Source organism: Rutidosis leptorrhynchoides, unplaced genomic scaffold (assembly GCF_046630445.1).
Source record: "Rutidosis leptorrhynchoides isolate AG116_Rl617_1_P2 unplaced genomic scaffold, CSIRO_AGI_Rlap_v1 contig564, whole genome shotgun sequence".
Classification (NCBI taxonomy): Eukaryota; Viridiplantae; Streptophyta; class Magnoliopsida; order Asterales; family Asteraceae; genus Rutidosis; species Rutidosis leptorrhynchoides.
This window is the reverse complement of record NW_027266787.1, coordinates 1-58,877: the sequence shown is the minus strand read 5'-3', so window position 1 is coordinate 58,877 and position 58,877 is coordinate 1. Positions and strand designations below refer to the sequence as shown.

The following is a 58,877-nucleotide window of genomic DNA, read 5'->3' as shown; positions in this document are numbered from 1 at the left end:
AACCGGTATATTTCGCAATTGACACATCCAAATCCAAATCCAACCGGGCCGGGCAGAATGTGGGTGGTGGTGGTGCGCGCGTGTGGAACCTTGTAGACTTCATCTACAACACACTTTAAATTTCAACACACACAAAACACTATATAAGTGGCTTATATTTTTATGAAATTTCCAATGTGGGACTTTGTATACTCATGCACAAAACACCCATATTAGCACTATCATTTCTCATTCATCCTTGACACAAAATGTCAAATAAATGATTCAGCACTAAACTTTATAATATAGATAAACTATAGAAACAAGTTTCAATTAGTTCCGTCACACGGATTCGCCTACACGCTTGATCAAACTACCATTGATCATGCAATTTGTCATTTTTATCTAACACATGTTTCATGCTTGTGTGTGGTTCTGACTTGCTCCAATCGTTTTCCACTCCTGGAGTCTGGATTCCTGATCTGGTATTTTTTCACACTGTGTCGATGCCAAAAAATCCACGTTTCAATAATAGCATTCGTTTTCTACGCTTGCATAAATATTACAGTTCCTATAATCCAGATCAATTTTGAGCTTTTCTTCTTAATCCAGCTCAATTTTGAGCCTTTCGGTGTGGATCAATCATGTTACTTTGACCGTTGCAATTATACTGTTGAAAGTGTTGTATGAAAGTTTATTGAAATATATATATATATATATATTTTAAGTTACAATTGGAATATTTGATATAATAATATTAACTATTAAGCTGCTATTGAATTCATGATTTCATCATTATAAGTGTGCCACATCGTAGCTTCATAAACCTCTTTTCTCTTTTTCTTTGGTTCTGGCTAAAATCTTCTTAAATATTTTCCAGGTATGGTGTAGTTTGCATTCGAAGGGAAGGACAGGACCTTGAGAAAATAATCTCAGATGATGGAATTTTGAATGACAACAAGGTAATAGCTAGAATGTTGTATGTTTGTAACTTTTCAATGTTATCATGCCTTTGTTGCCTCCAAATGTGTTCCTTATATCTTTCCGAAACTTATGCAACACCATTCTTGTACTGGGCAATATTAAAGTAGTAGGTGAGCTCGTACCAAACCAGATCAGTTCAACAAGAGTGAGGTAAATAAAGTCCTGGTTTAAAAAATTAAGTTTTCCAAGCTTAACATACAAAACTGACCAATAGAAGATTAATCTTTATTAATTTATCTTCATCAGGAAATACATTTCAAGAGGTTTGCCGATTAATTATTTTACGGGGATGACAAGTAACCTCAAGATCAGAATTTTCTGGTGAATAATCTCAATTTCATCTGTATCTATCTGTATCTGTAGTATCAATTATTATTATTCTTTTGATCGAAAATTTGGTAGATTGTAATGTTATTTTTTGACAATTTAGGAATTACGCTTAGAAATGAAACCCAATAACCCAATAAAATTTTAGGTTCCTACGCTTAGAAATGAAACCCAATAACCCAATAAAATTTTAGGATAACATTACAATCTACCAAATTTTCGATCAAAAGAATAATAATAATTGATACTACAGATACAGATGAAATTGAGATTATTCACCAGAAAATTCTGATCTTGAGGTTACTTGTCATCCCCGTAAAATAATTAATCGGCAAACCTCTTGAAATGTATTTCCTGATGAAGATAAATTAATAAAGATTAATCTTCTATTGGTCAGTTTTGTATGTTAAGCTTGGAAAACTTAATTTTTTAAACCAGGACTTTATTTACCTCACTCTTGTTGAACTGATCTGGTTTGGTACGAGCTCACCTACTACTTTAATATTGCCCAGTACAAGAATGGTGTTGCATAAGTTTCGGAAAGATATAAGGAACACATTTAGAGGCAACAAAGGCATGATAACATTGAAAAGTTACAAACATACAACATTCTAGCTATTACCTTGTTGTCATTCAAAATTCCATCATCTGAGATTATTTTCTCAAGGTCCTGTCCTTCCTTCGAATGCAAACTACACCATACCTGGAAAATATTTAAGAAGATTTTAGTCAGAACCAAAGAAAAAGAGAAAAGAGGTTTATGAAGCTACGATGTGGCACACTTATAATGATGAAATCATGAATTCAATAGCAGCTTAATAGTTAATATTATTATATCAAATATTCCAATTGTAACTTAAAATATATATATATATATTTCAATAAACTTTCATACAACACTTTCAACAGTATAATTGCAACGGTCAAAGTAACATGATTGATCCACACCGAAAGGCTCAAAATTGAGCTGGATTAAGAAGAAAAGCTCAAAATTGATCTGGATTATAGGAACTGTAATATTTATGCAAGCGTAGAAAACGAATGCTATTATTGAAACGTGGATTTTTTGGCATCGACACAGTGTGAAAAAATACCAGATCAGGAATCCAGACTCCAGGAGTGGAAAACGATTGGAGCAAGTCAGAACCACACACAAGCATGAAACATGTGTTAGATAAAAATGACAAATTGCATGATCAATGGTAGTTTGATCAAGCGTGTAGGCGAATCCGTGTGACGGAACTAATTGAAACTTGTTTCTATAGTTTATCTATACTATAAAGTTTAGTGCTGAATCATTTATTTGACATTTTGTGTCAAGGATGAATGAGAAATGATAGTGCTAATATGGGTGTTTTGTTCATTTTCTAATAAGGAGTAGGAGTCTATAGGCCAAAGAGAGACCTTTGCCCTGATCGCTGTCTTTCTCAGAAATCTGAACTTAGCACATGAATCGAACACTCTAAGAACGTGTTCACATTTTTATTTTATTTTTGATAGAGAATAAATAAAAATAGAATTTAAGTTGGAGGATAAACCTCCTAACAATACGAAAAAGTAAAGACTAGCTACTTGTTATAATGATATGGAAATTAAAAATGTAAGAGATCTCTTTACACCAATGATTCTCCAAAATGTGTTCATATTTTTTTCTGCTCAAATAGCAAACATTGATGAAATGGCGACGAATGAAGTTGTTGATGACATGATGTCAGTCGATCTTTCCTCGCACTCAAACAAGTTAGATATCATATGTGTTGTCGAAAGGGGGAAACAATTGTTTGCTCCCAGTTCTCAATTCTAAGTGATGAATTTTGGGATGATGTGATCGAGAAATAAGAGGGCAGGGACGATATTTTCAAATATATGGCGTTGTGGATTATTGAAACTCTCAATTTTAAGCAAACGAATATTTTTCTTTTTCGAAAAATGATCTTCTTCTTTGACTATCCTTACTTGCTTAGATGCCATTTTCTCATTATTAATATCTTTGACTTTTGGACCAAAAAAAATGAAAATATATATTATATATTTACATTAGAGACTATCATTGCTGCATCAAACAAACATAATTATATTTAAAAATTATTCTTATTATTATAATATTAATATGGAGAAGGAAAGAAAATCAATGATATCTCCTATTATGATCATGTTTTATTTTCTCTTAGGATTACTAATGATTGGACAGTCCATGGAGGAATGTGAGGGAGAGTGTGTTACATCTTGTAAGAAAGTCTGGAAATTACCATTCACGCAATGTCTCGTGGAGTGTATGAGGTTTTGTGTTCCTCATTCTCTGGCTGAGCAAAAGGCTGAAATATCTTGTAAACTCAATTGTATTAATTCCTCTTGTCCTAACATCCACAACCCTGGTACGTATATTAGATTCGTTTTTTTAATCTTTCAATATAAATTGACTGATTTTGTTATGATGTTTGCAGCTGGATTTCAAGGAGAGAAATGCATTATATGCTTGGAAAGTTGTCCTATAAGCTCTGCAAACGTCTCTCCATCTGTCTAGTTAGCCGACTCAAAGTTCTCATCAAATATTTAAATTATTGCTTTCATGAAAAATAAATCAATAAATTTTGATATTAAATTGATCGAATGAGAAATTCATGCCAATCATACAAAAATCGAAAGTTTTAGGTAGACAATGATCACCAACCATTTCACTCTATCTATCAAACGAGAGCTTCTTCAAAATTCCGGTTTCAAAATGCATTTGCGAAAGAGTTGGACCGAAGTTTCAATTTCTCTTGTACATGGGAGTAGTATTTTTTCCCTAAAACCGACACAAAGTTGTCATCAACAATATTTAAAATTGGATCCGTGTCTTAAAGAATTGCGAGCTGAATTTTTAATAACCGAATGAGATCTTTTTCTGTAAAGGACAAGGCTTCTCAGTGGACAGTGAAGGAATAAATTCTCTATCAAATACATTAGTATATAACTTTTATTGGTTCTTTTTTTCTTTTGGATTGAAACTTACTTAATCTTCAAATAAATTGAAGCATAAAAAATTTTATTGTTATATGTATCATTCTCTAAAAAAGAGATCGAGTTACGGTCAATGGCTGCCACAAAAACGATGATTGATCAAGTCAGTACTCACTATAGCGATGTTATGTTGTGATGTGTTGTGTGTGTACCAAATAAGAAAATAGCTAGAAGATCAGCGGTGGGTTTGTAGAGCTTACCGAGTTGTAACCATGTAGAGGATATCGATTTTTATTGAGTTGTATAGTTTTGTTGAGTTTATAGGCCAGAGAAAGATAGAGCTATCGGGGACTACTGTCCTAATATTCCAAAGGAAGACCTTTTTCATTTCTAGGATGCGCTTTTTCATTTCTTGTACCTTTTCTTCTAATAAGCAGTAGGATTCTGTAGGAAAAATAGCGACCTTTGTCCCTGATAGCTCTGTCTATCTCTGAAATCTGAACTTAGCACATGAATCGAATAATCTAAGAAAGTGTTCATATTTCGTTTGCTCAAATAGCAAACAATGGATAGAATGGTGACGAATGAAGTTGTCGATGACACGACTTCAATCGATCTTTCCTCCCACTCAAACAAGTTAGATAACAAAGCGTGTTGTCAAAAAGGTGGAAACAATAATGAGTTTTTATATTCAATCGATCATAGCCCACAACTTAATCACAAATGATCAATTTTGATTTTCTATTGAAAAGTAAAAGGTTTTTCTATTTTGAGAACTTTTCTTTGACTATTTATCCTTAAATCTCTACGCTAGTACAGAATAACATAACTTCTCATGAATTACCTTTTTGAAGTTTTTTTTTTCTTTTTTTTTGAAGTTAACTTCACATTAGTTACCTAGAAGCCATTTTTTCATTATTAATATCTTTGACCTTTTGGACCAAAAAATGAAATATTTATTCTGACTTTCTAGCCCATATATATTTACATAAGAGGCTATTATAATGCTGCATCAAACAAACATAATTGAATTTAAATATTATTATTATTATTATTATTATATTAATGGAGAAGGAAAGAAAATTAATGATATCTCCTAATATGATGTTTTATTTAGTCTTAGGATTACTAATGATCGGACGGTCCTTGGCGGTAGATTGTGAGGGAGACTGTCTTAAACAATGTAAAAAGGTCAAAGAATACTGGAAATGTATTTGGGAATGTATTTTTTGTATCCATCAACCTCCGGCTTAGCGAAATGCTGAAATACAATGTAAACTCAATTGTATTATTAATAATCCCTCTTGTTCTAACATCCACAATCCAGGTACGTATTATTTATTAAAATAAATTATATTAATTTTTTAAAAAAATTCAACTTAAATCCACTGATTTTGTCATGTGTTTGCAGCTTGGGTTCAAAGAGAGCAATGCATTATATGCTTGGAAAGTTGTCCTATAGCTCTCCGTCGATCTCTGTAGCCGACCATTTCACTTTATTTAACAAGTATTCTTTCCTCAACTATCGCTAAACATTTGTAGCCTAGACATACTTTAAATTAAAGCTTCTTCACAATGATGAAGAATTGTCCTGATTGCTGTACGTAAGTAAGAGCTTCTTCAAGATTCCAGTTTCGAAATGCATTTGCCAAATAGTTAGACCAAAACTTTCAAATCATTCTCTTTTACCTGGGTTTAAGGGAAATTAAGACCAGAGAAAATTACATAACAAACCATGAGAGGAGAGCGTCGTCCAAAAGCGAACTATCGGGGGAGAAAATCCTCATATTTCGATTACAAAAAGCATTCAGCGTCTAGAGAAAATAAAACCAATTAGCTATTGCAGTTATCTGCTAGTAGACAATCTATTACAAAAGTCTGCTAGAAGCAGATGTGTCTGATCTTTAAAAGCAGCATTCCTGTCCTCGCAATATCCCCAGGTCCGTGAAAAAGAGGAGAAAATTGAATGTACCTGATTACTGAGAAAAAACAGCCAAATGATCATCTTCTATTCAACCAAAATAGGATACCAGCTATCGTCACTTATTATTAGACCAAAACAAAATGCCAGCTGCACTGGTTTGGAGCTTATTAAAATTGTAGCAAAAGTCTTCATTTGCTGTTTTCATCCATGTAGTTGCACGATGTAGAATAAAATAGTAAAGATCGCTCCACCGTGGTTCACATTCTTCAAAAATTTGCCTTCCTGGTCATTAGCCTAGTCACGGATTGAAACAAAAGATGAAAAGAGTAATCTGATGTGCTATTGCTACAACCAATCTAACTCCACAAAATTAACTTATATCATCAACCATCCAACTTCACTTGCTTCGCAGAATCCTGATACGTCGTCAGTAAACCGGGAACGTTATTCTCATGCTTAGCAAGAATACTTAAAAACTTTTCGTCACTCATTCTCAACAAATAAGTCCTTTATTCAAGTTGACAAGCTTCTTTGACTCCAAATCCTTCAGAATTTTGTATCTCCGACCCATCCTATCAGTTGAATAGCTCAGGAGAAAAGGACGCTGAATAACATACTTGGGCTCAAACTTCAAAACCTTGATGAAAAAATCCAAGCTAGACCTGATTTTCTCCTCGGAAAATGCCAAGCAGAATGGGACTGTCTTAAGCATAGTAAATATACCTTCTTGAGTCCATCCCAAACTCTTGAATACTTGAAATTTCTTCTTTTATGTGCTTTCGCTCAATTGAGCCATCACTCTAAGGGCATAAACAAATGCTGGTGACTTGGGATCAATGCCTAATCCTTTAACAGCATTAAAACTACGAATACAAGAATCTGGCTTTTGGGTTAAAACACACTTGAACAATAGTGAAGTGGTTATATTACTAACAGGAACTCCTCCTTTAACCAGTAAATCGAAATTCGGTTTCAATATTTTATCCAAATTACTAGTAAACAACCAGCTGCTACGCTTTAATCCTTTTATAACAAGATCATTCCTCCCCTCTATACTTACCAGTTTCTCTTTCAGAAACTCAAAACAGGGTTTAATCATCCGGCATAAACTCGCTCGAACGATATACGGGTTCGAAATAATGAGTTCCGGTAAAAACGTACCTCTGTAGCCAATTTGTGCTAGGTATTCCAACTTGGGCTTCAGATTGCTTTCGACGCGGCAAACGAGGAGGGGAGGATGCTTCTCGACCAATTTGGTGATGTGGGTTTCATAAAATCCGTTAGACTTCAAGAATTCGAGCACAAATTGAGGATTTCCAAGCTTGTTCTCGTCGATCTTGAGCTTCTGGGAAGTCGAAAGGGCGGATTCTGATGACAGCCCACATGAGTTTATGAGGAATTGAACTGAGTGACGAATTCTAGCAAAAGTGGAAGACGATGCACTAGTCGTTGATGTTGAAGAGAATCACTTTTGAATTAGAGATAGGAAGTTTTGAATTGGGAAATGTTTCATTTTGGATAGCAATCAAAATCTCGTCTGTTAGACTGTTAGTAGGATTTTGTTCGAATTAGGTATTTCAAATTCCTTCGAAGATTGTTATCCTAATGCGAATAGTCAACATTATGATTTATACGTCTACTTTTATTGCTACGATCAAATAATGTCTAGTGGTGTTATGTTGTGCCGTGTAACAAAAATATTATCTCTGTCTCAAAATACATGATGTATTGATTATTGTATCAGATAAAATAGCTAGAGGATTATTGGTGGGTTTGTAGAGCTTACCGAGTTGTAACATTGTAGAGGATATTGATTTTTATTGAGTTGTAGTTTTGCTGAGTTTATCGGCCAGAGAAAGACAGATCAGCTATCGGGGACTGGTGTCCTAATATTGCAAAGGAAGACCTTTCATTTCTAGGATTCGTTTTTTCATTTCTTTTACCTTTTTGTTCTAGTAAGGAGTATGATACTATAGGAAAAGGAGAGACATTTGTCCCCGATCGTTGTCTTTCTCTGAAATCTACTTAAAGTCTTCATATTTCTTCTACTCAAACAGCAAACAATGGATAAAATGGACATGACGTCAAGTCGTCAATCAATCTTTCCTTTCGCACTCGAACAAGCTACATAACAAAAGTCATGTGTTGTCGAAAAGGTGGAAACAATTGTTTGCTCTCAGTTCTCGATTCTAAGTTGAGAATTTTGGGATGGTGTGCTCGAGAAATGAAAGGACAAGGGACGAGATTTTCAATCAAATGGTGTTGTGTGGATCATTGAAGCTTTTTAAGTGGGCGTTATATTATATGGCTAAGCAAAAGAATATTTTGCCAACTTATCAATCTGTTTTTTTTTCTTTTTATCAATCTGTTTGTAGCCGATCTTTAAATTTATTAGCCCATTCATAGCCCACAGAGTTAATCATAAATGATCAATTTTGATTTTCTATTAAAAAACAATTTTTCTGACCATCAAAAAAAAATTAATTTTTCTTTTTTGATGAATATCTTTTTTGAGAATTGATCTTCTTCTTTGACTATCCTTAAATCTATATGCTACTACAGAATAATATAACTTCACATTACTTACTTATATGTCATTTTCTCATTATTAATATCTTTGACTTTTGGACCAAAAAAAAGATGAAAATATTTATTTGACTTACTTGTGCATATATATATATTTACATTAGAGGCTATTATTGCTGCATCAAACAAACATAATTGAATTTAAATATTATTATTATTATTATTATAATAGTAATGGAGAAGGAAAGAAAATCAATGACATCAAATAATATGATGTTTTATTTAGTCTTAGGATTAGTAATGATCGGACAGTCCATGGCGAGTTGTGAGGGAGACTGTGTTAATTATTGTAACAAAGTCCTGAAAATACCATTCTGGCATTGTACTGTGGAATGTATAAGGCTTTGTCATCCTCATTCTCTGCCTGAGCAAAAGGCTGAAATATCATGTAAACTCAATTGTATTAACTCCTCTTGTCCTAAAATCCACGACCCAGGTACGTTTTTTTATTAAAATAAATTAGATTTTTTTTTTTTTTTAAATATAAATTGACTGATTTTGTTATGATGTTTCCAGATGGGATTCAAGAAGAGAAGTGTAATGTATGCTTGGAAAGTTGTCCTATAGGCTCTCCATACACCTCTCCGTCTATGTAACCGACTCAAAGTTCTCATCAAATTTGTAAACTTATTGCTTTCATGAACAACAAAACAATAAATTGTGATATTAAATAAGATAGAATAAGAAATTTCATGCCAATCATACAAAAGCTTTAATTTAGGTAGACGATGATCACCAACCATTTATTTCATTCTATCTAACAAGTACTCGCTCCTCAACTATCGTAAAATAGTCGTCATCAACAATGTTTGAAATTGGATCCGTGTATTAAAGAATTATGAGCTGAATTTTGAATAAGCCGAAGAGACCTTTTTCATGACAAGTCTTGTCAGTGAATGAACAAATTCTGTATCAAATAAGTATATGAATTCCGTCGACTCTTTTTCTCTTTTGGGTTGAAATTTGGTAAATCTTCTAATAAGTTGGAGCATAAAACATTTAATTGTTATTTGTACCGAGGAAGATATAATAAGATCGAATTACAAACGACGACGGCTGCCACAAAAACGATGACTAATTATAGTGGTGTTGTGTTTACCGAATAAGAAAATAGCTTGACGATTACCAATTTGTAGTAACCACTACATATTCAATTTTTAATGACAAAAAATAAAGCTTGTTGCTGCCCAGGATCGAACTGGGGACCTTTAGTGTGTAAGACTAACGTGATAACCACTACACCACAGCAACATTTGATGAACAAATTCTCATTTACTGTTTTAAAATTCAATACTAGGATTCGAATTTTTCTTTCCCTTCGCCTTTTGTTCGGAAAGGTGGAAACAATTGTTTGCTCCCAGTTCTCAATTCTAAGTGATGAATTTTGGGATGATTTGCTCGAGAAATAAGAGGACAGGGACGAGATTTTTTCAATTATATGGTGTTGTGGATCAAATGTTTGAAACTCTTTAAGAGGGCGGTATAGTATATCTAATGGAAAACCAGAATTCATCACGTTTAAAGGCTGTCATCTTCAGGAATTGAGTGTGCGGTTGAAACGAACTGGAACAAAGCTAGTCCTGCTTGATGATCCTAAATTTAGTTATTGCGCTAATATTTTTAAATTTTTCGGATTCAAAATCATCAGGCATTTCTTCAATATTTATCTCATTATTCGAAATAATAGTTTTTGAATCATGAGATAGACAATCCGTGGGATGCAAGCTACATTCATCTTATTGCAAAGCGAATAATCAGTGTTCTAATGATGTGCATTTGATAATCAATCGCGCCGAGGTATTCCTACTCTCGAAAGAATGTTTTGGACATCAACAATAAATTCTTTAAAACAAAAAGGAGACTATATATTTCAGGTTTGCCGAGAGCTTACACAAACACACATGATAAGTACCAATCCAACAAACAGAGTAACTTGCACAAGAAGTAAATCTTTAACCCCTTTTGAGGAAATGTAATCTAGTTTTGCATATATACAGAAGAGCCAAATATAACTGTCCTACTCACAATATTCATATAAAATCAATTAGCTTCCTTCCTTTTCGAGATCCGTTTTTTAAATCTCCATCATCCTAAAAAATATTAGTCTCGAGGCACGATTCAATTGGTAAGAAGTTTCATCATGAAGTGGAACTCAACATCTGGTGAAATCCTAGGTTGGGGCCAATTAGCTCCTTCTGGCACTTTGATACATTTGAAGCCTTGACTTTTGTACAGTTTAACAGCAGCAGGATTGTTCAAATCGCAGTGAAGTGCTATTGACCGACAACCCCAGCTTCTGGCTTGAGCCTCGGCCTTCGCTACAAGCCGCTTTGCGATTCCCTTCCGTCGGAAGTTATCGCGAACGGCAACGTTTGATATGTATGCAATTCCTGACCTGAAAGAAGAACGTAATAACAGCAAGGTTTATGAAAGAGATCTGTAGAACTTAATCACAAAGTTTGGACATTACGAATTTGGAATGTTCCAATGATATGCTCAAAAGAAAAAGATTAAAACAGTGGACCAATAGCAGCAAGGTATCCAGATTAAGAACTTAGTTCAAGTTTTTACAATATAAACACCAGGATGACACTGCAATTTTTCATTTTTGAACATTAGGTAACCAGTTAATCAACTAATTAGAATCAACATAGTGGGAACATGATAACAAATTAAACTAAGGTGCAATACTTTGGATGATCAATTCGATGGATAAGACTCTTTTTCTAAATTCCGAGCAGAATAGGAGTTATTCCTTTTTTCTGACCAAGTTCTTATTAAGGCCACGAAGAATTCGATAAATTGACTTATGGCTATCTTCCGATCAGTCCATAATTACAAAAGCAATCAGCCAGTGGAGAAAATGGCAATTATCTAAGATAAACTTTATATTCATTTAATAGTCATAATAGAAACTACTAGTCAAATAGCACATATTGAATGAATATACCTTTTCTGACGAAGGGGTCCTTTTCTCGGTAGAAAATCGGCTACAGTATCCACGGTGAGTATTCCGGTTACATACCCTCGGTTAAGACTAAACTTGCCATCGAAATCTCCGATCTTGAGATCGTCGGCTCCGAAGACAAAGGGATCATCGACTGAACTGCGAAGGACAGCAACTAAACAAGTTCTCTTGCAACCTGGCGGTAACGAGAAGCCAGCCAACATTGCCACCAGCCTGTCAAGCCTAAGTACAAAATCTAAAGGGAAGGAATAATCCGGGAAAAACGAACTGCAATGTGTCTCCGCCACTTCCCAGCAATCCTCTATCCTCGCCTCCCGAACGACAATCTCCGGCGAGACAGCTGGAAATAGTTCAACCATTTGACTAGCTCTGCAAACTCCTAAAAACCTAAACATCTAAGTCAACTATAGCCAAGCAAGCAAAGAACTACATTAAACAGTGTGCAACAATTCACTTGTAATAGCTAGATTCGTTTAAACGAACAAACTACTCGTCTTTCCAACAGAATAATACTAGTTTAAACCCAATTTTACTGTATCCCAAAAGTTAGATTAAGCTGCCTCTCGCAATTGTCTGACTTTTTTTGGAATCAAACCAATCAAATCATAAAGGAGAGATTTTGAATCGTACCCATGATTCCGACAGCAGCAAATTAGGCATAAACAGATCTTAATCAGCAGATAATTGACTGATTAGTCAACGAATTAAAGGTCATCAACAGAGATATGCACGCAATTCCCAAAAACAAATTAACATGAGCTAATTACATAAGGATGAGAATACCACCTGATCTGAGTAGATTGGAGAGAGAGAGGAATAGTTGGTCATCATGAGAAACCCTTTGTCGGTTATGCTGTGTTTTGTTGTAATTAAGGTCGTAGTTGTTGTAAGAGAAAGAGAGAGATGACGATGATGATGTTGTTGTCGTCGTCTTTGAGCAGCCATTTCTGGTGTTCTTAACTGATGTCGGGGATACCGAGATTCCTAACGGTATACTCCGCATCTCTCTCTCTCTCTGACTTTGTAAGTTAAACTTAGAACTAACAAGATGAGATTTTTTTTTGGTCGGGAGTTGCCTTCTTCTTCGATGAACTTTCGGAAGTTTAACTACTTTGGCAACGCAAGTTTTAACTACTTTTTAGAAGAAATCAGGGTCTATTTGGTCTCAAAGTTTATGAGTTCGTATACTTTGTTCCTATTATTTCGTTACTACATATTTTAGTCCCAAATAACAGATTCTCTGTCCATCTGTCACCGTTTGTCTTTTGTCCACTTGCTAACTGTAGCTTTTGAACAAACATTAACGGCATGGGTTAAATTGTTTGAATCCATAACGGAAGGAAGGTGTTTACAATGTTGAGAATATGAGGGAAATATTGTGTAGTAAGCTTAAATTTAGGGGGCGTTTTGTAATTACTTTTGATATCGGTTCGGTTTACATGACGAGCTGATTCCGGCTCAATAAAGAAAATGATCGGAAGGAAATGAAATGATTTTGGAATCAAAAAAACAAAAGGAATAGAAAATTCCTCTTTTCTTCTTCTTCTCCTTGTGCTCTGCTCCCAATCGGGAGCAATGTCAGGTCTCCCTCGATCCTCCACTTCCAGTGCTCATATAAAAACCAATCTCCCTCCTCAAGAACTCCTTCACGATCTCTGCAGGTTTTATTTTTCTAATTTTTGTGTCTTTTTTTTCAATTTTTTTTTTCTACTACTGCAAATTGTAGTCTTGCTTTGTGTTGTTCATTGATCAAAATCGGGATTCCATTGAAATTATGTACTTCAAGTGATTTATTTTTGAGATTTCATGGAGTAGAGGTCATTTCTCCAGTTAACCAGTGTACTACACTCATTAGCTGTTTACAAGTTTAGCAATTGGAAGATTATGATTCCCCTGGCTTTTGTGATTAATTGCTTCGAATGCGTAATTAACCAATTATTTCTTTACCCTTAACACACATGTGCTGAAGTTTCATACACTATATGCTTATGTCCATTGCTTTATCTCTTTGTATTGCATTGCAGCCGGTTTGTTTTAAATGTTCCAGAAGAAGACCAAGAATCCTTTGAAAGAATTCTTTTCCTTGTTGAGAATGCTTACTGGTTCTACGAGGACAACTCTGTGGAGAAAGATCCATCTTTGAAGTCATTAACTCTCAAGGAGTTTACTTCTCTATGTATCCTTTGCTGTTTCTCATTCTATTCTTCTTTTGTCTATGTCATTACTTTATGTGCCAAGAAGTACCGCTTAATCCTGCCAATCTAATTTCAGTAAATACTCGTATTCGGTGCTTGCCAGCATAACTCTCTAATTAGTTGATTCCAGAGCTTCCTGTCTGTTATTGGAGTTTAATTTGTTATGTTTATGCTTACAAATGGTCTTTGGTAGTTGTTTACCTTAACATATTGCAGTGTTCAACAATTGTGATGTTCTAAGACCATATGTTCCTCATATAGATGACATATTTAAGGACTTCACTTCTTACAAGGTTAAAGTTCCAGTAACGGGGGCAATTATTTTGGATGAAACCTTTGAACGGGTGAGCTCTCCAGTCTAGCTTTTAATTTGTGTTGCTGCTTTTCTCCGAATTGCTGCTACCTTCTGTCCCTTCCATTTGCTCTTGCTGTTGGAACTTTTCTTGAGTTACTTGAAAGAGAAGGTGGATGATGGAACTGGCATTTTATACTGTTGTCCTTTGCAATTGACAGTGCATATTAGTGAAGGGATGGAAGGGGACGAGTTGGAGTTTTCCACGTGGTAAAAAGAACAAGGATGAAGAGGACCATGCGTGTGCTGTTCGAGAAGTAACTTCGATTATCATTCTTTTTCTTTTTCAATGTTTTTTGATCAATTGTCAACCAACCTATTTTTCATGGAATTTACAGGTCCTGGAAGAAACTGGCTTTGATGTTTCAAATCTTCTTAGCAAAGACGAATACATTGAAATGATGTTTGGACAACAGAGGGTGCGACTTTACATCATTCCTGGTGTCAAGGATGATACCGCCTTTGCCCCACTTACAAAAAAAGAGATAAGCGTATGTGTTCTTATTTGAAAAACTTGTAGTTTATTTTCTTTCCTTATATGATCATTTATGAGGGGTTTTCGGCTTTTCGCAATGTGGTTATATCGAACCTGTAAGCTTGTTTGTGCCTATACCACTGTACAAGTGCTCTTTCTACTTTTAACTAGATTTTCTCCAGGAGAACTTAAAAGTTCATATTGGAAGAGGTTTTACCTTGCTTTCTTAATTTCTGCATTTTTCTTTTTAACAATTGCTTTATATTTATGGTTTCAGGAAATTGCCTGGCATCGACTTGATGAACTCCGGCCTTTGAATGATGATGTGATTGCTCGTGGAATCACTGGCATCAAGCTTTACATGGTGGCCCCATTTCTGGCGTAAGCTGACTTTTTTTTCTACTTTTTCATGAATTTTGGTCGAGTATTGCAAGAATCACAAGAAAATAAACACGATTTACTACAGATCTTTGAAATCATGGATCTCAAAGCACCAGCCTACAGTAGCTCCAAAACCTGATAGACGTCTCAAAGGTAAATCCCTCTTGTCTAATTCCAAAACTTTGGTCGACAATTAAAATGGTCTTCTACAAATATAGTATGATTCCAGGTAAATGTGCATGGAAAGCAAAGAATAGTTCCTTAGGTAGTAGTAGCAATGTTACTGTGGAGTGCCAATCAAGCAAGCTTATTGTGGAGTGCGAATCAAGCAAGCCTGGATCCGATGCCAATAACAAAGGCCATCCCGGCTCAAGCTTTAGAAACTTCAGATTTGATACAGTTGCAATTACAAGAGCTATGGAAGCTGGTTTCGCCTCTTAAAACTCGCTTTTGGGTATATAATAGCATTTTCCTTTTGTAGAGAAAAAGAGAAAAATAGCTTTCAATTCGATCTACAGACCTTTTAACTTGTAAAAATAACTAGAAATGGTTTAAAATGTTCAAGATCCCTGAAATGGAATTCTTTTCGATTCAGTCGCCAACTCTTATCGACTACGAGTGGTATGTGTTGTAATAAGATAGAGTAATTGGTTCGAGTTGAATTCATGTTATACCAGAATTGTCTATTCCGATTACATCCAAAAAGAGTCGGTTGTCGCATTCAATTGGAATTAAACAATCTGGATATATCGACCATATATATAACATCACAGAATATTTATGATATGAAAACAGCATGTATGTGTTTATTATACACACGTCTAGACAATACATATCGATAAATAGATCGACATTAAATCAATTTTATTTAGAATTGATTTTCACTGTCGAGAAAAAAGTTTGATATATTAGGCAATATTTCAGGGACCATATATAGCGTGGATGTGCATGTTATGAAATTGACATGCACATTTGCATGAAGCAAACAATAACGGCTCTTTCTTATTTGGATTATTATTTCTTTTTGTGGTCCTTCAATTTTTGCATTCAATTCATTTTCATGTAAGGTTCTTGGCTAAATTCCAATCATTTAGCATTTTTCTGGCACCTTCATCTGTTAATAAGATTAGAAATAGCTGAAATTCAACGATAAACTCAATCAACTAGGATGATGTGGTAATATCTTTTATTTTTTTTTTAATGTGTATATATATATATATATATATATATCTAGCATCATGGGATATTGTCAAGAAGTAAATGCATATGTATACCTTTGGCTTATCGAGCTCAAGCATACAATAAATTTGTTTCATAATCATACCTAGCTTTATGTTAATATTCAAGAAGGTTTTCCTTTTTCACAGTACAAATCAATTTCGTTAATTTAAGATTTATTTTTATTTGAAAATCAGAGATTATCATAGCCTCCCAATAAGTGTTGTTAACTTGTACCAATATACGTCTAAAAATTTTAGGGTATTTTATATCCAGAATTATAAAAAAAAAAAAAAAAAAAAAAAAAAAAAGGGAAATATATCTAGCATCGTGTGTATATATAAACAAAACAAGATTTATATACTTCGTTAATTTGAAAGTGCCCGAGATGGTGCAATATTATTTCCCTCTGCTAGTTGATATCATATATATATGTCACGTTTTTAATTAGTCCCTACACTTATATTCATAGCCTTTCTCAATATCAGAGGTTTTTTTTGTCTTTTGTCTTTTGTCTTTTTCTTTTCTTTTTTATTTTTCTTTTGATGCAAGTTTTATTCATTTCTTTTGTTGTTTTGTTTCCATGTGTTCGTACTCTTGGATTCACTCATTCCTTATTCTCCTGTCTTCTTCTTTTATCAAAAAGGGTCGTGATAAATGGCCGAATAGGCTTGGACGAAATTCATTTAATGCTGCTATAAAGACCATTTTATCCTTAGAGCTACAGCACACATTGATCTTTATGTGTTGTGAATTTGTGATCGTCTAAACTCTAAACATTTACTACTACGAAACCTGACAAGTTGTTTGCAGTTCCTATAAAAAATTGATTACATGAGAAGCATACATGTAGTGATCAGTGATCACGAGTTTTTTTTTTTAATCACAGTTCACGAGTTTGAGTCTATAGTATATGTACCAACGATCATTATAATTTAATTTTTGTTCCATCGGTGTTAATTTTTTATTCGAATTATATAGTTATGATTATTAAAATTTACAAAATTATTTGATATTTAAATAAAAATTTATCACATAATTATTATTCAAATTATTTGGTTCTAATTAGTAAGCATATATATATAATACTTAAATTCATTTAGATTGATATATTAGTTTGACTAATTTTGACGACTCAAGAAGGCTTACTACTTAATCCAATTCTTATTAATAAAGATTGGTTAAATTTAATTCATTAATAATTTTCTAACTTACTACTATGCACAAACTTATTAGTTTGACTAACATTGATTTTAAGGTTCAATAATTTGATGGTTTATTAATTGGTTCGATTTAAATTATATATTATGAATTGGTTCAATTTATTTATTTTTCACTAAAATTCTTTGATTCAACTTCATTTGATTAATTTGATTCTCATTCAACAATGTAAATGATTATTATTAGGATTGGTTAAAATTAATCCTTATTTCACTAATATTTTTTGTATTTAACTACAACCAATTATTAGTTGACTAATATTGGTTATAAAGATCAATAATGTTGTCTAAGTAATAATTTTAAGGTTCAATAAATTTTAAATGCTTATTACTTGATTCGATTTGAATTATTAAATATCGGTTGATTTTAATTCTTATGTCACTTATAATTTGTAAGTTTAGCTTTGTTCATCTATGTGGCATTTCGTGGCACCAACTCGTACCTAATCAGCTAACGGATTCATATAATTGTGTCATGTGTCGGTGACATGCCACTTTTTTGCGAAGAAAATGTCGAATTTTTTGATGAAGTGTCAACTTTTTTTATGAGTCAGATGACACGTGTCACAAATATATTACTCTGTTAGTTGATTAGGCGCCACTAGGTATTTCATATGTAAAGTTAATTGCATAAGGTATGTATGGTTGCTAGCTAGAAACGTGAGATATTTTAGGCTAATAAAAAAACGTGAGGGACTGAGAAAATGTTACAGGTGAAACGTGAAGGACGAAAATATATGTTTTCTCGTTTAATTTAATGGTTTGATTAATTTTGATTGTCATTTAATAATTTTTTAAACTTATTACTAGGTTTGGATAGATTATCAGAAATCACTTCAATTAAACCTTTATTGCACTAAAGTTTTTGGTTTTAAATTTTATTGATTTATCAATTTTTTTCTAATTTTAGTTGCCATTCAATAATTTTGAAGAGTTGTTATTTATTTTGGTTAGAAATATTAGAAATCAGTTCAATTCAACTCATCTCCACTATTATTTTTAGGATTTAACTACGTTGATACATGGTTTGGTTCAAAAATATTAAGAATATATTCAATTTGTTTGTTGTTTCATTATCAATTATTTGGTTCATTTTACTTGATTTATAAATGAATAAAGGAGAGAAAAATTCAGTTCTAATGAAAATCAAGAATACTTGTTAGGTTCACTTAATTTGATTTGAATTATTGAGAATTTAATTATTTATGTAGCTAATTTCGAATTTTTAAAGTCAATAATTAAAAGACTTATATGATTCATTTGAATGATTAAAAATCGGTTCAATTTTCATTACATTAAAAATGGTTCATTAGACTTAAAAAAGAAAATGGCTCATTACTCTCGGCTGAAACTAAATTAACTGATGCGATTTTTTGTATTTAAAGGACATCCCAATTACTTAAAAAAAAAAAAAAAAAAAGAGGGCATCCCAATTTAAAAAAGCATGATTGACAGCTGGAGAGAGAAAAGAATTTAATGGAAGAGAGTAGGGGTGGGCAAAGTCGGTTTCGGTTCGATTATCTAAAAAAAATTAACCAAACCGAAAATATCGGTTATTGAAATTGATGAACCAAATCCGAACCATTTTAAAATCGGTTATATCCAAAAACCAACCGGTCGGTTTTGGTTGGTTTCGGTTTTAACCAAACCTTTCTCAAACTACAATTTTATAATATATGTTTGGTTTCTTGTTGCTTTGTGCACAAGGTAGCAAAACTTGCAACGGAAGAAATAGACTCTCCGATGTAGAATGAAGAAAGCAAGACATAAATGAAAACTAGAAAATTTCTGTAGAAGTTAACATTACACTGCTCCAAAAATGAAAATTTTAAGCAAAACAATTCTAAACAAAAAGTTAAAAAGAGTGATGGAGAAGCTAAATGACAGAATTAAGTGCTATTAGATTTTCTCAATCTGTATCATACAGGAAAGACAGTGACGATGAAGAATAAGTGGCTAAACTAGCAGCTGAAGAGTCTAGCAAGGTTAAAGGAGAAAAAAAGAGTGATGGAGAAGTTAAAGGAGAGGAAGAAGTTATAAGGCTTAAAAGTGTTTGGCGATAGTTATGTTGTGGGGACAGTGACCCAGTATTATTACAAGAATTACAGATAAGGCAATTGAGGGAATAAAGAATATTCCTTAATTTTGGTTATTTTCGGTTTTAACCGAAAACCAATTAAACCGAACCAAATTAACCAAAATAAAATGGATATTTTTTTGACAAACCAAAGCCGAACCATTTTAAAAAACTATCCGAACGAAACCGAACCAAATCAATCGGTTTGGTCAAAACCATGAATTTGGTCGGTTATTGCCCACCCTGAGAAAAATACTTAAAAATGATGGACAGAAAAAGATTTTATATAAAACAGTAAAGGGCAAAACTGATAATCCGCCTGACATAAAATGAGTAAATTACATTTGTACCCTCATTTCGGCCATATTCGGCTGAAATGTTTCGGCTACTAATCATTACTTTATCAAGAAAGCAAACGGGATCGCTTAGATCTTTTAATTGGTGCTTGATAATAACAACAAAGTTGAAGGCGAAGAAATTGTGCAAAAATCAAATTTAAAGTGTACTTTAAAGAGCAGATAATTAACAGTGAATGTATCACACATATACATAACACAATTAATATTAGATCGATCAATAATAATGCTCCATTTATTGAAGCATTAATGTGGTAAGAAGCTCAAAGAATTCAATTTAAATTCTCAAGTACCTTATACATGTATCAATCAATATACACAATATTAAAGAAAAGCCTATTAGATCAAAAAAAGAAAAGCCTAAAATGACCGTTATACATAGTAGTATGATTTATTGATTTAACTTATTTTAAGCACTAAAAAGATTTTTAAAATATATTTTCTCATTAAAGTCACATTTCATGAATGATGTCCTATCCAATAGAAAACATTTTTCTGTGTTGTGGGATTCAAATATTGCGGCGACCGCCCACTATTAATCACTGGTCGCAATGAAAGTTAACAAAAATGAAAAGAAAAAAGAGAGAATAAATTTGACTGATATCAACAAATTAAAACGTGGGGCTGTGGATTGTAATATTTCATAGACCGACTTCCTAATGAACGTGAGACTGACACATTAATACGTATCATTGTGTTTCCATCGAGTCATATAATTATAATTTCAAAAAAAGTCATATAATTAAGATCGTCGAGATTATAGAACTTTGATCATATAAGAGATTTAGGATCGTAAATGGATAGAATGGTAAAAGATTGAAAGATTTCGAGTCTCTTTGAAAAGTCATCGTCTAAATGGAATTTTATATAATTAATGGTAATACACATTTGCTTTTAGTATAATATTTATTTTCCTCGTATAAGTACTTATCATCCCATCTTTTTATTAAATTTCGAGAAACTGAGTTTAACAAATATTTATTCGAAATTTATGTTAATCATAACAGAGTGACAGAGTTTAATTTAAAATAGTCTTATACCAATATATCGAAAAAATATGGTGAGAATTGTAAAGCAAGTTTGTTGGGTAACCAAAATGAATGAATCGTCAGATTAGTTTGACGGCAATATTGGTCGGTTTTTGGTTTGCCAAATTCTAGTAAGCGTGATTTTTGGGGGGACCCTATTGAAAGATCTTACTTATTTAGTTACATATTTGGAGGAAATAAAATTATTTCCACCATTTTTTGATGATATTTCCACCACTTATATAGATATCGATATTGAACAACATAGACATCAAGAGTGTTATATGCTTTTACCCAAATTTTCCAACTCTCTTTTCATTATTACGAGTAGCACGAACATGTATAAAGCAAAAGAGGCCAAGTTGATTTCTTTTTGACCTTCTAGTAGTACAATAAGTTCATTCATAGAATTCTGCTCATAAGAGATGAAAGTTTTCTTTTTCTTTTTTCATAAGGGTGACAATATTATTAATTAAATGGTCGAATTAATTCGTATCAACTAATCGATAATCTCAGATGAAACTTTTAATTCTCCAAATATAATAAAAATTGTAGATATTATCGAAAAACATCGTCCACAACTCGACTACTAGGACGAATTATAGGATATGTCCGATTGCAAAAGTTCTTACCGAACAAACAAACTAGGCAAGACGAGCAAAGCTAAAACAATAAACGGAAAATGTATAGCTTCAAAAATAAACTCAACCACCTAAACTATTTCATCTTCGCTTCTCTTTATTCGACAAAAATGTTATACGCATAAAAAACGGTATAAGATTGTCTTACTTATTAATCTAAAAAATGATTGCAATATATGGCAAATTTTAAACGTATAGAGTTGGCTAGGATTGCTCTCCTTTAATTTTTTGACGTACACCGTTCATGAAGTTTACTATAATTCGAAGACAAATTATTTTTCCTTATAAACAAAAAGCTTTAGAAGGGGAAAAATTCTAGTTCAATTTTGTGACAACAGTTGGATCCTGTGTTTATATATAGTTGTTATTAACTTAAATATATATATATATATATAGTTGTTATTGTCTCTCAAATCATGTGATCTCTACTTCATGACAAAAAGATTCCGGCTCTCGTCGTTATTAGTAAAGCTGTTTAACACTTGAATTATTGGATGTTTTAATAAGCCTACCATATGCAAAAAATATATATATATATATATATATATTTTGATGTTCTCTTTTTTGTAGCAATTTTCTAAATTTTATTAATTTAGCGTCTTCTACAAAAGTCTTTTTTTTATTTGGAATTCTAATCAATGCCATGCGATCGACTTTGAATTAGTGCATGTTTAGGCACAACTAATGCTTAATTAAGTATCTTATAGATTGTTCGATCACTCGATCGTTTCAATGACGTATTAATCAAAATGATTTATTTTTTTAACAAATAACAGGGACAAATAACTCATACTATATTAATTACAAACCAAAATATAAGTTGGTTTATAATGCTGAATGCATCTAACCCCTAATAATGAAAAAGTCTTGTCAATGATGATCTCTTTATTATTGATGAAGATATGTTGTCAAACATAGTTAATATATTCTCCGGAGAATTGTACTTTTAAAGATATCAATTTAATTTATTCATTCATTATCAATGGTAGTCTAAAATGTATGGTTGGAGTATTTTCAATTGGTAAGATTGGATTATATAGGGTAAAAGTAAGGGTACAGTACTTTTGTGAATAGTATAGTGTAAACGTGAACATCAACAATGCTTTTCGGAAATGTTGTTTCCGTCTCCGGTTTTAGATTAGATTAACGTTGGATCGGAAAGATTGTTTCCGGTGTTAGGATTAATTAGCTTGGACCGGAAACAATGTTTCCGATTTTAATTTTTTTTTTCTTTGACCGAAAACAATATTTCCGATTTTAATTTATTTTTATTTTTTTCTTTTGACCGGAATCATTGATTCCGGTTTCAATTTTTTCAATTGCTCAAAAGAAAGGATAATCAAAACGAAAGCTTTTTCAATTGCTATACAAACTAAAAGTGATGTTAATTAATCTTCAATTGACCGGAATCAATGACTTTTTTTCATTGTCTTCTTTTGTTTTTTTTTTCATTTTCCTTGGACCGGAATCAATGATTCCGGTCTTGTTAATCTTCAATTGACCGGAATCAATGACTTTTTTTCATTGTCTTCTTTTGTTTTTTTTTTTTCATTTTCCTTGTACCGGAATCATTGATTCCGGTCTTGCTTTTTTTTTTTTTTTTATTGGACCGAAAACAACGTTTTCGGTCTTATGTTAAATTAATCACAGTCATTACATGGTAGAACCGGAAACGTTATTTCCGGTTAGACTACCAATGTCTACCTCTCCTCCAATCTCTACACAAATGTCCAGGTTTTTTTTTTAAAAAAATACATTTATAATTTCCTGATAAAAGTAATTGTTCGGTCCTTATTTTAAATATTTTTGAATTGTTTTATTTTTTGAAATATAAAGTTCATTTTTTGTTTTAATATTTACGTTTGTTTAATTTTTTTGTCTCCCGATCTTAACGGACGTTAATTTTGGTAGAGTTAGCACTTACAACCAATCGTAGCGTGACACGTGTCAATTACGTATAAAAAAACCACCAAAATTTTATTATCCCGATTTAAAATATCCCGATTATAATCGAACCGGACCAAAATCGAACCGATTTCTTATCTTCTCCCCCTCTCATCGCCTTCAGCCCTTCTTCTTCATTTGTTCTCTGCATTTCCCAAAAAAGTCAACTCATATCACATCTTCTTTCTCCTGTCTTACCTTCACTTTACATTTCTCTTCTCTTCGCCATACCCAAAATTTAAAAACAATTAGATATTTCAAATCAAAGTCAAAACCACAATTAAAAACTCAGATATAATTAATTTACACATAAATAAAGAAAAATCTTATTTTGATTGAATGTCCATTTACTAATCAAGAACAACTTATTCCTATCCCATAAATACTCAAAAACCATTAAACTGAGAAATTCAAAAATCCAAAAAAAAAAATCAAAAAATAAACTTATCCCATTCAAACTATATATGTAATACAAACTCAAAATAAATTTTAGATCTGCAGATAAATTGGTTTCAATTGGAAAATCATACTTCACAAAATGAAAGATCCAAAAGCTCCTGAATGAAATACTAAAAAAGAAAAAAAAATTAATCAACCCATAATCAAACACGAATAAAAAGTGATTAAATTTCTTGATGAATCTAAAAGTATCCCTGATATAATTAACATTAAATTACTTGAAGCTCTCTGCACAATCACCGGCTGACCCAATTTCTCCTCGAGTTTCCTAGCCTCGACAGCACACAAAATCCGAGAAAAGGTCGGGAGTTTATGTGGAACTGATTCGAGCTCATTCTGGTCGAAGTATTCTGGTAATTGTGAGGCTTTTCTTGATTTCCAGCAATCGAGAGACTATTAGGTGGTGGTGGTACTTGTGTTTTTAGGATATGTGGAATGGATAGCTCTGATGGGGTTGATAGAAGGTGGAGGGAGGCAGCTGACGGTGTCGGCACTGGTGATGGTGACGACTGAATAGAAGTTTGGTGGAGAGAGGAGAGGTGTTTGTCAAGCCATTGATTTGTTCCGTTTACTATGATGCGGCTCGGTTTAACTCTTGGTTCGGTTTGCGATCCGGTTCGATTATAACTTGTCGGGATAAGAATAGTGTTAAGGATATCTTAAATCGGGATAACAAAGTTTAGGTGTATCTTTTTTACATGTCATGTACACATATCACGTTATGATTGGTTAAAAATGATAGATCGGTCATTTTTAATGGCCGTTAATGGAAAATGATCAAAGAATTTAAGAAAATATAAACGTTAGAACAAAAAATAAACTTTATATTTAAAGGAACAAAACAATTAAAAAACGTTTGAAATTTGACCAAACGGTTACTTTTGCCGATTATATAATATTCGAAAGGTAAATCTTTAAATGTGAACTCGAACTTGATTAAGATTTTGAGACCCCATGTCTCACATGATCAACAGCCTAGCTCGATAATTCAAAAATGACATCTTCTTTTGTTTTCACGGTAAATCATGCATACATGCACGGTGCATTTAATTCCATAAAAAAAAATTATAGTCATTTAATATTATTCTTGGATATTCTTATATTGAAGAATTCATTTAATATTATTCCTTGATATTTTTATAGTAGAATAGTTATGCCGTTTGTTTTTTTACGATAAATTAGAAGATATGGATATATTATATTAAGAAATTTTCGGAAAAAAAAAGAATTTTCGCTACATATATAAGAGTAATTTAGACTCTTTTTTCTCTTAGATAGTGTATTACGGGTGAGGCTATTTCAAAGAAATTTTTTACTATTGTCAAGGATTGTTAATTTACTTTCATGAAAAATGGACTAATTTATCTTTATAATGAAATTTTCCTTTTAAAAATATTATTGAATTTTGATAACATTTCATATTTAATTAAAACTTTTAATTTAGGATCTAGACTATTTTTTATGAAAAAAAAACCCTTGACATTAATAAAAAACCTCTTGAAAATAGCAATTCCCGTGTATTACCTTTAACTTGGGTTTAAAAATTACATAAAAAAAAACTTGGGTTTAAAAAGGTTAGGATTTACATTCTACCTCAACTCACAACTCAACATACATACATTCTGAAAATAGAGGATGGGTTCTGAATAATCTTATAAATAGTTAAATAAAGGTAACAATGCTAGATCATATTCCCTAGATTTTTAATTAAGAATTCGGAAGTTAAATAAATGTAACTATTTTCATTTCTACTTTTTTCCAAAATTGATCAGAATTTTTCAGAAATAATAAAGTTAAAATTTATTACTAGTAGCTTACAAATACTATACTTAACAAACGTGAAGTACTATAAAGTTGAGAAAATTATAAATGTATTTTTTTTAAAAAAATCTGGATATTTGTGTAGAGATGGGAGAGAGGTAAACATTGGTGGTTTAATCGGAAATGTTATTTCCGGTTCTACCACCTAATGACTGTGATTAGTAGATATTTAAATTTAACTAAAACCGGAAATTATGTATCCGGTCCAAGAAAAAAAGAAAAAAAGCAAGACCGGATTTAACAAATCCGGTCCAAGGAAAAATTAAAAAATAAAGACAAAATTCAGTGCACATATCGTAACTATTACTAATATTACTAGTACTAGTTGATTAATTATTGGGTAAAAGTTCAAAAGAAGACAAAAGAAAGATAAAAAAATACAAACCGACAAAGTGATTAATTAAAATTCAGTGTACATATCTTATACATTGTGAGTGAAAGAGAGACAACCAAAAAATTGAAACCGGAATCATCGATTCCGGTCAGAGAAAAATAAAAAAAAAAAATTTAAAACTGGAAATATTGTTTTCGGTCCAAGCCTTCCGACGCTAATTAATCCTAAAATCGGAAATAATGTTTCCGGTCTAACGTTAATTAATTTAAAACCGGAAATAACGTTTTCGATCCAACCTTAATTAGTAAATTCGAAAACAATATTTTCGAGAAGTATTGTTGATGTTCACCTTCACCCTATACTGTTCACAAAAGTACCGTACCCCTATAAAGTTCAGGACAAAAAATAAAATAAAAATACTACGTTTGGTGGGTCAATTTTGTTTTGGTGGACTACACATGTGGTTTCAGAGAAATTCCTAGGGTTCCATTAGGAGAGTCCCTTTAATTAGGCTTAGCAATTCTAATGAGCTCATTAGTTCCTCGTGAATAATATCATCAAAAAAAATGTTCCTAATGAATAAATCTATTGAAGAAATGAAAATAAATAATCCCATTTAAGATCTGCCAGGTGATCAATTTTTACTCAAGTTAATCTTTCAGATTATACAACCATAATAAATCACTTGAACACGTACGGATATATATATGCAGTAATATTTTTTGCATATATATTATCAAAAAAATACTACTGCACATATATATTTTTTCCCCGGAAGCATATAAATATAATCAAAGTTTTTCCAATGCAACACTCCACAATTGTCAGTTCATGCAAAATCAAAACACTTTGAACAACGAGTCGGAGTAGTAATCACCAATGAACGGTCTAATCTTCTTTTTCTTCAATTCTCTTCCTGCAATTCTAATTCAATTAATGCTCCTACTACGTACAACCTTCCTTATCTTAATACTACCTCTGAATAAATATAAATTTTTATATATAATTTATATTGAAAAATTTGTGTTTATTTTGAGACGGAATATATTATACAACGGATAATAAGCCCGACTTCTCAATTTGTGGGTCCCAACATGCACCATGTCCATTGTGATCCGGTTCATTCAAAACCGCCAAATCAATCGAGTCCACATGATGTTTAATTTCTCCCTCGTGTGATATAAATTAATCTTTTCAATAAGTGAATGTGAACCTGACACCTGTACCGCTCGATTATTAAGCAATGTAAATTTTCCATGGAGTAAAAATTTTCTTTTCCCCATAAACTAGGATTAGTAAAAGTTCGAGGGTGAGAAAACTTTTAGCTAGATATAAGAACATGCAAGTAATTAAGCTCAACTTCAAAAAAAGAAAAAGTAATTAAGTTCGATCATGAATGAAAACGTGGAGTTACAAAAGGGAAGGACAAATTCGTTTGTTCTTGTGGTTCAGTGATTGGCCAGACCTTTTTCACGTGTGGTTGAGTCACTAGCTACCAGCTTCTTGTTTCATTCAACGGTCATATATTCCCATTTTTTTATTCTAATTTTTTTTAAAATATATTCCATCCATCCCATTTTATTTGTCCAAAATAATTTTTCAAAATTTTTAATATATTTATCTATTTATAAAATTAATATGAAATTTTATCATTCTATCCCTTATTCTATATATATGGTGATTTAGGATTTAAAATTATAAAATTAATTATTAAAAATAAATTAGTCAAAAAATATACATTTATCCATTATCTAAATTTATGTGAAATATTTTTTTGGACAAACAAAATAAGATAAAAAGAGTATCTATTATTTGCCAAAATATATTACTCCATTATAAATTATAATATCATTCCCTCCATAACACAATACATGATATTTTATATATTTACATTCATCGAAATATATATCTATCTAATCAATAATATTCGTTATATATAAATTATTTTTTTATAATTTATATATATACTTGATGCATCTAATAATAAGAAACATATATTACGAGACGAAAATAATATTTGATAGACATGAAAATTACCATTTATAAATTAAAATAGAGGGATCTCACCAAATAAAAATTATAAACTGAGTTATCATTTCTCTATACAAATAATTGACACTTTTATTTTTTAAATTCATTATAATTTTGATGTATCTAAATAATAATAATGACTAAATATATCGATTTTTCAATGAATCTAAAAATAAAATCGTCATATATTTAAATTTTAAAAAATACTATTCAACAACTGCATGCTTTGATATATATTTTTAAGAATTACAATCATATCATATCTAATCACCGTCTTCCACTTAGATTTGAACCTGCTCTGGATAATACGAGCATATTTTAAAAACTTACATGTAAATATTAAGATTGACGAAAAAGCTAGGCAAGTAACTTCACTATATATAAGAAATTAATTTAAAAGTTGATTGAGAAAGAGTAGGATTATTATACGTGATTGAATTAAATTATGAAAGAAACAAGTGATGAGGGCGGGTAGGGATAACCATAATAATTAAGGGACGTAATAAGTAAAAATGGAAGACCGTAAGGGGCATGCAATACTATGGCTAAAGTCAAGTAGGTTCGGTGAAAACGACAACAACCTTACCTCCACTGTTTTGCTCCTCTCAATTCTTCCTCTCCTCTAATCCCCACGCCAGGTATTATTTGTGTATAATTTTCTATCATATGCTTCTTTTAAAAATGGATTAATATTTGATATAAAGTTTATTTTATATCATATGTATATAATTATCATTTCACAAAACTTTAAGAGTAATTTTTATAATATATATTAATACTTAGCTAAAATTAAAAGATTGAGCAGTTATTTGTAGACGAGGGAGTAATAATACAACATTTAATTTTTTTTTTAAAAAAGCACGATCTTGTACTCTCTTTTTTTATGTTAAAAATATTTTTTTTTAAGTTAAACTATCCAACTTTATTAAAAAATAATTGTTCCCATTCATTTAATTTTTTACTCCTATTAAGGAACTTTTTCTTATTCAAATAAAGTAGGGATATAGATAATATGGGATAAAACTAAAATAAAGACATTTTAAAAGGAAAAAAACTTTTTTCTGATAAAAAGAAAAAAAAATAACTTACTCAACATTTAATTCAGGTTTAATTTTCTAAATTCTACTAGGAATATATATAATAAAAATGAAAGTAAATAAAAAAAATAATGACCACACGATGCACAGAATAGCACCTGTAGTGATTCCTTTCTTCAAATCCACAACCATATATACCCTATTCCTTCACGCTCTCTCATTACTCACTTCTCTCTCTGTTTCACCATTTTTGCATATCTCTCCAAAGCTTCCTCAACATTATTAATATTCCATTTTCAAATATTAAAATTAATTAATGACAAAGGAAATGGCAGAAGGAGGTTCATTCCACGCTAAGGACTACCAAGACCCACCACCAGCTCCATTGTTCGATCTCGGCGAGCTTTCCAAATGGTCTTTTTACAGAGCACTGGTGGCTGAGTTCACCGCCACCATGCTCTTCCTCTACATCGGCGTCAACACCGTCATCGGCTACAAAAGTGAAACTTCCGGCGGCGACCTTTGCGCCGGAGTTGGACTTCTTGGTATTGCTTGGGCTTTCGGTGGGATGATATTTGTTCTCGTTTACTGCACTGCTGGAATCTCCGGTACGTCTCATTCATCACTTAAATTTCCGAAAAAGTCATGCATATATTATTCGAGAAATTATTTTTAATTTAAAGTAACATAATTGAAAAGGGAAACTTCTTTTTATCGAAAAGTAAAAAGTGCACACACAAAAGTCTCTTGTTAGGAATTGCATCTCTAATTTAGGTTTATTCACCTTTATCTTTTACAAAAAAAAAAAAAAGGGGTCTTGTAGTAATGCTTAGTTAAATTTCCATATTAATGTTAGAAAGTAATATTAATAATTATTTGAACAGGAGTTCAATTATCAAACATTAGAAAGTCAATGTACTGTTGTCCAAAATTTGTTCACAACTTCTTGTGGTAAACATTTATGATGTGAAGGTCCTTGTGTAGAAACATTTTGGTTCGGAGGTCCTTGTAGAAATTCAATCTGAATGAGGCAATAATTGAATTGTGTTTTGTAGGGGGTCACATAAACCCAGCAGTGACATTCGGACTATTGTTGGCTCGAAAGGTGTCATTGGTCCGAGCCGTATTGTACATGGTGGCTCAATGTCTAGGAGCCATTTGCGGTGCTGGTCTATCAAAAGGATTCCAGACAGCTTACTATACTCGGTTCCAAGGTGGAACCAACACGCTGAGTGATGGCTACTCGGTCGGAACCGGTTTAGCCGCTGAGATTATCGGAACGTTCGTTCTTGTCTACACCGTCTTCTCCGCTACTGATCCTAAGAGAAATGCTAGAGACTCCTTTGTTCCAGTAAGTATAATCCTAATGAAGTAAAATAATTTCATTAATAAGGTTTTATTCACATGTCATACAAAATAATTTTTAAAAATTATAGCTTGGAAAAAGATGAGGGTCATGTTGTTCTTTTTTAGAAACTTTGGTTCATGTATGTCCTTGATTAATCTCTATCAATGCTTCTGAATTGGGACCACTATGTTCCTCCATACATTTCATTTTCATCCTTAAATTGTGTCGTTTTATAGTCCAGCTTGAACCAACAATATATTTTGGGGACGATAGGGTTAGAAAAATCTCAACCAATTCACCGTGTGCATTTAATTTGTTCGGTGAAATTTTTTCATGCACATTCATTAATTACATGTGATGTGGGTCATGTAATCAATGTTAATTTATTAATTTATCTTATTATAGTAATTAATATAGCATGCTATTATTGTTAACGTACATTTGACAGGTTTTGGCTCCACTTCCTATCGGATTCGCCGTGTTCATGGTTCACTTGGCCACAATCCCAATTGACGGCACCGGAATCAACCCTGCTCGGAGTTTCGGTCCGGCCGTTATCTTCAATGAGAAGATTGTCTGGGATGATCAGGTATATATATTAATCATGTCTTAACTGTAAAATTGCAATTATCTTAAAAAAATGTAGTAATAATTAATTTGTGATTTTTTTTGCAGTGGATATTTTGGGTTGGACCGTTCATTGGAGCAGCTATAGCAGCATTCTATTACCAATTTATATTGAGAGCAGGAGCAGTGAAAGCACTTGGATCATTCAGGAGCCAATCAGTTGTTTAGACAAAATAATTTCGAAAGAGAAGAGAATGATTAAGTTAAATCAAATTGTCATATTGCACTCGATCGATTTCCATTTTAATTATTTAGACTTAGCTTGAACGTTAATTAATATATGTAATCTTTATTGTGTACTACTACTCTCTCATTATGTTTTATGGAAACTTTTCTCATCATAGATTATTGAAATACTTTTCTCAATGCCCACTTAAATTTGCATGCGCATATCATGGTAGATGACTGATTTCAATAAATTGTTTCGTAAGAAAGTCCACTGCAGAAATTTATGTGCTTAGCATTATCCCATATTGATCAAGCAACTGTTGACTATAGTTGTTTTGCAAACCCCATCACAATGGAAGTGATAGAGAACTTGATGGTGTCAGTGCGGAATAAGAAGAAATCGAGGAAGAAGAATTTGCACTTGAAGTCAAAATTCTTGGAAAAAGTGGCTGATAGAATGATATGGAAATTAGGAAGTCTCCTTGAAACTAATTTAATCAAGGGTGTGAATGAAGTAGAAGAAAAATGTGGGGGTTCAGCAGAAAGGCAAGGTAAACTATCGGATCCAAGTGTAAATGAAGCCAAGGATGACAATGGAGAGATTACTGAGATTAAGGACTGCATTGCAAAAATGGGGAAACGAACGGTGCTGAATGGAGGAGCGTACTTGGCAAATCGAATCATCGGTTCAGACCAGAAAGTCAAATATTGCAATTTAAATCAAGAAATTGACGGAGATCGGTTTTATAAATCGATCGGGAAAGCAGTTGTCACTAATGACAAAACTCATCCCAGTGTAGATACTATGAGACGAATCGATTCTATAACTGATTTTGATGAAAATCAAACATCGGTTCATTGGAATAATGGTCCAATAGGGAAAGAAGTTGGTAATTTAATTATCAAAACTCATCCCAGCTATTACTTACATGAAATTGACGAGAATCAATGCAAGATAAATCATCTTGTAGATTCAATTGGGAAAGAAGTTGGCAATTATGCCAAAACTAATCCTAGTCTTGTACTGAACCGAAAAACTGATCTAATCAGTGGGATTGACGGAATTGGGATTAATATTGGTGTTGAACCAATAGAGAAAGAAGTCGGAAATCAAGCCGAAACTCATCTCAGCATGTTAACTCAAGTAATTGACGATCCAATTGATATCGGCTTGACTGATAAGGTTAAACCGAATCAATCAGTGTGCACATATGAAATCAAAGACTTAAATGATGGGACTGAACCGGGTCAATTAGAATATTAAATTAACAGTGCAGGTATGCCTTACCAAATCAAACCGATTCAATTAGAGCACAACACTCTAATTAAATGGTTCAACGGTCAAACATCAAAAGCAATGGAGGACAACCTGCACAGAGAAAAGAAAGACGACGAACGAACACCGGGAAATTGATCGGCCAGAACGCTTTGACGAGCAACATAACCGTGGGGGTTTTGCTTCTAATCATCCTACATACCGACATCGGCGTATTAATTTGTGAGTAGTTAATTTGTCATGTGTCAGAGTTTACAGTGTCGTCGTTTTCTATTTTACAGATTTGTACGTGTCTGCACTACTTGAGTCTTTGTGGAGTCTGATATGAACGTAGTGGGGAAGTAATAATAGCTGGTCAATTTGAGTCTTGTTTGAAGTGTAGAAGTTTAGTGTTATTCAGTTAGCTGGTAATTTGGGTGTTATTCCTGTACATGTTAGTCTCTGAATTTGTTAACGCAGTAAGTCATAGCTAGGTTAGAGTAATGTGTTAGGGATCAATGCCTAATGAAACAGTCGACTTGTGGCTTGTTCATTGGGTTGTGTCATAGGCTCATCATAGTCCGATGATGATAGCTTATTTAGATGTGTCCTATTTTGTGAGAATATTCAGAAAATCAATGGAAGAATGCTTGACACCTTACAAGGGAAGAAGAGGATTATTTTATGCAGGAGTATCAAGAACCGTGTGTTCAAGTCAGATGCTGAAAGTGATCGACAATCAGCTAAAAGTTTCAAAACAGTGTGGAAAGTTTCTACTTTTCTCAGCCTAAGTGAGTATCAGCACAATGGAGAAGGAAACAAGATGAAATAAATGGCATATGTCCTCTCGGAAATCTCTGTGGTATTCTGTGTTACAGGCAGCTCCACTAGCAGTACATTTTGTCTGTTATTGACAGGAAAAGCAGAATTAGTTATTGTTTCTTTTGCTTTAATTTCGAGCCATTAGATGCTCCTATTAGGTAGAGATTTCGCCAGCTGTGGCTTGTTAGATAGAAAATCAAAAAGGCTAGTAGGTTTTTCATGTATGAGTAGGACTATATAAAGTCCTTTGTAAAACATCTTTTTTTTCTTAATGAAAGCTAAGGCATTTTCTGTTTATTTACATCTTGCTGTTTTTCAAAGCTTTCTTATTTCTGAAATACTCTTCTTGCAGGTTTAATGCTGAGTAATTGAACTAGGAATTGCTCCTAGCAGATGTTATTCTGTATTAAGCCTTTCTTACTACAAATATTAGTTTAGGTTGATTAGGAAAACTCTCTGTTTTGACCTTTGAAGTTAGATAGATATTGCTGAGTATACTGCTAATACAGTTATACAGTTGTGTTGAGTTTATAACTATAGAAAGGTATTTATTTCTGCATTTCTTCAGTGGCATCAGAGCAACCAGGTTCCAATAATCTTGGAATGGCCGTGGTTAATACAGGGACACAAGTAGTTATGCCCATCTTAAATGGGGAAAACTATGGAGCTTGGTCCTTAAGAGCAAAGGATCATTTAATGATTAATGGGCTCTGGGAGTCAGTAGAAAGAGGGATTATTGGTACAGATATAGGGGTTGAGCTGACTGAACAACAAAGGAGAGACTTGGAAACAGCAAAGGAAAAGAGTTTTAAAGCTTTTGTATTTCTAAGAGCAACAGTCAATGAAGATATTCTGATGAAGATAGAAGATTTGGAGACAGCAAAGGATATTTGGGAGTTTCTGAAGTTGGAATTTGTGGGTTCTGCACTTTCACAGAGGATGCAAAGGAATATAGCTAGGAGAAACTTTGATAACTTTGAAATGAAGGAAGAAGAAACAGCCACTGCAGCTAAACTCAGGTACATGGATTTAATTATGAAAATGAGAAAGAAAAAGGAATTTGTGGACAAGGAAAAACTGATAGAAAAATTGCTTAGGAGCATTCCTAGTAGATATGCAAACTCTATTAGTGCCTATGAGTATGCTTTTGATAATGATCCAGAATCTGTAAGTCTTGAACAGCTGTTTGGTGTGTTGGAGTTACATGATAGCAAGCAAAAGCTGAAAGAAGACAGGGATGTATATGCTACGAAGAGTGAAAGGTTTAAGGTTCCACAAAATCCACCCGGTTACAGTCAACCAGATAACACAAACCAGATCACTACCCAACCAACAGCTCACTCATATAGTCAGAGTCCACTGTCCATAGGAGGATCCTCAAGTCCCTACCAGTTCCATGAGATTCAACAACAACTGCCTCGAGCATTTAACTCCTCCTATCAGAGCTATCAAATGCAGCCTGTACACAACTGGAGGCCTAATGCAGCACAAGGCCAGGCAGGAGCTCAAACTGCTCCCAAAAACTCAAAATGGGGATTATTTCCTGAGTGCAAGTACTGTGGCAAACCTAACCATGCTGTAGAAGATTGTTTTTGGAATGAGAATGCAGAATGTCAGTTCTGCAGAGGGAAGGGACACATTAGAAGGGTTTGTTATGAAAGATGGTACAAAGATCAGTCTAATCCTCAAAGCATGGGTTTTGGAAGGCCTGCTCCTGTGCATCCTTCTATCAGAGTTCAAATGAACCAAGCTGGGAGTTCATACAGGCCATCTCTAATGCAAACACAGTCTGCATCACCTGTGTATCAGGCTCACTATGTATCTGCTCCAATGAACTACACTCACTTTCCTTGGACAGGACCAAATGTACAACAAGGCTTCACTCATCAATATGCTAGTGTGCCACATAACATGATCCACCAAATACCTCAGATAGGATACACTACATTAGGAAACTACAATCAAGGAGTACAATCATCAAATACTGGACCATCAGGAACACAAAGTGCTCAGGGCAGTTCAAGTCAGGAATCAGGCAGTTCTGCAAAGAAACCTCAGGGGGATCAGAGATCAATTGTAGAAGAGAATGCATTTGTTACTGAGATTTGTGCCACTGCAGTGAAAAAGGACAGTGATGATGAGTGGCTTATAGACAGTGGATGTTCTAACCACATGACTAAGAAACAGGAAGTTTTTGTGGAAAAGGATCATGATGTGAATGTAGTTGTGAAGGTTGGAAATGGAGAGACAATACAGGCCAAGTGGAGTGGAGATGTAGAGTTAATTACTAAAACAGGATACTCAGTGCTTGAAGGAGTATACTATATACCTGAGTTGGATCAAAACTTGATCAGTGTAGGACAGCTGCTTGATATGAAATATTCTGTCCTGTTTGAGGATCATGCCTGCAAGATATACAATGCAGAGGGAGAGTTAGTACACAAGGTTCAACAGGTTAACAGGATGTTCAGGCTCAAAATGGCAGATGTGCAGGGGGCTTTTGCAACTGTGACAGGAAGGGAAATGACAGAATTATGGCACAAGAGGTATGGACATGCCAGTTTAGACACTATTCTGTATATGCAGAAGAGAGGAACTGTGAATGGCTTACCAAAGCTATGTAATAAGTTTAAGTCTGTATGTGGTGGCTGTGAAAGTGGTAAGAGTCATACCCAACCTTTTCATTCAAGCTTGTGGAGAGCTACTAAAAAGCTACAAATGGTGCACACAGATCTCTGTGGAGCTATGAAAACAACCTCACAAGGTGGAAACAGGTATTTTCTCACCTTCATTGATGACTTTAGCAGGTATTGTTGGATATATTTTCTGAAGACAAAAGATCAAGTGTTTAGTGTCTTCAAACTGTGGAAAGGTGAGGCACAGGCTGAATGTGGTGAAGTTTTAAGAGGGATAAGGAGTGATAGAGGTGGAGAATACATGTCCACAGAAATGAGAAATTATCTTGCTCAAGAAGGAATCTTACACCACAAGACAGTGGGGTATGCACCACAACAGAATGGTGTAGCAGAGAGAAAAAATAGGACTATAGTTGAAATGGCCAAATGTATGCTGTTTGAAACAAAAGTACCTGTTAAGTTCTGGTCTGAAGCATCAGCCTGTGCTGTGTATGTTCAAAACAGGCTGTATACCAGGGCATTAAAGGAGAAAACTCCTTTTGAAATGTGGTTTGATTTTAAACCCACTGCAGAAAGGTTAAGAGTATTTGGGTGCATAGCATACTTGCATATACCAAGTGCCAAGAGGGAGAAGTGGTCAGAAAAAGCTTTGAAGGGAGTCATGATGGGGTATGGGAGTGATACAAAGGGATACATGATATATGATTCTGTGAAAGAGAAGATGTATGTTGAACACAGTGTAAGATTTGATGAAACTGAGAGATGGGATTGGCTTGAGTCTACTGTGAAAGAACCTGGAAATGTTTATGTTGAGATTCCTTTTGTTCATGTGGAAGAAGTACAGAGTGAAGCTCCAAGCACACCAAGAGAAGACACCTCAGAGACTGAGGAGGAGGCATCAAATGAAAACACTACTGTGGATAACAGTGGTGATGCAGAAACTGGTCCTGAAATACCTGTGTTAGTGGAAGAAGAGGTAGAAATAGAAGAAAGCAGTGAAGAGAATTCAAACTCCACAGACAGAATCTCTCAAGAAGAAATACAGCAACAACAACCATTGGAGGCAGTGAGACACTCTAGAAGAATCATCAGACCCCCAACTAAATTCCAGGACTATATCCCTGTTGATGAGGCCATAGAAGAAGAGGATATGGGAGCACATGCTATTGACTTTGCACTGTCAAGTAGTGTGGAACCAAAGAATTACAAACAAGCTGAGAAGGAGCTATGCTGGCAGGAAGCAATGAAGGATGAGATACAAGCAATAGAGGATAATGGTACCTGGATACTAATGGAGAAGCCATACAATAATACAAAGGTAATTGGGGTGAAGTGGGTATACAAGACAAAACTAAACCCAGATGGTTCAGTAAATAAACATAAAGCTAGACTGGTTGTGCAAGGTTTTAGACAAGTGTATGGAGTGGATTATGAAGAAACATTTGCCCCTGTTGCAAGATTAGAAACTGTAAGGATGTTGATTGCCTTGGCTGCAAGCAAGGGATGGAAAATACATCAAATGGATGTAAAAAGTGCATTCCTGAATGGCATGCTAGATGAAGATGTGTATGTCCAACAACCTGAAGGTTTTGTACAACCTGGCAATGAGCACTTGGTGTATAAACTGATCAAAGCTTTGTATGGTTTGAAGCAGGCTCCAAGAGCCTGGTATGCAAGAATCAATAGCTACCTAGTAGAAAATGGTTTTGTAAGGAGTGAAAGTGAGGCAACCCTGTACGTCAAACACAGAAATGAAGAGAAAGTCATGTGTTCATTGTATGTAGATGATATCTTGATAATTGGCACAGAAGAAGGACTGGTGGAGGAATTTAAAGAGATAATGAAGACAGAGTTCAAAATGACTGATTTGGGGGAAATGAACTATTTTCTAGGGGTTGAAGTGGATCAGAGAACAAATGGCATCTTTATTCATCAAAGGAAGTATGTTGCTGAGATGTTAGAGAAGTTCCACATGACACAATGTAATGGCTTTGCTACCCCAATGGAATTTCAGCTGAAATTAGAGACAACAAAGCCTGGAGAAGAATTTGATGTCACTCTATACAGAAGCATGGTGGGATCCTTAATGTATTTGTATGCCTCAAGGCCTGATATAGCATGTTGTGTAAACCTGTTGGCCTGTCACAGCTCTAATCCATCTAGATACCATGCACTGCATCTTAGGAGGATCCTGAGATATGTGAAGCAAACTGCTGATTATGGGATCTGGTATAATCAGAATGGCAATATTGATTTGTTTGTGTTTAGTGATGCCAGTTATGCAAGAGGTGAAGGTAGCAAGAGCAGAACAGGTTACTGTTGCAGTTTTGGAAGTGGTGTATTCTCATGGAACTCTAAAAGGCAGAGGATAACAGCTCAATCATCTGCTGAAGCAGAATTTGTTGCTGTGAACCATGCAGCCAGGCAGACGGAATGGTTAAAGAAATTGCTAACAGACTTGAAGGAACTGAAGAATAGGTGTGTTGCCATTTATTGTGACTCAAGTGGAGCTATAGCTATGGCAGAAAATCCCACAGACCACTCAAGGAGCAAGCATATAGAGGTAAAGTACAACTATGTGAGAGAGTTGATAGCTGCCAAGGAAATCAGGATGGCTTTTTGTAGAACAAACTATCAACTAGCTGATATCTTCACTAAACCTCTGCAAAGGTGGAGATTTGAAGCTCTAAGGAGCATGATTGGTGTACAAGGTTTGCAAAACAAAGGAGGAGTTGTTGACTATAGTTGTTTTGCAAACCCTATCACAATGGAAGTGATAGAGAACTTGATGGTGTCAGTGCGGAATAAGAAGAAATCGAGGAAGAAGAATTTGCACTTGAAGTCAAAATTCTTGGAAAAAGTGGCTGATAGAATGATATGGAAATTAGGAAGTCTCCTTGAAACTAATTTAATCAAGGGTGTGAATGAAGTAGAAGAAAAACGTGGGGGTTCAGCAGAAAGGCAAGGTAAACTATCGGATCCAAGTGTAAATGAAGCCAAGGATGACAATGGAGAGATTACTGAGATTAAGGACTGCATTGCAAAAATGGGGAAACGAACGGTGCTGAATGGAGGAGCGTACTTGGCAAATCGAATCATCGGTTCAGACCAGAAAGTCAAATATTGCAATTTAAATCAAGAAATTGACGGAGATCGGTTTTATAAATCGATCGGGAAAGCAGTTGTCACTAATGACAAAACTCATCCCAGTGTAGATACTATGAGACGAATCGATTCTATAACTGATTTTGATGAAAATCAAACATCGGTTCATTGGAATAATGGTCCAATAGGGAAAGAAGTTGGTAATTTAATTATCAAAACTCATCCCAGCTATTACTTACATGAAATTGACGAGAATCAATGCAAGATAAATCATCTTGTAGATTCAATTGGGAAAGAAGTTGGCAATTATGCCAAAACTCATCCTAGTCTTGTACTGAACCGAAAAACTGATCTAATCAGTGGGATTGACGGAATTGGGATTAATATTGGTGTTGAACCAATAGAGAAAGAAGTCGGAAATCAAGCCGAAACTCATCTCAGCATGTTAACTCAAGTAATTGACGATCCAATTGATATCGGCTTGACTGATAAGGTTAAACCGAATCAATCAGTGTGCACATATGAAATCAAAGACTTAAATGATGGGACTGAACCGGGTCAATTAGAATATTAAATTAACAGTGCAGGTATGCCTTACCAAATCAAACCGATTCAATTAGAGCACAACACTCTAATTAAATGGTTCAACGGTCAAACATCAAAAGCAATGGAGGACAACCTGCACAGAGAAAAGAAAGACGACGAACGAACACCGGGAAATTGATCGGCCAGAACGCTTTGACGAGCAACATAACCGTGGGGGTTTTGCTTCTAATCATCCTACATACCGACATCGGCGTATTAATTTGTGAGTAGTTAATTTGTCATGTGTCAGAGTTTACAGTGTCGTCGTTTTCTATTTTACAGATTTGTACGTGTCTGCACTACTTGAGTCTTTGTGGAGTCTGATATGAACGTAGTGGGGAAGTAATAATAGCTGGTCAATTTGAGTCTTGTTTGAAGTGTAGAAGTTTAGTGTTATTCAGTTAGCTGGTAATTTGGGTGTTATTCCTGTACATGTTAGTCTCTGAATTTGTTAACGCAGTAAGTCATAGCTAGGTTAGAGTAATGTGTTAGGGATCAATGCCTAATGAAACAGTCGACTTGTGGCTTGTTCATTGGGTTGTGTCATAGGCTCATCATAGTCCGATGATGATAGCTTATTTAGATGTGTCCTATTTTGTGAGAATATTCAGAAAATCAATGGAAGAATGCTTGACACCTTACAAGGAAGAAGAGGATTGTTTTATGCAGGAGTATCAAGAACCGTGTGTTCAAGTCAGATGCTGAAAGTGATCGACAATCAGCTAAAAGTTTCAAAACAGTGTGGAAAGTTTCTACTTTTCTCAGCCTAAGTGAGTATCAGCACAATGGAGAAGGAAACAAGATGAAATAAATGGCATATGTCCTCTCGAAAATCTCTGTGGTATTCTGTGTTACAGGCAGCTCCACTAGCAGTACATTTTGTCTGTTATTGACAGGAAAAGCAGAATTAGTTATTGTTTCTTTTGCTTTAATTTCGAGCCATTGGATGCTCCTATTAGGTAGAGATTTCGCCAGCTGTGGCTTGTTAGATAGAAAATCAAAAAGGCTAGTAGGTTTTTCATGTATGAGTAGGACTATATAAAGTCCTTTGTAAAACATCTTTTTTTCTTAATGAAAGCTAAGGCATTTTCTGTTTATTTACATCTTGCTGTTTTTCAAAGCTTTCTTATTTCTGAAATACTCTTCTTGCAGGTTTAATGCTGAGTAATTGAACTAGAAATTGCTCCTAGCAGATGTTATTCTGTATTAAGCCTTTCTTACTACAAATATTAGTTTAGGTTGATTAGGAAAACTCTCTGTTTTGACCTTTGAAGTTAGATAGATATTGCTGAGTATACTGCTAATACAGTTATACAGTTGTGTTGAGTTTATAACTATAGAAAGGTATTTATTTCTGCATTTCTTCAGCAACTTGGCGACATTAGTTTAAGGATGTCACTTATTGATTGATTAAGAATAACATCAAAAAAAATAAAAAAATGATTAAGAAAGATATATTTTTCGTCCGGGAAACGAGTGAATGTAGAAACGACGCAAGTTTGATTGGACTATTATCTTTGTAGTAAGGAAGAATATATGGACTTTATTCAAGTTTAGAATTTAGAAAAGTGCTATCAAGGATGTTCATATAGGTGTTGAGTCCGGTCATGCCTAATAATATGACTTAATTGCCTCAAAATATTCCTAAATTCTATATTATATACGAGAGCGGTTGAAGATGCCACTAATTTTTGGACAATCAAATTGAACAAAGTGAACAAAAATATTAATAAATGAGCGCTGATTTTTGGACTCATTTTTTTTTGAATTTATTGAACTCATCAAACGTATTTTTGCTTAATACTGCTAAAAAAATCCATTTAGCATTACTGCTAATAAGTGGGGGTGTAAGATGACACATTTAACTGATCTAGCCTCATCAGGGTTAACATTCCTTCGGGTATCTATGACTAGTCGATGGAAAACTGATCGAAATATGTTAGTCCTTTGGTCTAATTCTGTATCGTTAAATATAATTATAGGAAGAAAAAATAAAAAAGGATACTATGTAGCTGATATTTATATTTTATTGAATTAGAGAAATATATCGGTTTTCTTTTGGATGTTTTATGAAATACTTGAATGAATTACAAGACCAAAAACAGAGCAAATCTTGCAAAAGTAAAGTAAAAGGACCAATTCGATACAAGTAAAATAAATGTGAGGACCATCTCTTATATAAAAACTGTACAAGAAATACTACAAGTGGATGAGGTCGTCAAGTCATGAGAGAGCAGAGTAGAGCAGCATATTGTCCTTTGTGTAAAAGAAAATGCCAAATACTGATTCAATTAATTGTTTTATTATTATGATGTAATATTAGTAACTTTTTTTTCCACATCATTTTTTTCTCTGGCAAAACTTTTTCAGAGTGTTTGCTTTTTTAGAACAGAGGGAGGATCTACTTTTTTACTTTTGACATCACGTTCATCACTGTGATGGGTGAATGGATGGATATCCCAACTAACTAAATTGAGTAATGAAATATTCTTCCTTTATGACTTTTACTTTTTTTCAAGTCGTTTCCATGATGGAATTTTGTCATCTAATGTTATCATTGCCTCTTATATTCAGTTTTGAAAATACTATCTTTATTTCTGTTACCAAAATAGATGCAATTTTTTTAATATAAAATTATATTAAAAAATTTATATTTATTTTATATCTATTTAGAGTATATTAGAATTTTTTGAACTTTAGCTGGCTTATGTTTTACTCTGGAAATATGGAGAAGCAATCTTCAATTTTGTGTTATTTAGGCTTTGGGGCAGGTCTGATTTATTTGGGATTTTATGGCCCAGTTAGTTGAAGCATTCTTCTTTTTGTTAGTGGGCTTTGACCACGTCTTTAGCTGGGCCTGGGGACTTGAGCAACTGTATCATGCTGATCGTTTATACGCATTTCGTATCCCGGCAGAGTGATTTAAAAAGGACTAATTTTTTGATTAATTCATAACACAAACTATCCATTTAAATTCATTCCTTCAAGTCGAATTCATGTCCTCCCGATAAAAAAAATATCCAATCAATTGGACTATACGTTCTGATTGGCAATTTAAAAAGGACTATCGTTTGCCACACTAGACCGATTAGCTAATGCTACTGGGGAGATTTAAAAAGGACTATTGATTGATCTCGATCGTGTATTTTGAAAATTATTAATTTATTGTGTTTACATTAAAATGATGAATTAAATTTTCCGACTGATGAGCGAGCTGATTTATGATCATTTAAATCAATGTGATATGTATGCCGATCTTCTAATTAATTTCTGAGATCCGAAGATACAAAAATTTAGTCGATTTGCTTTGATATCAAACAGAACATTTATTTTAAGAATAAACTTGTATATGTATAAAAGAATTATTATTATTATATTACTCCCTCCATATATAAATAGAAAACGTTTTTATTTTTTAGATTCATTAAAAAGTTGATGTATTAAAAAGTGAAAATATCTCCTATTTATATACGGAGAAAATATATAAATAAAAAAACATACTATAGCCGATAATTTAATTATAAATACACACTATGAGAAAAGCACGTTGAAATGGAACGAACTTTCCCTAAAATAAAACAAATCATCAACAAAAACTTCTCAAAAGCTTATCAATGGTGAAGCACCCTATTGGAGAAGCCAACGAGTCGAGCCTATTTGGCTCTTTAACAGAGGACGAGTTCTACGACCGCCACTCAGTGAGTCATTCCACCGAGTTTTTCACCAACTCCCGTGGCTTAAGGCAATACACTCAATGGTGGCTCCCAAAGCCACCAACCAAACCCATCGCCCTAATCACCGTCCTCCACGGTTTCACCGGCGAAGCCAACTGGTTCATCACATTAACTTCCACTTTCTTAGCCGAATCAGGCTTCGCCGTGTGCGCTATCGATTTCGAAGGCCACGGACTTTCAGAAGGACTAGAGTATTACATCCCCGATATTAACCTAATCGTAGATGACTGCATAGAGTTCTTCGACTTGTTCCGTGAGAAACACGCGCCAGGTTTGCCGGCGTTCCTCTATGCGGAGTCGCTTGGCGGTGCGATCGCGCTCTACATCACGTTTCGGCAGAAGGGAGCGTGGGATGGGTTAGTCCTCACTAGCTCTTTGATCGGAATTTCCCGAAAATCGTATCCTCCGTGGCCGATGGAGCACGTGCTTTCTCTAGCTGCATGGCTACTTCCCACGTGGCTAGGAGTTCCCACGCGCGGGACCGACCCGAACCTGTCTTTTAAAGAGGAGTGGAAACAAAAACTGGCTGAGGCACGTCCCCGGAGGTTGAAGGTGGCGAAACTACGTTTAGGGACGGCGCGTGAGCTTTTAAGGTTATGTAAGGAACTTCAAGGACGGTTCGAAGAGGTGGAGGTGCCGCTGTTAATCGTTCACGGCGAGGAGGACTTGTCGTGTGATCCGGAATGTGTTAAAGCCTTGTACAATCGGGCTAGTAGTGAGGATAAAACGATTAGGATGTATCCTGGAATGTTTCATCAAATAGTGGGAGAACCGCAAGAGAGTGTCGATATGGTGTTTGGAGGAGTCGTTGAGTGGATAAAAACTAGAGCTTTACGCGCTAGCCACGCTGAGGAAGGTGGTAATGGTAATTGACGCGCCGCTGCACAACGCTTATCGTCGTCATTGTAGAGAGACTGTGAATTGAAAATAATTTCAAGAACCAACCATATAAACTACAATCAAGTGCGCTAGAGAAATAATATGTACTTTACTATATGTAGTTGTGTGTTAATATTTGGATTGGGCGGGGTACCATGCATTTACATGTCAGATAATAACGCATAGAGAAAACTTGTCAACCTAGACACATGATATAGACTAAAAAAATTTAATCTATATTTTTTAAATGACAAATAAAAATATGAAGAGTTATTTTGATATTTTAAAAAATATTAAAGATGTTATTTCAGCATCTCAACGATGAAAATCTTGTTCTAAAATCAATATGACTGTTTTATGTGTTATTAGCATTATGTAGATTCTTATTATATACATCAGTATATAATGTATATAATTAAATTAATAAAAAACTTGTTTTCCCAAACTAGTGGACTTGAGTTAATGCTGACATTCCTAAACAAGTGGACTTTAATGCTAAATTGTATGGAAGTTTGGTTCAAAGACAGTTTCATCGGTTGATGTGTTAAGAGCTTTAACTCGACATATCACAATTCATATCAAAATTTATTGTAACGATCCAATTTTTTTTTTTTTCGATTTCTACGTTGAGTCGTTGAATTTCGATTGATACGTTAGATGTTATTACTTCTACGTCAAGATATGATTTTAATGTGTCGATTGATTTCGATTTAGACGATGGTTTTGAAGTAGCAAATATTATAGGATATTTCTCCACTAAAAATTATTACAAAAAAATTTGTTACAAAGTCCAATTACACATCTTGATCATTCAATTTACAATAGCCACATTACAACCCTTTACAAGTATTTTCAATACATATCAAATACTACTTATCTCCTACTACATGTATTCCTTACAATTCCACAACACACCTATACAATACACTACAACCGACAACCACATTTCTTCAACAGGTGTCTTCTAAGTCAGCTGTAAACCTGAACAAGAAGCTTTCATTATTTGACAAAATCCTACACCAAACAAAACAACAAGTCAAAAAAACTTTCCTTCACATACATACATAGCCTACAATATTTGAAATTGCAATGCACAAATTCAACAAGTTCTGACAGCCAAATCCACTGATTTATCCGGCAGCAAAATCACACCGAACTAGCAGTTTGACAAAATAAAAAACAAGCCAAAATTTGCCAAGATTTTTCAACAAGTCTAATGTCATTTTTCTAACCCTAACAACAGTCCTATCTAACAATTCCAACTTTCTAATACTTTATAAACAACACCTCGGAACCATTGATTGCGACAGAATCATCAAATCACAGAAACAGCAAGCAATCGGCCAAACATAGAACAACCCAAATAATTTTTTCCAGAATACCAAAAAACCTTACCTCATACGTGTTCATCATCGTCCCTTGATCACGTTTATCGCCGTCGTTGAACCAGCATCCAGTCGGAACCAACTGAGTCATGACCGAGTTTAGACTGAGTCACGGATCGAGTCAGACGTTTCCAGCCGATTCGAGCTCAGTCCGTCGTCCACAAGCTTTCATAATCTTCTGCAATTGCAAACTGAACCCTTATAGTCGAATTCAGAAAACTCCGAAGCAATTGAGGTCGATAATTTGCAACGTTAATCGGACGGAACGAATCGAGGAGCTAAATAAGGTGAGTATTACTTTCATTTTTCTCTATGAAAAATATGTTGATGCTTTATGAAATATATATATTACTAGGCCGTGATTTCTGATTATATCAATGTTTATGATTTAGTTAAATGTATGGCATAGTTACGTATTATACTTTTGAAAACTGGAGAGAACCTTCAAAGACCCTAAAAGCAGAGTTTTCTTTGCTTCTTAACGATTTAAAAGCAAGATTTTTCTTTACGATGAATGATGAATGAAAAGCAAGTTTTTGTTTTATTATACATATTATATAAATACGAACCCAATGAACAAATGTTTTATTGATGATGGGATTCGGTCGACTTTGTGGCGACCCAATCCATGATGAGTACTAGGTCCTTGTGATCCCGTGTTGTGGTCTGATCAGATGGTACGACTCCCCTAGTATATCTAGCTGGAGTTGTATTTGCGCCCTTTGTTGACGGGCTGACGGTAGATTATGATACTACAGTAGGTCGTTCCTACTGTCAGTCATCCCGATGTTTTTACTGATGGGATTCGACGATTTCTAAAGATGTTTTATGACGACTTCTGATGACAAAATGATTTAAGATGTTTATGAATTCAAACGTTTATCCTTAACAATGTTTCAATGAAATGTTTTCAATAAAACCTCACTGAACATTATAGCTTATTCTTTCCCAAAAATCTATGTTCTTTCTCTTCAGGTTGAGTTGGTAATTTTGAAAGAAAAGTTAGCGGCATTCATCATTGTACGATATCGAATAAGGTGGACTCCGCGGCATTAGGACTCTTTCTCACTATTTTATAAGTATCGTGTTATTTTAAATAATATGTATTATATTTTCTACAAAGACATAATTTGTATAATTATATTTGTGATCGACTTGATGTTATGTTTTAAATAATGGATAATCGAATAAAGTTAAGTTAACGAACGAATAGTCGACACCGTTTCCTATCGGATGAGACGGTTAGAAACGGGGCCTACATTGACTTAGTCAATTAGCAAGAGTAAACCTAAAAAAAAGGAAAATAATTTTTTTGTCAATCTCGTAGCTTGACAGAAATACAATTCCTATTTTCAAGCTAATGATCAATTACTTAAAAAATTCATTTAGTTTCAGGAGCAATATAATATCCTTAATTTTTTTTTTTTAAATATGGAAATAAGTTCTCATATTTTTATTTGTCAGTTAAAAAAAAGCAGATTAAATTTTTTTAAGTCTGTGTTAAGTGTCATATTTTAATTGGATGGCAGATGGAAAGCTAACCTCGTAGGAGGTGGCAAGTTTTATTCATAAAGCATTCTACGTGCAGCCAAGTAATTATTCACTAGGAATTCCATCTACTTTTGGGTTCCTAGCTATCCTCATAATTCATTCTTCCCGGCCGGCCGTTTACTATGTTTCTTTTATCTTCAGGTTTCATATTCTAAAGTCTTGCACTCGGGAGACTTTTAAGAATTGGTTCTAGGATATCATTTCTCCAAAAGTTCACCTATAGCTCCCTGGTTTTCCGCCATTTTGATTAATTGGTTTCCCGTTAATTCTATACATTGGCTTGGGAGCGAAACCAGGAGCGAATTCCATATAGGAATTAGTACTTTGATCTTTTATTTCCTAGGATGGGCTAGGAATAATATTTTGAGAGGTCGCAGTGTTTCTCATAGGTCTAGGAAGATTCTAGCCCTGCACTTATTTTTATTAATTTGTTTGCCTTGATTGTTTTTTGTGTTTCAGACGAACATTATGAATTGAAACCTACCTACCTTCCATGGAGCTGACTAATTATAGGTTTTGATAGTTTCTGTCACGACAAATAAGAATGATCACACCGTATATATATCTACTAAGAAGGTGAAATTTTCAATGTAGAAAAAGGATTGGACAATGTATCGAATCGAATCTTCCCTAAAGTATTCCTTTCTGGCCCATGTTTATAACAAAACATTGCAAAGACAGGTCCATAAAGTTTAAAACATACGTTGTGGTCCTTTTAATTTTGTATTTGTAAATTCTGGGACCCTTTAGTGAAAACTTTCTGGCTTCATCCCTGATTGAAGGCAACATCAGTTAGAACTTAGAAACAAGGAAAGGGCTTTGCTTTTGTCCCACTGCAGGCTACTTTTGTGTGTATGACAAATTTTACTTTCATCCAATAGTACAGGGTTTTACAATATGCTCACAAAAACTAGGCCATATAGTACACAGGTACAGACTCATTCTGATGAAAATCCAAGCAGAATATCCATATTTTTTAGACCCAACGGACAGATACCCGACCTTCAAGCAGATGGCCGTCCTTAAAAAAAAGGAATCCGATTTGGATTCAAGGGACCTGAACTGATCTGAAGCAAGTTTGAAATCCTAGGTTCGTATGAAGATTTATGCCACACGACCCGCCTCGAATTTGGACAATTCCGCTCAAGTCGGATGCTTTTTGACCAACGTTCATTACCAATTTCCTGTGCTCCAGACTAGGTGTAAACAAGAAAACTTACCTTTTTTTCTCAAGGTTCTATTCAGGAAATGATCCTGAAATGACAATATCCAAATTCGGTCTCCCAAAAGTCTCCGACTTGACTAAAATCTACCAAATCAAACCGAATACTTTCAATTTAGCCAAGAAAAATGGTCGCTTTTGCATTTTGAATTCACTGCTCGATTTCTTAATCTGTTTTGATAAATGCTCGCTATGTTGAGAGTTTATGCATTAGGAATCCTAGGATTAGAAAAAACTAAAAAGCTAGGAAGCTAAGTAATGAGTCCTTAGAGAATAGCATTTGCTTTTACGTGAGCCCATTGACAACTACTAATAAAATGTATAGAGCTGTAAATGGGCTCTAGGCCCACAACAGCCCATAACCCTTTTTTTTTAACTCTGCATAAATAAATAAACCTTTTCGAAAAAAAATAATGAATGAATAAAATACAGATTCATGTGTATGAACTCGATTGGGCGAAAGATCCGTCAAACATCATCTAGATGCCAATAATGGTGATGTGATTAATGAAATACTATTTCACCGACAAAAAATCGAGACTAGGATATCCGCATAACACGATCGTCCATTATTAAATGTATAAAGGATGTATATCGATGTACACGATCCGCAGGTAGATCAAATTTAACCGAAAAAAATCATCAAACTCTATTTAAACAATTTAGCACAACAACACCAAAGAAAGAATAGTGAATATATATACAACAATGGTGAAGCATCCGATCGGCGAAGCTAACGAGTCCAGTATCTTTGGCTCACTAACGGAGGACGAGTTCTATCACCGCCACTCAGTCACTCACTCCTCCGAGTTCATCACCAACTCCCGCGGCTTAAACCAATTCACCCACTGGTGGTTCCCAAAACCACCCACCAAACCAACCGCCGTGATCGCCGTCCTCCATGGCTTCACTGGCGATTCCGACTGGTTCGTCAAATTGAACTCCGCTTTCTTTGCCGAGTCAGGATTCATCGTCTGTGCTCTCGACTACCAAGGTCACGGTCTCTCCGAGGGACTCGAATTCCACATCCCCGACATCAATCCAATCATAGACGACTGCATCGAGTTCATTGACCGATTCCGTGAGAAACACGCGCCCGATTTGCCGGCGTTTATATACGGAGAGTCGCTCGGAGCGGCCATCGCACTTTACATCACGTTTCGCCAGAAGGGCGCGTGGGATGGGATAGTGCTTGCAAGCGCAATGTGTGGAATTTCCCGCCAAGCATATCCTCCGTGGCCGTTGGAGCACCTGGGTTCCCTAGTCGCACGGTTTATTCCCACGTGGCGCGTGATTCCCACGGAAGGGATGGAAACGAGCGTAGCTTCTAAAGAAGAGTGGAAGAGGAAGTTGGCATTGGCCCGCCCTTGGAGGATGAAGATTCCGAGATTGCGGGTGGCGACGGCGCTTGAGATTTTACGGTTGTGCAACGACATTCAAGGACATTTCGAAGAGGTCGAGGTGCCGTTCTTGATCGTCCACGGAGAGTTGGACGGCGCGTGTGATCCAGAATGTGTCAAGGAATTGTACAAACGAGCTTCTAGTAAGGATAAAACGATTACGATATATCCCGATATGTGGCACCAATTAGTAATAGAGCCGCAAGAAAATGTCGATTTGGTATTTGGGGACATCGTTGACTGGATAAAAACTAGAACGACTGCCAAGAGTAGAGATGATTGAATGTAGACCATGTTCTCGAGAATCGAATTTGTTATAAACAAATTTTAAAATTGAAATAACTTTTGGGTGGAAACTTCGATTACGTTTACCCTTACAAATTAATAACGTCTTGTTGCAGAATTGTAAGGAACTTTGAGGCACTGTCCTCCGTCAATCCAATTACAAGCAATAGTTAAATGGATGCCATTACTATTTATTTGATAATCACACCCAACTACCTATCTTTTTCATGTGTCCCTTTTAGATATACGATGAAAATATCCTTCTAGTGTTGCAAAATTGGCCCAAAAGATAATAATAATTATGGCAGCAATTTTATATAAGCCATGTGAGATGCGAGATGTATAAAAAAATTTATTTTTCGAAGTGATCACGAAAAGATAAGAAAAGTACTACTACTATTAAACTACACGTGATCCCACACCCAAATTTTAATTGTACTTCACCAACTTCTACTCTAGATGTTCTTGGAATTTCCGACCAGCAAGTTCGACAAACCTATTTCTAATTTTTCGCGTTTAATATGTTAGAATTTTTTTCCCACCTTTAAAATATTTTTTTTTCTATGTCAAATGTTAATATAAAATAATTTTTTATTTTAAATTAGATATAAATTTTGACATAAAAAATATTAATTATATTTTTTTATTATATACTCATCATTTTTACCATCTTCATCTCATGTATTATTTTATTTATATATTTTTATGAGAATTTTTTAGTCCATATAATGATAATTATATTAAAAAATTAATTAAAAAATATATTTTATTAATTTATGTAAAATCTTTTATATTAATATTTAATTTGAGATGGAGGAAGTAACTACAATTACCAAATGTATTTATTTTCTAAAAAAAATGAAAAATAACAAGTTCAAGTTGAAACAACAAAACATGAAAAAAAAAATAAAGAGTTCCCAAATTTTAGATGAGATAATTTTAAGTTATTGTTGTGCTTTACATGAATTTTTTCTTCTCACGAATCTTCAACCTTTATTAAAAAAATGTAATGTAAAACCTTTTTATAACAATTCGGCTCTGGTTTTACACGAATTTTGATTTATTAGTAATTTTATTTCTGATTAATAAATGAGTAAATTAGAACGAAACGCATTAAATACAAACCAAAATTTCCTCACCAATAAATAAAAGAAAACCTCAACTAATACCTGTAAACACTCACACACAAATTAAACCTCTCTTTAATCTTTCTTTCTTCCTCCCTGCCTGACAATGGTGGTCAAGCATCCAATTGGCGAAGCCAACGACTCCAGCCCATTCGGCTCACTCACACCCGACGAATTCTACGATCGCCACTCAGTCATCCACACCTCAGAGTACGTCACCAATTCTCGCGGCTTAAAGCAGTTCACTCAATGGTGGCTCCCGAAACCCCCTATTAAACCCACCGCCGTCGTCGCCGTCGTACACGGCTACACCGGAGAATCCAACTGGTTCATCACTCTAACTTCCACTTTCTTTGCCGAATCGGGCTTCGCAGTCTGTGCTCTTGACCACCAGGGCCATGGATTCACCGAGGGACTCGAGTCACACATCCCCGATATCAACCCGGTCGTGGATGACTGCATAGCGTTCTTTGACAGGTTCCGTGAGCAACACGCGCCGGGCTTGCCGGCGTTTTTGTATTCTGAATCGCTAGGTGGAGCCATCTCTCTTTACATCACGCTCCGGCAAAAGGGCGTGTGGAATGGCTTGATACTCAACGGTGCTATGTGCGGGATTTCCCGGCGGTTCTATCCTCCATGGCCGTTGGAGCACCTGTTATCCGTAGCCGCGTGGCTGATACCGACCTGGCGCGTGGTACCCACCCGCGGCTCCATACCGGACGTCTCTTTTAAGGAGGAGTGGAAGCGGAAACTGGCTTTTGCGAGCCCCAGGAGGCCGAAGGTGCCACGCCCACGCGCAGCTACGGCGCGTGAATTCTTACGCGTGTGTGCGGAGCTTCAAGGGAAGTTCGAGGAGATCGATGTCCCGTTCCTGATCGTTCACGGCGAGGATGACGTTGTGTGTGATCCCGAATGTGCGAAGGAGCTGTACAAACGCGCCGGCAGCAAGGATAAGACGATGAAGATTTATCCGGGAATGTGGCACCAAATGGTAGGAGAGCCGCAAAAGGATGTTGATTTGGTGTTTGGGGATGTGTTCGAGTGGATAAATACTCGAGCTTTAAGTTCGGCTGCCAAAGACGGCGGCGATGATGAATAACGCGCCTCTGCATACGTCGGTGCTTCGCTCAATTTTTAAAGATGGTGAATTATTGATAGGGATTGATTGTATCGGCTGGCTTGTTTTCTTGTAAGCTTAAGTATTTTATAAAATTAGAATAAAAGGATTTGTTGGGAGGTTATCTGGTAAAATGATAGAAACTAAGAAAACAATATATGCCAATGTCTAATAGTTAATTTCGATCTCGAAAGGTCATTAATTCGACTCCAAGGAATCTGACGACTTTAAGAATTTATCATCGGAAAAAGAACGTAGAAAAAGATAGCAGTATATGCAAATCTAGAAGTTATTCTATGTCAATCTTGCAGGGTTGCCAGAGACCAAAAGTTGATAACAGAAGAGTACTGGGTAGTAGGAACTCAAAGCTCAATTGATATACCAAAAGAAAAAAAATATACCAAAAGAAAGTAGACAACTACACAGCTCAACAGATCTCAATCATCAGAATTTCTATCATTCGGTTCATCACCTCTTGCATAACGAAAAAGAATACAAAAAAGGTCAAAGATACAAATGATGGAAAGAGTTTCTAAACTAAGAATATGCAACACGGGACAATTACAGATGTAGGGAAATGTATACACTATTCAGCTGGCAGCATAGGAACAGACTCAGGTTCACGACCATGCACTCTCAACCGGTAAATGCAAGTATGGGAAGAAGCGCCATGGTTGGATAAGATGTCTAGCCTAACCATGTTAACCATGCCAGAGCTTACTGAGTCGAACACATTAAAAGTTTGAGCGTTGCTCTTTTCCAAGTCGTAACTAAACTCGGTAAGGAGAATCCTTTTCTCATCAGCACCCACATTATCACGGTCATTCTCTTGCATCCATCCAGATATTCGGCAGAGCTTTGGAGCACTGGTTCTGTCATAGGCTACACTCTGTGGAGAAAAGAAAATAGTATATTAGCATGTCATTACATTGGGCTTTTCTGAAATTTCAGTAAGCAATTGCACACAGTTTGTAAATCATTTAACCAGCCAATTTCCAAAAGCTATCAACACGACGTTTAAGTTAATATTGATTGTATAGAGCATAGAGAATAAACTACAAATATGAATTCTTTTTATCCAAGAAATAGAACATTTCTCTGTTTGAAACGCCAATTTCTTTCATGAGCTTTTTACATTTCAATGCCCAATTTGAGTCAAATATCAACAAAGATTGGAAAGTTCAGTCTAGATTGGACTCTATCATTGTCTACAAAGAATATTGAACCCAGAGTTCGGTGAGGTAGTTTAGTCAAGGAAAGGTATCTACAAAGTTCTATGTGAATTATGCACATTTGTTAAGCAGTTTAATGATATGCTGGAAGTTTGAAACAGGAAAATACAAATGAATATGTTTCATTTATATGCAAAAAGTGTCAATAGATATGAATTCATTTGCCTCTCCAGGACAAAGTTGAAAACCAGAAAAACCAATTACAATCCAGACAAGAAAGAAGTTTGCACAGTCACACTGGTATAACAAAAACTAAAACCAATCAATAAAATTTACTTGGTATATTGGAATAAAGCCTCCGAATGTTTCTCCAAATTACTTTATTTTCATTTAACTTAAGTGGTCTAAAAACACTGACAATTGTGACTCATCAACCCTTAAAGCTCTAATCTATGTAGACAACACAATTCGCGAGTTTCTACATTGGAGAATCAGTAAATCAACACTAAAGCTCCAGACAACCAGTAATTGAGCATAAAAAATGCATTCCACAATAAGATGATAGGCATTATAACTAAGTAGCAAACCATAGCAACCAACAAAACTCAAGAGGATCAAATCTGTGAAACTGTAACTCAGAGAAAGGTTTACACAGCAAGAAAAGAGAAATACCTTGGAAACGTGCTCCAAAGTAATAGCCTCCGGCACAATAGCCGTCCTCAACCTGATCTGAACAAAGCCATTACTTCCTTGCAAAGCAAAACACTGACCGGGCTCCCCAAAACTAGGTGTCAACATAATCGCAGGATCATTGCGGACCCCACCCTTGACCTTCGACAACAACCAACTACCACCTAGATTGAATGGCTCGGAATGCTTAACCACCTCAGCCCCGCCCCTAGCAAGAGCATAATCAACCCGTCCAAGCCCATCTGCTGCATGCTTCTCAATCTCTTTCATCACAACTTCCCTTGCATACAACTGTATATCGTCCAAACTCAAATCGCTAACACCTCCATTTTTTCTCTTCTTTACTAATTCCTCATAAAGATTCTCCAACTCTTCCTTGGGCAACCAATCCCCAATTTTCAGTTGCAATTCACTCAATGATTTCTCCAATCCGCCAGTCTTGGATTCCAATTCCTTCAATTCACGCTCCAAATTTTTAGTTGTTTCCTCAATCTTTTCATTAAATTCACTCCTCAACCCTCCAACTTCCCTCTCGAGTTTCTTGTCGATAACCTCCACTTGAACCTGTACCATACTAGCAGTTTTCTTCATCAGAGACTCAACATCGGCAATCCTACCTTCGAAATCAGACAAACCAGTCAAAGTTCCCGAATTCTCTGGTTGAAAAGCCAATCTCCTAACCATCTGGATCAAACCTGCCAACACTGCCAAAAGTACGAAATTCTTCGCAAACACACTTGCAATTGTTAACCACCTCGGCTTCTCTGCCTTCGTGACAGAACCGGCCGCTTTACGAGTGCGTCGGGGCTGTGTCGTGGCGGTGACGGCGGTCGTTCTCCTCACTCCGTCTTTTGATGATCTCTCAAGAACTGCATCGCTTTTCCCTCTATCCAAACTATTACTAACATCTCCAGCAGCATCACTATGGGCGTTCCCGTTCACGCCGTCGTTGGATATTAATTCAACGGTATTCGATTTCTTCTCGCCGACTAAAACAGGTCGACGACGTGCAGCCACCGCAGCAGCAGCCGTATTCGCCGTGATCGAGACCGTCGATGCCGACATTCTTCAATTGCAGATAAACCCTAAAATTGGAAAAAATGCGATTTCTTGAAATGGAGGGAAATAAATCTCCAAATTAATCGATGGCAGTTATGATTAAAAGTAAGAGAGAGAGGACGAGGACGAAGACGAAGACGACAGATTTTCAAATGAATCGAAACGACGCAACGTAAAAGCGAGCGCTTTTGTTTTTCACGACTTTTGAATCTAATCTGATCTTCTCTGAGTTTGAATCTATCATCATATTCATTATTTGAGACATGAGTGACATTTAAGCCCTCAATCTTTATCCAAAAGCAAACTTAGCCCCACACATGATTAAATAATCGATTTGGTCCAAAAAGAAACCATACATGATTAAATGGCCGGTGAGTGTAACATAACAGACAGTATCTGAAAACATTGAAGAAGATAAAGGGTATTTGAGACGAATGTTTCAAACTTTAAGGACTGTAAAAAAATGATCAAAATGGCCATTCTGGGAAAAATAAGTTATAATACATCATTTTAGCAGAATTTAAACGGTACATACAAGAACAGAACTCATCAGAAACAAGCTACAAAAGGTTTGTTGGGGAAAAGAAAAGAGATTCAGTCACATACACATTTATATATATATATATATATATGTTTTTTATCTACAAAACTTTTCTACACTTGGGTGATAATATATAAACACACCTTTTCTCAAAAAAAGATAGTACTGTAGTAATAAACGTGTCTTAAAGAGGGGCCGATGTCGTCCTGCGAAGCTGAAACTTTGGCTCAGGGCTTGCCTGCGAGGCTGCCAACATGTTTTCCAGCTCCTGCAAGTTACAAAATATATTACTATAAGTTAGCATCAATTAACAAGTTATTTGCAACAACTAAACCCACAAAAAGCTATTTTGCGAGATTGGGAGAATATCATAAAGGTCAAAAATCAAATTGTACGTCCACAAAACAGCCGTTCTACAAGTAACCTTTTGCAACTAGTTACTTATGTGCCAAATACATTTTCCGAATCCATCAGAGGTTTTTTACATGAACTCAAGAAAGTTAATCCTTATTCTTTCCTTGCAGTATGTCTTTTTTACTCTTCGAATTGACATCTAAGGAATGAGAGTATGAAGCATGGCTACTGGTTATCGGTATGGAAATGGAGCAAAACCCAATAAACAAAGCATGGTAGGTAGTGGATCAGCTTAGGCCTTAGAGGGTAAGATTATAAACAGACAAACAAAGTATTGCATATGGACCATATTAACCCAACAAACAACCCGGAACTGCTTACAAAGTGTTTGAACGGTCAACAAATAGACGGCAGATTTGTAAAGTAGTTGACAATTTGACACCCACCCCTATATGCTTCACACAAAAGTCATTCAAAATAATTAGTGACTTATGAAAACCATTATTTCACAGTTCTATGTTCAAATTCTTTCAAAGAGATAAACTCATTTGCAGCCTTTTTTTACTCATTAGTCAATTCACTTGAAAGGGGAGAAAGAAAGGACACTAAGGATATATATTTTCATGTAGCAGCCAGAAACCTCCTATTTTCCTAGGTGAATTCATTCAAAGAAGTAAGATGTTTGAGTCATACTGCAAAAGAACCAACCTTCAGTTTCTTCAGCCTATCATTTTCCTCTTCCAACCTCGAAACTTTGATTTCTAGTTCACTTGTGTAAGCCTGTGAGTAAGAACCACGGTCAGTTAAGAAAACAATGGAAAATAAATAAGCAAATAAACTCCATTCAGAAATATAACCTGCTTTCTTGCCCTTGAACGTGCAGCAGATTCTCGATTCTTTATCATCCTCTTCTGTCTCCTTTCGACAGTTTTCTCGATCACGTATTCTGTGGTGCCTCTTTTCCTACCTGGTGTCGGCGTAGTATCAGATAATGTCCCCATCAAAGGTGAATATGTGGCATCCATTACTGATCCTGCCCCTATCGGTATCCCTTGTGGCATGTGCTGATGACCTGGCATATAAACTCCCATCATACTTTGTTGCGGATACTGCAACCATTGGCCTTGTTGTTGTGAGAATTGTGGTTGTGGTGCCACACTTCTCTTATCAGACGACGATTCGGCTACTACGCCTGCTTTTACCAGAAAGTCCTCTAAAGTCATCTCTGCTAACGTAGCTTGCCGGTTGTTGCGAGACTTGTTCTTTTCTCCGTCGACTTTGCTTTGATGGATGTCTTGCCAAACTTCATCGACGGTTTTTCTTGCTCAGAGCTCCGGTTAAGGATAGGCTCGCTTGCCGTTGTAAAGAGGTTTGACTGGCGATTGATGTACCTTCCGATTCTGGCTGGTTTGCTTCAGCGATCCAAACGCTTTTTAGAAGCTCGTCGAGGTTCATGCTACTTAGAGGTTTTCCCAAGTCACCCAACTGATTTTCAACCTCATCAAGAGTGAGACTGTACATTGAGTTCTGCCTAGCCAATGTTTGAGGATGGAGCTGGCCTTTTCCTTTAGGATTACCATTCCCTTGAGACCCCATTTCCTAAATTTCCAACTCAGTAAATTTAATCTTACCGAATCATCCCAAGTCTGAAGCTTGATCTTCAAAAACTCCCTAAAGCATCAACCCAACAAATTACTAGGACTTCAAACTCCACACAAAAATCTGAACTTTATAGGTAAAGTTGAACTTTGAACACCTGAAAATTGCAATCCATGAAGTTCCTTTTAATTACAAATTACAACAAATTTTAACCTTCAAAATGCTGCATGCAAATTCACGATGACTAAATTAGGCATATAAAAAACCAGCAGAAATAGATGATCAAAATAGCGTACCCTACTACCATTATTATGAATTATTTCTACAATTCTAATCAAAATATAGTAATTCACGTCCAAAAGAGAATTAAAGACTCTAATTGATCAATATGAAATCAATTACCAGAAACTACTACAGAAGTCTAAATCTTCATCATGCAGAGTGTGATTGAAAAGGATGCAGAACTCCAGTCCTTGAATCAAAATTGTTTAAACTAAACCACAAACTCTCAAAAATTTCTTCACAGATTCACAAACAGAACTTTGCATGCAATAGAAATCAAAAGAAGATGCTGAAAATGTAAGCAAATTAAACTTTTAAACAAACAGAGGAACTTGAAACTTACGATTTTGCAGAGAGCTAAGCAGCCAGTTGAAGGTTTTTGTGATTCAACTTGAGATAAATCATTCAAACTTTTCTGCTCATAAAATCAGCAACTTGCAAACACTTATGAGCTCATCAGCTCTCAGCTCAGAGAGAGAGAAGCTTAGAAAGAGAGAGAGAGAGAGAGAGCGCTCCCGAGTCCCTATAAAACTAAAAAATGCCCGAAACTTTACACACACCTAGGACCAAAAAAGGAAATTTATTGGTTATTTTTATTTTATTATTTACTTTTTGGATATTTGTTTGCTCGTGTGTGGGCGTGTTCATGTTGTT

At 34.9% G+C, this 58,877-nt stretch overlaps 8 protein-coding genes, 1 non-coding gene and 1 pseudogene across 9 annotated transcripts; 5 read left to right on the top strand and 5 right to left on the bottom strand.

Annotated features, from left to right (window-relative positions):
• Positions 1-6,926: 6,926 nt before the first annotated feature.
• On the bottom strand, positions 6,927-7,956 carry LOC139884524 (uncharacterized). Its single transcript, XM_071868540.1, has 2 exons — positions 7,944-7,956; positions 6,927-7,525 (listed from the first exon to the last, which is right to left on the bottom strand). The coding sequence occupies exons 1-2, from the start codon at positions 7,954-7,956 to the stop codon at positions 6,927-6,929; spliced, it is 612 nt and encodes a 203-aa protein (XP_071724641.1).
• A 1,965-nt stretch (positions 7,957-9,921) lies between these two features.
• Positions 9,922-9,994, bottom strand: TRNAV-UAC (transfer RNA valine (anticodon UAC)). The gene has a single exon. It is a non-coding gene; the product is annotated as a tRNA-Val (tRNA).
• An 867-nt stretch (positions 9,995-10,861) lies between these two features.
• LOC139884523 (GCN5-related N-acetyltransferase 4, chloroplastic) lies at positions 10,862-12,106 on the bottom strand. Its single transcript, XM_071868539.1, has 2 exons — positions 11,694-12,106; positions 10,862-11,138 (listed from the first exon to the last, which is right to left on the bottom strand). The coding sequence occupies exons 1-2, from the start codon at positions 12,104-12,106 to the stop codon at positions 10,862-10,864; spliced, it is 690 nt and encodes a 229-aa protein (XP_071724640.1).
• Positions 12,107-13,286: 1,180 nt separating this feature from the next.
• On the top strand, positions 13,287-15,555 carry LOC139884526 (mRNA-decapping enzyme subunit 2). The gene is made up of 8 exons (XM_071868542.1): positions 13,287-13,372; positions 13,736-13,887; positions 14,123-14,250; positions 14,420-14,515; positions 14,597-14,749; positions 15,011-15,114; positions 15,200-15,267; positions 15,344-15,555. Exons 1-8 carry the CDS (start codon positions 13,287-13,289, stop codon positions 15,553-15,555), a joined length of 999 nt encoding a protein of 332 aa, XP_071724643.1.
• A 14,041-nt stretch (positions 15,556-29,596) lies between these two features.
• LOC139884517 (probable aquaporin PIP2-5) lies at positions 29,597-31,423 on the top strand. Its single transcript, XM_071868534.1, has 4 exons — positions 29,597-29,888; positions 30,336-30,631; positions 31,077-31,217; positions 31,304-31,423. Exons 1-4 carry the CDS (start codon positions 29,597-29,599, stop codon positions 31,421-31,423), a joined length of 849 nt encoding a protein of 282 aa, XP_071724635.1.
• A 12,017-nt stretch (positions 31,424-43,440) lies between these two features.
• LOC139884525 (caffeoylshikimate esterase-like) lies at positions 43,441-44,433 on the top strand. The gene has a single exon (XM_071868541.1). The coding sequence runs from the start codon at positions 43,441-43,443 to the stop codon at positions 44,431-44,433; it is 993 nt and encodes a 330-aa protein (XP_071724642.1).
• A 4,872-nt stretch (positions 44,434-49,305) lies between these two features.
• On the top strand, positions 49,306-50,280 carry LOC139884522 (caffeoylshikimate esterase-like). Its single transcript, XM_071868538.1, has one exon. It carries the CDS (start codon positions 49,306-49,308, stop codon positions 50,278-50,280), a length of 975 nt encoding a protein of 324 aa, XP_071724639.1.
• Positions 50,281-51,515: 1,235 nt separating this feature from the next.
• LOC139884521 (caffeoylshikimate esterase-like) lies at positions 51,516-52,508 on the top strand. The gene has a single exon (XM_071868536.1). The coding sequence runs from the start codon at positions 51,516-51,518 to the stop codon at positions 52,506-52,508; it is 993 nt and encodes a 330-aa protein (XP_071724637.1).
• A 604-nt stretch (positions 52,509-53,112) lies between these two features.
• LOC139884520 (SUN domain-containing protein 1) lies at positions 53,113-55,453 on the bottom strand. The gene is made up of 2 exons (XM_071868535.1): positions 54,371-55,453; positions 53,113-53,415 (listed from the first exon to the last, which is right to left on the bottom strand). Exons 1-2 carry the CDS (start codon positions 55,451-55,453, stop codon positions 53,113-53,115), a joined length of 1,386 nt encoding a protein of 461 aa, XP_071724636.1.
• A 719-nt stretch (positions 55,454-56,172) lies between these two features.
• On the bottom strand, positions 56,173-58,638 carry LOC139884519 (ABSCISIC ACID-INSENSITIVE 5-like protein 2; annotated as a pseudogene).
• Positions 58,639-58,877: the final 239 nt, after the last annotated feature.

Excerpts from the sequence above, each read along its gene's own strand:
- LOC139884523 (XM_071868539.1), bottom strand. The coding sequence starts at position 12,106 with ATGTTTAGGTTTTTAGGAGTTTGCAGAGCTAGTCAAATGGTTGAACTA. Across the intron at positions 11,139-11,693 it reads GGACCCCTTCGTCAGAAAAG|GTCAGGAATTGCATACATAT; the intron begins GTATATTCATTC and ends TTCTTCTTTCAG.
- LOC139884526 (XM_071868542.1), top strand. The coding sequence starts at position 13,287 with ATGTCAGGTCTCCCTCGATCCTCCACTTCCAGTGCTCATATAAAAACC. Across the intron at positions 14,516-14,596 it reads ATGCGTGTGCTGTTCGAGAA|GTCCTGGAAGAAACTGGCTT; the intron begins GTAACTTCGATT and ends TGGAATTTACAG. Across the intron at positions 15,115-15,199 it reads ATGGTGGCCCCATTTCTGGC|ATCTTTGAAATCATGGATCT; the intron begins GTAAGCTGACTT and ends GATTTACTACAG.
- LOC139884517 (XM_071868534.1), top strand. The coding sequence starts at position 29,597 with ATGACAAAGGAAATGGCAGAAGGAGGTTCATTCCACGCTAAGGACTAC. Across the intron at positions 30,632-31,076 it reads CTAGAGACTCCTTTGTTCCA|GTTTTGGCTCCACTTCCTAT; the intron begins GTAAGTATAATC and ends TACATTTGACAG. Across the intron at positions 31,218-31,303 it reads AGATTGTCTGGGATGATCAG|TGGATATTTTGGGTTGGACC; the intron begins GTATATATATTA and ends TTTTTTTTGCAG.
- LOC139884525 (XM_071868541.1), top strand. The coding sequence starts at position 43,441 with ATGGTGAAGCACCCTATTGGAGAAGCCAACGAGTCGAGCCTATTTGGC.
- LOC139884522 (XM_071868538.1), top strand. The coding sequence starts at position 49,306 with ATGGTGAAGCATCCGATCGGCGAAGCTAACGAGTCCAGTATCTTTGGC.
- LOC139884521 (XM_071868536.1), top strand. The coding sequence starts at position 51,516 with ATGGTGGTCAAGCATCCAATTGGCGAAGCCAACGACTCCAGCCCATTC.
- LOC139884520 (XM_071868535.1), bottom strand. The coding sequence starts at position 55,453 with ATGTCGGCATCGACGGTCTCGATCACGGCGAATACGGCTGCTGCTGCG. Across the intron at positions 53,416-54,370 it reads CTTTGGAGCACGTTTCCAAG|AGTGTAGCCTATGACAGAAC; the intron begins GTATTTCTCTTT and ends TTTTCTCCACAG.